The sequence below is a fragment of the Punica granatum genome, chromosome 1 (genome assembly GCF_007655135.1).
Source record: "Punica granatum isolate Tunisia-2019 chromosome 1, ASM765513v2, whole genome shotgun sequence".
NCBI lineage: Eukaryota > Viridiplantae > Streptophyta > Magnoliopsida > Myrtales > Lythraceae > Punica > Punica granatum.
This window is the reverse complement of record NC_045127.1, coordinates 31784004-31856092: the sequence shown is the minus strand read 5'-3', so window position 1 is coordinate 31856092 and position 72089 is coordinate 31784004. Positions and strand designations below refer to the sequence as shown.

Sequence of the window (72089 nt, the reverse complement as noted above, 5' to 3'; positions counted from 1 at the left end):
CCCATTTCTTAAACTACTCTTTTGTTCCCCTTCTATTTTATTTTAATGCATTCCCAAATGGGCTCCCGGCACGAGCGAATCCTTCAAGGAGCACTAGGACAGTCTCGAAAGACATCCCATCGGTTCAGTCGGGTCCGTTCGACTTGCCTGTCCCCGTGAGATCCGGCTCCTCGAGCCTTTCCTAGGAAGGCTGCGCATGCCAACCCATAACCGGGGAAAGTATATACTCATGCGGCCCTAACCATGGTCTAACCACTCCGGTGTGGTGATGACTATACTCTCGGAAACAAGTGTCCCCACACGTGGCACTCCATGGGTCACGTGACAGATGAAGGGATCTCTCATGGGTCCTCTCTACATTTTTTACCGCATATTTCACCACAAAATCGTATAATACATCATCTTCTCTATTGGCTTTCACAGGGACACGCCGGTCATAGGCGAAGAACGATGCACAGGTTCACACCTCTCCGAGAACTCTATCGGGCCCTTCACCTTTTACTTCGATAGGGAAAGGGTCCGACCAAGAGGTACCCCCCTCTGAAGCCGAAGATGAGGACGATCAAGCAAACCATTCAACATCAGCGCGAGCATTTCCATTGAGATCGAGCAACACCCCGAGGCAAATTAGGCCTTCACCACTGCAAAAGCCCACCACCGAAAACATGTGACGACAAGCTTGAGGTAGGACACATTCGACTTCAAGAGCTTCTATCCTCCGAAGGGCACCCTTTACAGGAGCGACAAGATATGGCTGGGAACGGTGATCGCACAAGGCACCTACCACAGGCCACTTCAACAAATGAAGACCGGGGCACCCCCGTCTAACATTCATTCCAGGGCCACCTCGATCACCCCTTCTCTAGGGCATAACTTTGTACTTTTCTATTGCTTAGACAATAGGGGAAAAACATATGTAAAGTTTGCAAAGGAGAAGGGATGCTTGATTTGACTTCCGAATGCACAAGACATGTTCCAAGACCCGAACCCCACTGACGAGACCGGGACAAGGACACATTAAGTCTCCACGACGCGACGCTAATCAAAGCACCCGCAGCAACGTAAAAGTTGGGAAAAGCAAATCCAAGGGGCACAAACTGACCCCGGTTTCAAGAAAAAAAGAGGGCAATGCCCATAAAAAAAAATCAACCGAGAAACCCAACGCAAAAAGGCAATAATCACAACTCCCCGACGAAGACACAATGCAAAATAGAGCAAACTCGGGAGTCGAATTCTCCGGACTCTTCTTCCTTGCAAACTTGAGAGACAAAAGAATTGAACCCGCTAGGATGAAAATCCATATGGGGCGGCCTAGGCAAAAATTAGGGTAAAAGAGACACACGATCGAAAATTTCAAGGTGGGTGGTCGTGGCAAAAGAAGAGCTCATCCTTATTGGCTGAGAGGTGCGGCCGAATCACGAGGCAGGCGACCATTGCAAAATGAGAGCAAAATGAGAGATAAATAAACCGAATTGTCACCCTAAGCCCTCGCACACCACGTGGACTAGGGATCCCTAGGGAAAGTGGCCAGGTTGTCTACTCCAATACGATCCTCAATTAGCTCCTCAACACAACTCAACCATCCAAGGTGCATTCTTCCTCAAGTACAGTGGGCAACCGAGCATGCCATCCGAGCAGCTTGGCACAGCCCGCATAATAGAATGACAAAAAAGGGGGGTACATCTCGCTGCAGGCGTGAACTCGTATATCCTTTTAGCTTGGGGCAACGTGCTCCCCATGCTTTCTTTTTTCCTCTAGGTCCATTCATAACTCCAAAAGGGTCACAGCCACCTTATAATCGGCTACCATATAGCCAAAGTTCCAGATATTCCTTTCCGGGAGTCTAGTCATAACACTCTGAAAATTACTAAACCGAGGTCTGACCAAATTTGCACATAAATTCCCCATGTAGGTTACAAACGCAGCCGCCCTAAGGCAAGCCGACGGGTTTGTCGAACAATCGATAGGGCCGCTAGAGCATCACTGAGAATGTCTCGATATGCCCATGGATGGCTAACAGAAGCCTTAGAGGCCTCGCATCGAGGCCTTCAAAAAATGGGAACCCGTTCGTATTGCCAAAACAGAATTCTTCATGGGTCGCTCAAGCGACCCGAAATTGAAGAACATGCATCGCAATTACTCATTTTTACCTGTGCTTACACATTGTTAGTAACTCACAATTGATTTGCTGAAGTTATCAACACCATAGGTATTGCAAGCAATAAGAACTATGGCAGACTCTGATTCCCGATCCCTTGGGATTCCGATCCCTCGGGATTCTTAAGCTCCAACCGGAGCTCGAGTCCCTTGTCGCAAGACCGAGGCATCCCCAGCGAATCACAATCGCCCCTGCGGTAGAGTCGGCATCTAGCAGAGCAATAAGCAACCACCCCAACGGTGAGGCCGACTTCTGGCAGATCAAATACACCACCGCCCCAAGGGCAAAGCAAGCTTCCAGCAAAGCACAACCATCCCAGCAGTAAAGCCGACCTTTGGCAAAGCAAAGCCCCATCAGCAAAGCTAGCCTCCAGCAAAGCAATTTTGCCCCAGCAGTAAGGCCGGTCTCCAACAAAGCACCACCACCATAGCGGCGAGCCCAGTTTCCGCAGTCCAACAGGTAATAGCTCCAGTAACAAGCCCACCTTCCGATAGATCAAGCACAACTGCCCCAGCAGCAAGGCCGACCTCCGGCAAAAGCACGACTGCCCTAGCGGCAATGCCAGTTTCCAACAGTCCAACAGGCAACAACTCCAGTAACAAGTCCGACTTCTGGTAGATCAAATACACCGTCGCCCCAAGGGCAAGGCACTGAAGAAGAACCTTCATCCAAGCAACAACGCCGGCCTCCGGCAGATCAGTACCTTTAGGATAGCATCAGTCATGCACATTAAGCGCACACCACCGTCCACATAACTAATGAAAAGTTCTGCCCATCTCTGCGGATGAACCACGTACGGTTCCCACTCTTCTCTGAGAAAAGATGCGTCTTGGTCCCGGGAGTCAGTCCAACCCACAGCACCGCCTCCCTACGGTCACACTCACAAGCAACAGCATTCCCGGTGAACACAGCGATCGGACCATCCCCGCCAAGCACGCGACGCAAGTGATCCAGCATGCGCCCAATCATGTGACAAACTGCAAGCCACACCTACCGCTGCACCATCCCAACAAAGCCCCGACCCAATGCCAAGTGCCCCCTTTCAGCGCCCTGCGTTGTTCCCTAACACTGATCTTTGCTTCTGCATTTCCTACACTTTCCAATCAACTTGCATTTACTGCTTTGGGTTTGGACACCCACATTTACTGCTTTAGGTTTGGACACCTACTATTTACTACTTTGGGTTTGGACACCCACCATTTACTGTTTTGGGTTTTGACACCCACCATTTACTGTTTTGAGTTTGGACACCCCATTTACTGCTTTGGGTTTAGACACTCGCGATTTACTGCTTTGGGTTTGGACACCCACCTTTACTGCTTTAGGTTTGAACACCCACTATTTACTGCTTTAGGTTTGCACACCTACTTTCTATTATTTTTCGGACTTCGCATCCACATTTACTGCTTTCCAGACTTCACGTCTACGCCTACTGCTTTCCGGACTTCGCGTCCACATGTACTGCTTTCCGGACTTCGCGTCCACATTTACTGCTTTCCGGATTTTGCGTCCATATCTAATGCTTTTTGGACTTCGCGTCCATACTTACTGCTTTTCGGACTTCGCGTCCACCTTTACTACTTTCCGAACTCCGCGTCCACCTTTACTGCTTTCCGAACTTCGTGTCCACATTTACTGCTTTCCGAACTTCACGTCCGAACTTCACGTCCACACTTCTTTCCGGACTTCGCGTCCACGTTTACTGCTTTCCGGACTTCGCATCCACGTTTACTGCTTTATGGACTTCACGTCCACGTTTACTGCTTTCCGGACTTCGCGTCTACATTTACTGCTTTTCGGACTTCGCGTCCACATTTACTGCTTTTTGGACTTCGCGTATACATCTAATGCTTTCCGAACTTCGCGTCCACACTTACTACTTTTCGGACTCCGTGTCCACCTTTATTGCTTTTCGGACTTCGTGTCCACATTTACTACTTTTCGGACTTCGCGTCCACACTTACTTCTTTCCGGACTTCGCGTCCACCTTTACTGCTTTTCGAACTTCGCGTCCACATTTACTGCTTTTCAGACTTCGCGTCCCCATTTACTGCTTTCCGGACTTCGCGTTCGCATTTACTGCTTTCACGGGCTTCGACCCCGCATTTACTACTTTATGGGCTTCGACCCCGCATTTACGGCTTTATGGGCTCCTGCCCCGCATTTACTGCTTTATGGGCTTCGGCCCTGCATTTATTGCTTTGATTTACGAATTCACGCTTTCCCGCTTCCTTGCCCTGATTCCTTTATTTTTCTCTCTCACAACAGGTCTGCATGTACAAAGCTTACACCCATGCATCCAAAACAAGAAAATCAGGCGTCTATAGAGGAAGCCGAAGCGATCATCGGGACCAGACGGGATGCTTCTCATAGTCTTTGGCGGCATCCACTATCCGAGCACGCAACCAAAGAAGGGTAAGCTGTCAGCACTCCATTTTGGTCCACCGGCTCCAGAGGGGTAAAACCGTCATTTTTGTCATCCATCGGAGGGAAATATTTTCAGCTAATCGCTCAAGCACGCACGACTTCTAAAAATGGGGAATTTTCATATTTTAACACCAATTTTATGATTTCTCAAAACAATAATAATAATGTTATTTGGGACTTCTTTAGATTTCGCGCGCGTCAACATCAATTTTCACAATCCGGGACTAAACTTAAAGCAAGAAAATATTTTATTGCATAACATTGACCCATAAATTTTTCGGAACACAATGCCGGTCCCGGATCATTTTTTCGACATCCAATTGCAAAGACGAAAATTTTAATCTTTACACGCGTTAAATTTGAATATCTAAAAAATAAATAAATTGTCAGAGCCGATCAGAAGTCAATCAGGACTTCTGACCGTTGCTTCTTGCCCGACCGTTGCCCACGCCATGGCCCCATTTCATCTTCTTCTTCTTCTTCTTCTTCTTCTTCTTCTCTTTTCCTTTCCTTACTTTTTTTTTTTTCGGGATCCGGCAACAACACTCCCACACCTCACAAAAACCCTAGCTTCCCTCTCCTTCCCAGCTGGCTCACACTCTTGAAAGAAAACGAAAAAAACCCTAGCCGCTCTCCCCGGAATTTTTCCCTCAGTTCACGGAGCTCAGGGCTCGAAAAAAACCATCAACTATTCCTCCTTTCTTCAGCTCGCTCCAGACCTCCCCTCTTTTCCCCCAGCTGCCTCCCTTCCAGAAACCTCTATCTGGGAAACCCTTAGTCGCCTAACTTCCTCACCTCCTCAACCCTCAGCTACTTCCTCCAAAGGTTGCACCCTCACCCTCGAGCTCGGCTTTCTTCCCCTCAGCTTGAAAAAAAAAAGGAGCCTTAGACTTCTCTTGAAGACATCTCGCTCACAGCTCATTTTCCTTCAACTCCCTTTCTCTCCCTCAGCTGAGCCCACTCTCTCGGTACACTGACTTCCCTCTGCTCAACCTCCCAGCTCGCCCCCTAGCTCCCTCAACTCTCCGATGTTCCTTCGTCCGACCCCACAGCTCTTCTCCTTCTCTCTCACCCTCTCGCAACACCCTTAGCTTCCCCAGAACTCCCTCAACTCCACAAATAACTCTCTCCCAGCTCACCATTCTCGGAGACAACGTCCTCAGCTCCACCCTAACTTCCTCCGCACGAAAACAAAGCAAACCGACTTCATGCCCTCCTCTCTGTTCCGGTTTGCTCTTGTCCTCTCACGGGTTTTCCTTTCTCGATTCTGACCAGCACAGGTTCGAGCCATGCCTGGGCTGCTCTAGAGCCATCTAAGGTTCCTCGACGTCTCCAGGAGATCACACACGGAGGCCACGAGTCCTCCCTCTCAGCCATGCCCGTCCTCCTCCTCCAAGCATTGTTTTCCTCCTGTTAGGTCTGTCCAAACCCGACCGAGTGTCCGACCTGACTTGCTCGATCCGATCCAGCTGACCCGACTTCTAGGGTTTATTTTCTCCTCTCGAGGCTGGGTATAATTTCGACTTCGTAGAATGCTTAAGGTCTTATTATCGTATATTGTCACTTGCTTAAATGGTGATGACGCAATATGAACGTTTTGTGAATCGTGTCGCGGAGTAGGATTACATAAAGACTCGGTTTATAAACTTTTTTAACTGTTTCTTTTCAGTCCTTGGAACATTTTTCCCTCTTTTCCGATCAGCCCCAAACTTTCAAATTCTTTCCAAACAGGTCCTGGGCCATTTTCAGTATTTTCTATACAGTCCTGAACTTTCCATACAATTTAAATCAGTTCAGGGTACTTTTTATTCTGTTTCAGTTCAGTCCTTGCAACAATCCTCACTTTTTTGAATTAGTCCCAAACTTTCAAATCCGTTTTAAACAAGTCCTGGGCTATTTTCAGTATTTTCTATGTAGTCCTGAACTTTTCAGACAATTTAAATCAGTCCAGGGTACTTTTTATTTTGTTTCAGTTCAGTCCCTGGGACAACGTGCATGTTCTCGTTTAATATTTTTTTGTCTCGTTTATCATGCATGTATAACATGACAACACGTACTCTTTTTTATGTTTTCCCGTCTCCATGAGTCGGTGTCATTTTGTCGATTCCATTAATATTATGGTTGTGTTTGCTTGTATGCGTTTCTCATGATCATGGCGGCACCGACTATGTAAAATATGTATGTTTATCGTGTGCTCTTGACCCGGGTTTGGACGTATTCGTTGTCGTTTTAATCGAAACCTCACACGAATCGATTTGATCATGTAAATTCGGTTTAAATCAATTTTCAATTTCAAGACGGTCGAAAATTAGAGTTTTATCGGGCGGTCCACCAATGGTCATTCCGACAACTCGAAATCCGTAAATTAAAGCATTTGGCAAATTTCAATTAACGTAATCGAATTCCACTAACTGAGTATTTGGGACATTCATGCGATTAATTAACTCACTTGGCTCTAATCACTTTGCATGAATTGGTAATTAACCGGTAACACACATTGATAGGTTCCAAACAGGCGTTGGTGCCCTTCTCAAAATTCGCAATTTTACAAAAAAATAAACACACGATCCGATTTGACATGGACGTCTAGGAAGGACTTGCATGCCCTGACTCGAGGTCTCACCTGATTTCAGGTAACTCTGGTTGGGGCGTGGAAGTTCTTTTTAGATCACTTCCGAATAGATTGACCGGTTCTTTGGCTCTTTCGGGGTTCTTGCATAACCCTGAAAGATCCTAGGAATCAGTCAGTGCCGGTCACAGACCGAGGTGGCCCGCATCGCGTAGTCTCTCTTTGTCCGAAAATAATTTTCACTACAATGACAAAATCGTCTATTTGCAATTTAGCAACACCCTAGCATAATCTCAGGTAGTTAGATTGGGTATTTTGGTTCAAAATACAAACACCAGATTAATTGCGTACTTGGCTTAAGACAAAATGGGCAATAGTGGGTTAAGTACTAAGTTCTAGGGTTTATAGGCGAAATTCATGCTCTGTAATAACCTGTAACAACCGTAATGTCACAATATAAAACAATCCTAAAAGCAACCCACAAACTCAAGACTTGACTACAGACATTACATCAGTCAAGTCCTTAGAGATAATGCCAAATGCGAAATACTCTCTCGAGGCGGTCCTTGACCGAATTATACCGTACGTGCCTTTTCCATCACCCCGCTTGTTTGCTTTATGGTAGGATTTGTATACCAAGATGCCCCGGTTAATAATCAGTTAACTCACGTAAATTCGGCAATAAAAAAATCTCATTGTTTGTTTATTTGTGCTTACTTGTTACATTTTTGCACTTGTTTGTTATGCGAGTTGAGCCTGATCCTTTAGGATACTATTCACACGGGGTTCAATGCCCCTAACCGTCAATCGCGCTGTTTAATCCCCAAACACTGAGCGTGCATCTTAATTTCAATTTCACTCTTTTCAAACCACATGGTGAGCACGAGTGGAATAAAGACCAAATGCGAACCGACCAGGATTCGGTCGTTGTAATTTGTATTTTTATTTATTTGAGAGAACAATGTAAGGGGTTTATGTTGTATATTTATTCATGTAAGAATCACGGTCGGAGTGTTTCTTCGAATTTACGGTGTCAAAACGGACGAGTCAAGTGCAACCCTAAATCATACATTAAATAAATAAAATGACAAACCTAGCAAGGTAGAGTACCGAAAGAGCGTGTGGGATATATGCCCATACGTAATAGAACCCCAAAAATCGGAATTTCCGATTCCGTACATACCATTGCTTAGCATACTAGGTGTATCCCATACCCCTAGACCCGGGCAACTCACCGGCCCTCGACCTTCGGGTCGTAAACAGGTAGTGGCAACTCCTTCTCACGTGCGTCCGTCGCGCGTCCCCGGGAAGGTGGACACTCCTAAGCCGCGTTGCATAGGCGCGCGCGTGCGTGCCCTGACTAAACGAAATTCGGGTGCGCACAGACACTCGATTTGACACAAATTACTAAGTCATAATCCCTAATTAAGTCAATTTTCACCTAAATTGATCTAATTACTCCTAATTAGACTCTAATTAAGCGAAATCGAACCTAATTGGACCCTAATCCACTCGGCCACATCATCGTTCATACAGTCAAGAGCTCAATTCATCAATTGAAGCAAAAATTAGAGGAATTGGCCACAATTAGGCCTCATTACGCAAGGGAAGTGACTAATCAACAAAGTTAGCACAAGATCAAGCCCAATTGACCCCTAAATCACCCAATTGAGTCTCGAATTAATTCAGCAAAAATTTTCCAGCATGCTTAAGAGGTCAATTTTGAGCTAATTAAGGCCAATTGAACCTAATTAAGCCAAATTCCAAACAACAGGAAGTTGATTACACCTAATTAAGCCTAACCAAGCCACAAATCATCAAATTGACTCACCTAAGCCTAATTTAAAGAAAATTACAGAATATTCATAAGTTCAATTTCTTACTGATTTCACCTAATTAAGCGAACTCTAGCCTAATTACCCAGTAGTCAAGTTTGTAATTAGTCTGATTACACGCAAATTGAGTCAAATTACACCTAATTGACCACAAATTGGACCCGATTACTACATGACCATAATATTAACATCATTGCTGAAGCAAGATTAAGCCTAATTAGCACATACATGAGCTAATTATGACTAATTATGCCTAATTATACACATATTTACTCAATTAACACCAAATCAAGTCTAATTAACATGCAATTAGTCTTTTTCCTAAGACAATCAAGGTTGATTAGCCGAGTTTGATCCAAATTAAGCATGTTGCTATCCGATTAATCTTAATTAAGCTCTAATTCAAACAAATTAGAAACCTATTAGTCTAATCTACACATAAATACATTAATTAAGCACAAAGCAACCAAGATAGGAGCTAAAGAGCTCTATCTCACCTCTGGACAGCAGCGTGAAGCCTCTTCTCACCTTAGTTTGGGCAACAATTCGGACCGCCAAGCTTGAAATAGGTGGAAATTGGACACAAGCTCACCAAATCCTACTATATATGTATGAACTTAGGTGTAATTAAGCATTTTTAGGGTTATTTTGGCAGAACCTTAGCACATGAAGTTGGCCAAAAAGTTCAATCTTCTGAAAATAACCTTTTACTTATAGGCAAAGGGGAATCGATGGTTGTTTTGCAAATAAGGAAACATGTGGGGGTCAAAATGAAAGATTTTTTTAAAATTTCAGAGGTCGGACGCATGCCAGCTGGCCATTCGGATGTTGGAAACCGTGCCTGGCACTCCGGGCGCAGTTAAAGACCGTGCCTTCGTATAGAGACGCAATTTTTAACCGCGTCTATGTCCTAAATTTCCCAATTTGGTGGAAGTTAGTTCAACTACTTCGAGCTGAACTGGTTCTCTCGGGAATACTAGAGTGTCCGCCTTCAAACTTGTTTAAAAAAAAAAACTTCATTTTTGGGATTTTAGAGCACATTTGAGTGAAAAACACCCCGACATGAATATTTCTCGCTACATGAAAATATCGATTTCTCCATCTTAAACCCTTGTCCTATTGATTAAATTATATGAATAAAAAAGGGGAAAATGACATTTTCGGTCCTATATGTTTGCTGATTTTTGACATTGAGTCCTAAATGTTTCAGTTTGAAAAAACAAGTCCTATAAGTTTGGAAAAAGTGTCATTTTTGGTCCTATCCGTTACCCCCATTAACGGAGTTGGCAATAGTGATAACGGACTCGCCAGCTGGCCGTTAAGTGGCGACGTGGCGCTAACGGCCCGACTCCACGCGTGTGGGCGGCCCGAATTCCGGATGACCCGGCTTGAATTTTAACCCGGCACCCGGCTTCTCCTTCGGTTCTACCCGAGTAAAATTCCCAAAATTTCAAAACCCTAATTCGTTCCTAACCGTGAAATCCACCTCTCCCTCCTGAATTCGACGAAATCCATCCCTCCTGAATTCGACTTCTTCCTCCTGAAATCGAATCCTGAAATCGACATCCCTCCTGAAATCGACTTCTTCCTCCCTCATGAACGCAGCTTCTTCCCTTTCCTTCCTCCCTCCTGAAATCGATGCCTCCTGAAATCGACCCCTCCTGAAATCGACCCCTCCTGAAATCGACTTCTTTCGTCCTCCGTCCTGAACGTAGCCCGTCCCCTCGGTTGAACCGAAAATGGAGCAGCTTGGAGCAGCTCGTCCCGTCGGTTGAACCGAAAATGGAGCAGCTCGTCCCCTCTTCTGAACCGAAAATGGAGGTCTTCAGTTGAATCCAAGAAGATTACTGAACCGAAAATGAAGGTTGTCGGTTGAATCCAAGAAGCTTACTGAACCGAAATAACCGTATATAAATGTAAACTCAGCTTAGATGTTTCTGATCTTCATTTCTATCGTCCAAGTGTAGAAAATTAAGCGAGCCAACTTAATTTAGTGGAAGCAAACTCGCCCTTTCATGGCAAATATCTATATCCGATCGTAAGATCTAACAATTGGTTTGAACTAGCACGCTTCTCCTTGAAGTGTTGAATGTTCAGACTGCGATTTTTCCGGTAATTAACTCTTGGATCTTCGTGCTTCATGTTTTTGCTCTGTAGGAAGTGAAACCTCCGGTATGCAGTATTAATACTGTTCAGTCAGCTGATTAAGTACAGGTCTCTATTACTGAACCGAAAATGGAGCTCTTCAGTTGAATTCAATAAGATTACTGAACCGAAAATGGAGGAAACCAAGAAGATTCAGTAATAAACTAATATTAAAGCAAATTAAAAGCATCATAATTAGCGAGATTTGGCATTTGTCGAAGAAGCTGAGAAGGAATTAAGGTTACCCTTTATTTTTCTTTGTGATTGTCCATGATAACTTATCTTTCCACCATGATCGGAGCTCCATTACTACCACCAATCAAAATAACCATTGGTTAAATGACATTCAGTTAATTTGAAGAAGAAGAGAGCCAAAGAAGACCCGAAGGGGAGCTCGACCCAATTAAGAAGAAAACCCGAAGGGGAGCTCGACCCGAGGGAGCCCGACCCGAGGGACCAGAGGGAAGATCAGTAGTGATAACTTACTGAGCTTTCCTTAGTAGGTACTCTTCATGAAATGTTGAAATATTTGGGCAAATTGTTATGCTTGTCAATATTGTTTTACACATAAAATAACATTGTCATGCTTGTTCTATTACATTGGTGTTGTAGAATGGATGACTTTCACAACTTGAACTATCATGGATACACTCTTGAAATACACCATGGCGGGTCCTTTAAGGAAGAAGGAGGAGAATTGTTGTATAGTGGGGGTGAGATATTGCGTTGGGATATTGACCCAGACAAAGTGTCAATTACTCATATGGTGAAGGAATTAGAAAAGATGGGGTACAAAGGTAATGTAGAGGTGGTCTTGTGTCGGGTCCATGGGAAGGGGTTAAAAGATGGATTATTTGAGGTTTATAGGGACAGTTCTGTCATTCAACTCATAGGACAGCTATTAGAGCACAAACATTGCCAACTGTATGTGAAACACAAAACCGACCCTAACCCCAACCCTAAAGCATTTCAGCAACATAAGGTGGCTACTGAGGAAGGTGATGAGGCTACTGAGGGAGGTTCTTTAGGAAGGAAGGGAGTTGATGATGTTGTAGATCGAGTTGCAGAAGAAAGTGAAGAGAACAGTAGTGAGAGTGAGAGTGATTTTGCTTTCGGGGATGTGCCTGCAGATCTAAGTGAAGAAGATGATCCTGAGCTCCAAGACATCAGATCCCAAGTTCAAATTACGAAGGCAAAGAGAGCAGAAAAGTTGAAGAGTTTGAGTCTACAGAAGGATGTACAGACCATTATAAGGGAAGCAAGACAAGATAAGCAAGACAACAAGGGCAAAGAGAAAGAGGGCGCTATTGTTTCTGTTGATACAAGAGATGAAGGATACTTAACTGATTATCCATCTTCTAATGAAGCTTGTAGCATTAACTCTGGTGAATCAAGTTCAGAGTTTGGGGATGAAAACACAGTGAGAGAAAAGCAACCGAGAAGTTACTTCAGAAAGTTAGGTACATTCCCTCAATATGAACCAGCTTGTGAGTTGCTAACTTTTACCGTAGGTCAACTGTTTGAAGATAGAAATCAGTTCAAGGATGCAATTTGCTTGGCTTCTGTGAAGACCCAAAGGAATGTATACTTCAAAAAAAATTGCAAAGAGTATATAAGAGTGAGGTGTAAAGAGAGTAGCTGTCATTGGAAGATAGTTGCTAAATTCATGAAGAATCTTGGTGCTTATCAGGTGAGGAAAATGTTTGACAATCACACTTGCAATATCACATACAAGAATAGTAGAGTGAATAGCCAATGGTTGGCTAGACATTACATGGGCACAATCAGATCTCTTCCATCAATCAAGCTAAATGAATTCAAAAAGCTGGTGAAGGAGCAGCTAGGTATGGAGGTATCTAGATCCCAGTGTAGGAGGGCAAAGGAAAAGGTCTATGATTTGTTGGTTGGTGATAGTAAAGCAGAGTATGCATTGATGTGGTTTTATGCAGATGAGTTGAAGAGAGCGAATAGGGATTCCTCTGTTAGTATGAAGGTTGAAAGGCCAATACCAGCTGAGCCACGTATATTTGATAGATTTTATGTCTGCTTTGATGCTTTAAAGACGGGATTTGTAAAGGGGTGCAGGCAAATAATTGGTGTTGATGGTTGTTTCCTGAAGACAGTGGTTAAGGGTGAACTGCTTGCTGCCATTGGTAGGAATGCGAACAATCAAATGTTTCCCATTGCTTGGGCAGTAGTTCAAGTTGAGAGTAGAGATACATGGTCTTGGTTTTTGAGTCAGCTTAAGGATGATTTAAACATAACTGATGGCTTAGGTTGGTCAATCATATCTGATCAACAAAAGGTAATGCAAATAATATATATACTGCTAAATTATTCCCCTCATGTTAATTTTTAAAAGTGCTAATTTTTCAAAAATTTTTATGTAGGGGTTGGTACAAGCGGTAGCTAAGTTGTTTCCGCATGCAGAGCATAGAATGTGTGCAAGGCACATTTATGCTAATTGGGGTGGAAGTCACAAGGGGCCAAAGATACAAAGGCAATTATGGAACATTGCTAAATCAACCACTGAAGTCGATTTCAAAGAAAATATGGAGTTACTCCATAAAATGTCACCCCAAGCATATGAGGACTTGCTGGAAAGACCAAATCCCAAGCATTGGTGTAAGGCTTTCTTTAATCCCATGGTTAAGTGTGACATTGTTGATAATAATCTGTGTGAAGCTTTCAATGGGAGAATACTCGAAGCAAGGTGTAAATCTATTTATTCGATGTTAGAGGACATTAGGAAGTTGGTGATGGAAAGGATCCCAACTCAGAGAGCAAACTGTGAGAAATGGATGAAAGATTTTGGTCATAGAATTGAAAAGAAATTGCAAGAAAATCTGAAACTGAGTAGGTATTGTCATGTTATTTGAAATGGTGAAAATGGTTATGAGATCGAAGCTTAGGGCACCAAGTTTGTGGTTGACATCAAGAATAAATCGTGTGATTGTAGGGCATGGCAACTTTCTGGAATTCCTTGTTGTCATGCTGTCTGTGCCTTATTACATAAGGGTGTAGATCCAAGTGAATCTGTTCATAGCTTCTACAAGAAGGAAATGTTTTTAGAAGCTTATGGAAAAGTGATGGAGCCTGTGAGGGACCCCAAGTTTTGGGATCGAATTAACATGCATGAACCACCAATACCACCTATCTTGAAGAAGAAGAAAGGCAGACCCAAGAAACTGAGAAAAAAGACAGTGTTGGAGACTACCATTGGAAACGATGGGGTTGAGCAAATGTCTCGTAAAGGTACAGCTAATACATGCAGCCTATGTAGGCAGCCTGGGCATAATAGGAGGAGGTGTAATCTAAGGGCCAATGACAACACTGAATCGGTAAACTCATTTTAACTTTAACGGATTGATGGATTTCGTAATTTCTGCAAGTTCATTTCAAGGTTGGAATTATTTATTTGTCTGTGTTAATTTTTTGTTATCAGGCTGTATGTCGATCTGTAGGCCCTATTCCTACAGTGCAACAAATTCCAACCCAACGAAGTTCAAATGTCTGTTGTTCGAAATTTAAGTATGGTATTACATTCTAGAGATCATATATATAATTCCTTGTATCATTCTATTTATCAATGTAGGGACAAAAAAGGCATGCGGGGAGACCCGGAACACAATCAAGAACTACAGATGAAGACCATGCTGCTTCAACTCAGTCATCAGTTGCTCAAACAAGGCATTTCGATAATAGAGAATACATTGTAATGAATGTGAGTGAATTGTTGTAATTTTACCATACTCTGCTTAATTTTACCAATTATTTATAAACAAATATCTGTATAATATATTTATGTGTAAGTGCAGCCTGGAAGTGTAGGCGAATTAATCGTGGCTAGGGAAGCTGATATGTCTAGACAGACAGTGACAGCCAACCAACTTGAAGCCCAAGCACGAAAGAAACTAACCCAGAAAAAGTCAGAGGGGAGCAAAAAGAAAGGACTGCAAAAACGTGTTTGATGGACTGTGTGTCATTTATTTTTGTGATTTACAGAACAGTGGATATGTTGATGTATTCTTTTGGAAAATGCAATATGTCTATGTCAATGCAGAACAGTGGTTATGTTTGTTATTCTGTCGAAAAAAAAGATTTCTGTTGTTTAGCAATGCAGAACAGTGGATACGTATGTCAAAACAGTGGATATGTATGTCATTCTGTCAAAAAAAAGGTTTTTGTTGTTTGGCAATACAAAACAGTGAATATTTTGTTATTCTGTCGAAAGAAAATGTTTATGTTGCTTGGCAATACAGAACAGTGGATATGTTTGTTATTCTGTCGAAAAATAAAGGTTTTTGTTGTTTAGCAATGTAGAACAGTGGATACGTATGTCATTCTGTCGAAAAAAAATGTTTCTGTTGTTTAGCAATGCAGAACAGTGGATACGTATGTCATTCTGTCGAAAAAAATGTTTCTGTTGTTTAGCAATGCAGAACAGTGGATACGTATGTCATTCTGTCGAAACAAATGTTTCTGTTGTGGTAAAGCTCAGGTTTCTGGTCTTGATTGTTATGTTTCTTTTTCCTGTTTAAGAAAGATAGATGATGAGGGGAAATAGAGAGGAAATAGGCGTGGATTGATTTTGGTTGAATATATTTTGTGAATTGTAAAAACCTGAAGAGTTTGATCAGATCATTAAAATGATAATTTTATTCTTTGTTAGTTGCAATGGATGGATGGATCATTATTTCCTTAGGGGAATCTTTAATCTTGCTGTTGATTAGAAGAAATTAAACAAGGAAAATAATATAAACTTAAAAACATTAGCTCACCGGATGCTAAGACAAAAAATTAATTCGATTAGAAAAAAATAAAAAGACAAAACATTAGACTTCATCAAAATCATTAATCATTACGAGGCAAACATGTGGGAACATAAAGAAAGGAAACAAAGGCTTGCTTCGTTGTGAGTGGGACCTAATGGAAATTTTCCTTAATCTCGACATTTTGTCAATCGGCACCCTATTGTTTCTCAAACGGGTATCAGGTGCTAAGCCTCATGCGGTATTTAACCGTTAAGAGCAGGAATTATGCAGTATGAAGAATAACTGAGTTTTGGTTAAAGATCATAAGGGATTGCCTGCAATGTCCATTCTACCTTGAACAGACCTCTGGGGCAACACAAATCTGAGCTTTACCACAACACAACCTCAGCTTAACCAACACTACATCTCCTACAGACCGAAATCCAACCATATCCAACCAGCACCCTTTCACCATACAGATATACAACCAACACCCTATCACCATATTCAACAAGACAACAACAAAGACAACAACCAAGACTACATTTCCTATGCAGCACACCACAACACAACCTCAGCTTTACCAACACTACATCTCCTATAGACCGAAATCCAACCATACATATACTACAAATCACTTCCAAACTGATATCCGTATAATCATATATGCAAAAAACACTCATATTGATATCCAAAGATGTGTGAAACACTTGATATCCAACACTTATATCACACTGATATCCAATTAGAAATTTTATTTCATTAGCAGTCAGATGACTCGGTACAAAGTACACACCTACTTGCCAATACATAATTTACAGCCCAACCACATCCCAAACAAATTTCCAACCATAATACAGATGCAAATTGCAAAAACAACTACCCTAACATCACAACGACTATGTCGGTGCTTTAACTCCTCCTCCAATTCCTTCATCTTCAATTTCAAGTACTTCATTTCCCATTCAGAAGAGGAAACTTCCTCTTCAGCAACAATTTCTGAAATCGATGCTTCAAAGGGATAGTCAATCCAGCTGAAATACCCACACCCCCCATTATCCCGGTACCTTGGACATCCGACGAATCTTCTACCTGGGTTGTTTGCTGTCCGTGAAATCTTCTGTTGAAGACGCAATCCGCATCTACAAACACCTGCACTGCTCCCAGACAAGGTGGCAGATTCCCTTGAACCACAACTCTCCCCTCTTCGGGCCTTTCCTCTAGAAGTTTTCTGCCTTTTTCCACGACTCATCACCGATTCCATGACGGGAATGCGTCAGGACAGAGTTCGAAGCTCGATCAAAGGGGACAGACACTAGTCTTCGATTTAGGGCCCAGAGGACTCAGGAGGGGATTAAGTTCAGGAAATGGGATTCAAGAGGGGATTCAATCGAAGGGGATTCAAGAGGGGATTCAATCGAAGGATTCAGAAGGGGATTCAATCGAAGGATTCGGAAAGGGATTCAGAAGGGGATTCAATCGAAGGATTTAGATGTTAGGGTTTTTCGGGAGGAGCTGGTCCTTGAGTCGGGAGAGAGACGGCTGGGACACGAGAACTAGCTGGAACTTGAAACACAGACAAACACAGACAGGAGCAAGAGGGCGACTGACTGGAGGATCGGCACTGGAATTTCCATTAACATCAGACAGTTCCACAGTACGACACAAACAGTAACGATCGCGAAAGTGGGAGCCGCAAAGTACTAGAAGAATCCGTATCTCTTCGCGCAGGACGAGTAGAATGGAGCCAAAGTACCTGAAGGCTTCTTGGATTCAACCGAGGGGACGAGCTGCGTTCATGAGGGAGGAAGAAGTCGATTTCAGGAGGGATGTCGATTTCAGGATTCGATTTCAGGAGGAAGAAGTCGAATTCAGGAGGGATGGATTTCGTCGAATTCAGGAGGGAGAGGTGGATTTCACGATTAGGAACGAATTAGGGTTTTGAAATTTTGGGAATTTTACTCGGGTAGAACCGAAGGAGAAGCCGGGTGCCGGGTTAAAATTCAAGCCGGGTCTTCCGGAATTCGGGCCGCCCACACGCGTGGAGTCGGGCCGTTAGCGCCACGTCGCCACTTAACGGCCAGCTGGCGAGTCCGTTAGCACTGTTGCCAACTCCGTTAACGGGGGTAACGGATAGGACCAAAAATGACACTTTTTCCAAACTTATAGGACTTGTTTTTTCAAACTGAAACATTTAGGACTCAATGTTAAAAATCGGCAAACATATAGGACCGATAATGTCATTTTCCCAATAAAAAAGTTTTCATGAGAAAATATTTGATGTGCCTTTTTTTTTGTTAAAAATATGAGTAATTGGAGTTTAAAAACAAAGTCTCTGAAAGCTGGGCGCCACGTTGTACAATTAGTTTTACATGCGTTACTCCAGAGAATAAAATTCTACCAATTGACCTGTATTGTGTTAAAAATAGGTATTGAAAATAGAAATTAAGTGCTTAGCACTTGAGGACTTATCTATTTTAGCTTGAAAGTAATGGCCGAGTGTTTTTTATCTGCTTTCTGATTTGATGTGCTCTCCAAATGGTAGACCTAACCTGGATAAAAAAGAGGTGCTTACATTCCCTAAGAACTTGACCTCGATCCTCTTTGCTGTGGAAGGTGGCTATGTAAAAACCATTCCCGATATCCACGATGTCAAGCCCCCCTGCTGGCTTCCACAAATTCACAGTTTTTGAACAAAATACCCATAAGCCAAAGCCTTGCCAAGTAGTTTGATAATTAATGAATCCCGCCAACGGGCTCGGATACGAAGCTTTTCCTCCCTAGTGAGGAGAAACCCGAGGTGCCTCATCGTCTTCTTCCGGAGGAGTATCATCTTCATAATCATGTCCAATGCCGAAAGCTTACTCGTAAGCCCCCGGAATTGTGCCCGCTACTTTGTCCTTGTAGGAGATGACTGGAGGAGAAACAGAAATTTGAGGCGGGTCTGTGGAAGGGGAAGACTTCTTCACCCGCTTGGTGCTCCGGTGCAATTTATTTGCTTCCTCCGTAGAAGTGGTCTCCCAAGAGGGAGCTCTGAGAGAAAGAAAGTTTTTTCAGCCATCTCTGGCTATATATTCAGGCTTCTCCATCAATTAATTAACTGGAAACAGACTTAAGTAACTGGCCATCTCCAAAAAGAAACTCGGCAGCTTCTTGATGTTAGGATGGGAGAGTCTTTCCCAGATCGATCGATCTATCTATCTATTTATTTTATTTTTTATTTTTTTTGATAAATAAGATAAGAGCTGTATTAATTCATAAAAAGTACATCGATCTTTGGATAACCCTCAAACATACAAAAGGAAGGAAAATTTGACTTATTGCCAAGCTGGCCTAAGTCATGAGCTTGAGAGTTATCAGATCGTGGAATCCAAGTACATTTCCAGTCCCAGAAAAGAGCTAATAATCTAACGATGTCGGAGACTAAAGGTTTGATTTCCCAAGGGGAGCGATGCGGAGAAATAATAGCTTCAATTAGCAGCAGGGCATCCGACCTAATCCAGATCTTCTGCCATCCTTGGTCAAGCGCCACGGAGATTGCGAGCAAGACTGCTCGGGCTTCAGCTTGCAGGGGGGAGGCTGTTTCTGCTTTTGAAATCCATGAGTGTGATGTGAGCCTGTTTGGTTGGCTTCTAGTTCCTGCAAGGGTGGCGTTTTCTGAGGTCCATGCGGCATCAGTGTGTATGAAGCTCCACTCTGCGGAGAGACTGCTTGCTTCCTCGTCTTGCTGGTCAGATCCCGAAATGGGCTCGAAATGAGGCAGTGGAGCCCGACATGTGCTGTATTCTGTGAAAGCGCGCCCGATGCTGCGAAGGTATTCGGATAGGTCGGCGATTCGCCCTGCAAACAAAACATCATTTCTTAGAGACCAGAGACGGTATAAAATGATGGAGCCATAAAGAGAAAAGTGTAAGCTGTTAGTCAAATGGCGAGAAATGCAAACAGGAGGATTCGCAATGAAGTTGACAATATCAGCAGGCATAGTGCATGGGATTGCTTCAGCGCATATATCCCATGGTGATTCCCTCCAAGCGACGCGATAAAAGATGCATTCTCGAAAGAGATGCGCAAAGTTATCGGAGCTGGTACGACAAAGCGGACAAGGAGTATCGCTTTGAGAGAACCAGGGGAGGCATTCACTAGCAACTCTCCATAAATGGATTTTCAGGCGGTCATGAATCTTTAAGCTCCAAAGCTTTTTCCAGTTTGTGGTCTGGGACGTGTTGAATCTGTGGTGCTGGTCTAAGAGATAGAAAGATTTGACACTGTGCGATCCTGAAGAGGACGGAGTCCATACAATTGAATCACCATAATCTTCTAGAGGGATATGGATTTTCAAGATATTTCTCACCGTGGCTTGATCGAAGAGATTCAGGAGCAGAGGGGTGTTCCATCTTTTGGGATGGAAGAGCATTAGGTCGCGAACCTTGGTGTCTGGTTCGGCTTGAATACCTATACTCGGGATAGGTTTAAAGGATGGATTACCTGGGATCCAAGGGTCATGCCATGCGGAGGTGGAATTGCCATTTCCAATGGAGAAACACGTACCTGCCTGAAGTGTATTTCTGCACCATAGAAGTCCTTTCCAAATGCTTGAAGTGGAAGCTGGAGTACGTTGGTTTGGGCCTAGGGGACTCCCATACTTTGCCTTCATTACTCGCGAGGCTAGGCTATTTGAATTAGAGGCGAGGGCCCAAGCCGTTTTGGAAAGCATGGCGCGATTGGAGTCTTCAGCCCTTCGAAAGCCCAAGCCTCCGGATGCTTTAGGCTGGCATAGAGCGGCCCAACTTTTTGGAGTGAAGGTATGTCCTATTTCTTTTGAGTTCCCCCACCAGAATCGGCTTGTAGCTCGATCAATTTCATTTAGAGTTGATCTGGGGAGCTGAAATAAGGACATTGTGTATATGGGGATTGAGGAGATAACTGAGTTCACTAATGTAGCTCTTCCCGCCCAAGATAGAGATCTTGCTTTCCAAGAGGATAACTTGTTTTTGATTTTATCAATAATGAATTGGAATGAATCTTTTCGTTTCTTCTTGATAAGGAAGGGGTTACCAAGGTAGCGGGAGTCTTCTTTGAGCTTTTTCATTCCCATTGCATTTTTGATATCTCTGCGAGAAGCGGCTGGAGTGTTCTTTGAGAAGTATACTCCTGATTTTGCGTTGTTGACCTCTTGTCCCGACCATGAGCAAAATTTATCAAGGATATTCTTGACATTATTTGTGTCGGCGGGGGTTGCTCTAGCTAGAATTAGCAGGTCATCGGCGAACATTAGGTGAGAGATTTTGGGCGCGCCTCTGCAGATTTGGATTCCTCTAATGGCACCTTGCTCTTCGGCCCTGTACATGAGACGGGATAATATCTCCATGGAAATGACGAAAAGATAGGGGGAGATTGGATCACCTTGTCTTAAGCCTCTTTTTGGGGAGAAATATCCGTGTGGTGACCCATTTATGAGGATGGACATTGCAGAGGTGGAGATGCACTGGTGTATCCAGGCGATGAATTTTTCATGAAAGCCAAATTGCCTGAGGACTGTAATTATGAAGCTCCACTCTAACTTGTCAAAGGCTTTCATTAGGTCGATCTTCATGGTGACCCAGCCTTTTCGCGCCCTTGATGTCTTCATTGTGTGGATGATTTCTTGCGCGAGAAGTCCATTTTCATTGATCCATCTGCCTTCAATGAAGGCAGTCTGATTTGGCGAGATTAGTTTATGAAGTAGGGGCTTTAGCCTTTCTGCGATGATTTTGGATATAACTTTGTAACAGACATTGCAGAGACTTATAGGCCGGAAGTCCTTAAAGGTGGAAGCCTTTTTGGACTTGGGGACAAGGGTGATGAAGGTGTTGTTCCATTCCTTGAGGATTTTACCGGAGAAGAAGAAGCTTTGGACTGCCGATGTGAGTAGTGGCTTGATGATGTTGCCGTAGTGCTTGTAAACTAGTGAAGGGATGCCGTCTGGTCCAGGTGCCTTGAGATTTGGAATGGAATTTAGGGCATGTGTGATCTCTTCACGGGTTGGGATGGAGGTAAGGAGGATGTTCTCTTCATTTGTGATGATAGGTTCCACTAATCCTTCAAGGTCTTCCGGGAAGGTGGGGGAGGTAGAGGTGAATAGGTCCTTGAAGTTTTTAAGGAAATAATCTCCGATGCTCTCAGGGTCTTCTATCCATTGATTCCCTTCTCCCTTTACAGCGGCGATGTGATTTGTCCTCCGTCTGATGATGGTGGAGAGGTGGAAGAATTTGGAGTTTCTGTCACCATTTTTTAACCATAGTTCCCGGGATTTTTGTCGCCAGATTAAGTCCTTCCTTAGCAAAATCTCATCAAGCTCAGCAAGCAGTGAGTCCTCTCTTTGCTTAGTTTCAGGATTGGGAATATCGCACTGAATCTCATCAAGTTCTTCAATGATGCCTGCAATTTTAGTATCACAAAGGCCAAAACAATTTTTGTTCCAGTTTTTCAAGTCTTTTTTCATGATTTTAAGTTTGGAGGAAAATTGGTAAGCCTTTGAGCCATTTATTTCGTAATTCCAGGCATTTTGAATTACTTCATTACTGCTTGGATCACGGGTCCAAGCTTCTTCAAAACGGAAAGGTTTAGGGCGTTTAGTAGAATCCATCCAAAGCTTGGCTAATATAGGGTTGTGATCGGATTTAATGCTAGGCAGATGCAAAACACCAGCTTTTGGGAACAAGAGACGCCATTCATCATTTGCAATAGCACGATCTAATCTTTGTTTGATGTGAGCAAGCCCGGATCGTTTATTTCTCCAGGTAAAAGGATTTCCACTGAAGCCTAGGTCAATGCAGCCCGAGAGGCTCATAAAATCATCAAGGTAGGGGCGGCTTGAGGAAACAAAGGGTTTTCCGCCCCTCTTATCATTTCTAGAGCAAATTTCATTGAAATCACCAATAAGCATCCAAGGGCGTTTAATATCAATGGCAATGTTGGCTAGATCAGTCCAGAAATCATGTTTTAGGTGAACATATGGGGGGCCATATACACAAGTAAGACACCAAGAGGCAGGTAAAATAGCATGATCAATGATAGCATGGATATAATGAGGAGAGTGTTGGAGGATTTGTACCTTGAGTTCCGTGTTCCAAAGCAAGCATAGTCCCCCTGCTGAATTTGTAGCATCCACCGAGAAAATACCGTCCATCTTGCATCGCCGAGCTAGCTTCTTGCATCGATCAGAATCAATTTTAGTCTCTGATAGGAATATTATGCTGGGCTGGTGCTTATTTTGGAGGAGCCTTAAAGCGCGAACTGTCGGGTCTCCTGCCATTCCCCGACAGTTCCAAGCGAGGATACTCATGGATAAGTTGGGGGCATGCTTGGGCCCGCCTCCTCGGCCATTTGGATGTCATTGGGGGTATCGCTATCTTCCATCTCCTCAACGTAGTAGTGCGGATTTGGCTGCTGCTGCCCCAGGGATATTGCCATTATGTTGGGGGGGGCCGAGTAAGGAGCAGCTCGCTTAACTGGCACTATAGTGGGAAATTCCAATTTTCTTTTCCTGGCGAATGGGTTATAGAAAACGGTGTTGGCTGAAGGACAGTTGAATTCGGGCGAGTAATGGACCGGGTAAATTGGGCCCGTTGGGGAGTCCATTGGGCTGCTAGTGATTCCCAAGTAAAGGGAGTCCATTGGGCTGCTCTGCTGGCCCGTAAAGTCCCAGACTTGGCCCAGCTGAGATGGGCTTCCTTGGGCCTCCTCTTCAGGCCCGTCTTGCTGGGCTTCTCCTTTCAGTCGCGAATTGGGGGGAAAATTGCTATGGTTCCTCTGCTCATCGTCGTACACAGAAGACAGAGGGGATTGAGAGGGGGTTTGAGCAACGGCTCCCTCCTCCGTGTCAGATTGGACGTCAAAGTCAGGGGCTAAAGCTGCAAGATTGTCAGGTATGTTGAAGATTATTTTGAATTTCGGTTTCTTGGGAGCGGTGTCGCCTCTGTGAGTTGGGGGTTTGGGGGAAAGGTAGGGGGTGTGCGGAGAGCCGTTGGGCTCGGTTCCGGTCGCGCCAGAGGGGGTGTTTGGAGGGGGAGAGTCAGGGACGGCAGCTACCTGGGGTGGTGGGAGGTCGTTTTTTGGATCGTATCTGAGCCATGGACCGTATTGGTCGGGGATAATCGGCTGGTCTGAGCTGCAATTTCCCTGTTCGTGGCCTAGGGTTCCACAGTCGTAACAGAAGGTTGCGAGTTTTTCGTACTTGAAGTAAACCCACGAGGCCGAATTGTTTCCTCTGGCAATTAGGTACCCCGGGCACAGAGGCTTAGCTGTGGGAACTTTCACCAGTGCGCGAGGGGTGACGAACCACTTGGGGACACTGCCTTTATTTTTCCAGTCAACTTGAACCACTGAGCCAGCTTGCTTAGCGAGTTGGGTTATGTTCTGGTGCGAGAGGAGCTCTGGGGGAATTCCCCTGAGTTGGATCCAGAAGGCAACAGAGTTGAACTTGATCTCCTCGAACGGGAGGGCTCGGTCCCACCTTTCCAGCATCATGTGGGCGCCTTGGACGTGGTAGGCACCTCCCTTTTCTATTGCAATGAGGTCTCTTTGGTCCCTGAAGAGGCAGACCAGTATTTCTTTATCTCTGTAATCAGGGATTATTGTGACACCCTTTTTCGCAGCCCAAATCTGAATGAGGCGTGGGATGATAAGCTTCGGAGGAGGGATTCTGAAACCGAAAGGCTTGACTAGGAGTATGAGCGGGGCGGGATCAGGTGCCTCTTCATCATTGGCAGGAAGATCGAGCACCTCAGCGGTTGGAGCCATGGACATATGGGCATTAAACATCTCTGCTAGGTTGATGTTGAGGTCAGTAGGGTCCATTGTGATCTTTCTGCTCGGTGGGGGAGTGTCTTGTGGGGTCAGAGGAGGAATGAGAGCAATCTGGGCAGTGAGAGATACTGAAGTCGCAGGAGGATATAGAGGGATAGGATCAGGTTTAGAGAGCTTCATAAATGCCATTTTTGTTCTGAAGTACACAGTTGGTGAGGAATGTTCAGAAAGAAGATCAGAATAGATCTTGGCTTTATGAGTATTGAAAGCTTTGCGTGGGAAAAGGGGGGTGGGTGGCGCCATTGAAGATCCAAGCATCAGTGCAGTAAAGAAGAAGAAGAAAGAAGAAGGGAGCTGAGCTTCCAACGGAGGGAAGAGAGGAGAGCTCTCAACAGAGGAGAGAGACTAAATTGGCCCCTATCTATCTATTTATTAAAACAGCTAAAACTCTTGTCTATTGTCCATTGCAAGGAAATGAGGACACTTGTCCTTCATTTTGCTTTTTTATTTTTTATTTTATATTTTTACCCCTTTTCCCTCAATTTTAACATTTTTCTATAAACTTTAAATTTTTTTATCTTTGTCCCTTATTTTGATTTCTTCTTGCATATATATTTTCCTCAAAATGATACTATACTTACTTTTTTATATAAAATTAATGAAACAATGAAACAATGAATTTGATACTATTACAGTTTTATAATATTTTCAATTATCATTTCCCTGGTTCTAATAAATCCTGCAATTCTTTTTTCTATTTTCTTTTATAAAGTAAACTTTATTATCGTTAAATCCTTCTCTCTACATATTTATTTTTAAAATAACATCATAAGTAATAAATTTATAAGATCTCAACTAATCAATCCTAAAAAACGAATAATATTATAAAATCGGTTAATTTCATTAAATTTATTGAAGGAATCAAGCATTCTATATGTTTTGGACTAATATTGTCGAAGTAAATTTTGGTTCAGCTTATTACATTTGGTATTTTATACAATAGCATAGATGTTTCACAAAAACATCATAGTATAGTATTGTAATTCAAGAAGTAACGATATAAACATATAAATAATATCCTTAATACAATGTATTTGTGATGAGAATAAAGATGATAAGATTGTAGTATCGTACTTAAACCTAATTGAAAGTTTTGAATTAGTTTTTTATTTCAGGGAGATTTAATAATTTGTGCTTAACCCAACATAATGGTGTTTAACCAAAACAATGTAATATAATAATACTAGAAATAATAATACAAATATATAATAGAGTAAAATGCGGTTTGCCCCCTGACCTTTGGACTCAGTTGCACTGTGCCTCTCGACCTTTGAAGAGTTGCAACTTGCAACCTGATCTATTTAAAAAAAAGCATGGTGCACCCTATATGTACTTTCCGGCCAAGCCATGTCACATGCATGTCATGTGAGAATTTTAAAGGGCAAAAATGTCCTACACTTATTAATTGAAAATAAAAAAGAAAAAGAAACGTAAAATGAAAAATCATAGACGTAGAGGACAAGCTAGAGCCTCCGTGAGCTGAAGAAGAGAAGGAAGAGATTGAGGGTCTCACAAACCCCCACTCCTGCTTCGAAGCCTCGGCGATTTTCGTCCACTTCGAATCAATTCGGCGTGCTCCAAGATTCAGCGAATTCCCTCCATCGACCGGAACAAAGGAGGTGATCGGAGAAGAGAGAGTGAATGTCGTCCTCATCGTCGAGGCAGTGACCAGAGGAGGAGATGAGGGATTCGAGTTTTGAGAGCAGGGAGGATTCCGCTGAAGAAGAAGGAGATGCCATTGCGAGGAGATAGAGGTGATTGAGCTCTCTGATGTTCGCTGAATCAGTTTCTTCTTAGCTCCTTCTTCTTCATCGTCGTCTTCTTCGGCATGTGAGTTGAGTTTGAACCTGAGGAGAGAAATTGCCATGGCGGTAGCAAAATGGAAAAATGTGTCAGAGCACTCTTTCTAAGATCATACTCTGTTGAAAGATCCATTACATTGAAGCGAGAGCTACTACTTTTTCTCGTAGAATTGACAATTGATGTTATATTATTTCTTTAAACAGAGTAAATAAGTGATGAATAGCATATTCTTTCCAAGCTCATGCAGAATTTCCATGGATTTATTTCACTGCCATATATATGCTCAAGAATGAAAAGATGGATCATAGCAGCCATCACTAAGATACACAAACCGATATGTTGTTCATCTTTAAAATGCCAAAATAGAAGCATGAAGGAATAACCATACCCTCTTTTTCAGCGGTCGGATTTTCTTATCAATGTCTTGACCTAGACCTCTAACATTTGCACCCTTAGTTGAGTCCGAGGGAGGGATGCTCCAAGCAGGATTTGTAAAATAACCATCTCACTGATCTGAGGTACAGCCGCTGCTGTCTGCAGTGAAGTCTGGTCAAGGAGATGGGTTGCCCGGGGGAGATGGGTCGCCGCTGTCTATACTGGAGCTTGGTAGGAGACGGTCAAGGAGAGGAACCCTTGGGTCCGGTTAGCTTAGGAGATGGGTGGGGGATTGACGCCTTAATTTCTCTAGTTCAAATGCTTTCTATTTTGTTTTTTGGTAATTAATTTATGGAGACAATTTTACCCTTTTATTTTGATATGTGAGTGGCATGTGCTCTTTTTTTGCCGGAATTTTGATCGGAAATAGGTTGAGGGGGCATCTTGCTTATTTTCCGGTAAAGTTGGGAGGTGTTCTGCAAAAATTTAAACGTCAGGAGGTAAACCCAAACTCTCGTCATAAGTTGAGAGGCAAAGTGTATTTAATTCTACATAATATTCCTGCATTGTAATTGAGCTGATGCAGTGAAGCGCGACCTCACCAAAGTTACATATAATAGAGCATGATGGATTGATCTACCAGTATCCACTTCTTCATAGTTTTTCGAGAATGAAATTGCTACGAAGTGTGAAATTAAAACAATAAAAGCCAATTAGGGTTTTTATTGGATATTGATTATTGATCTTTGTTTCTTATGAAAATTATAAAATTATGCTTTTATTTTACTGAACAGAAGGATTCGGTCCAGAAATGATACACACTGAAATCAATTGATCCCGGGTGGGGTTAAGCGTCCTCAGAAATATTTATGGATAAAAATATAAAAATAAAAGTATGGGTATGGAATTCTCATTCTATAATAAGTAGACTCTACCCGATTACTAAGTGACAATTATAATGATTTTTTTCAATACGCTATAGATAGATGGATTGATTTAATAAAGAATGAAAAAAAGTTAATTATGAGAAAGTAAAAGTAAAAGTTGGAAATAAAATTTGAAAAAGAAGAAAACAAAATTAATATGATATAAGTTTGGATTAGGAGATTTAGATAGAAGATAGTAAAACAAGAAGAGTTTAACACATGAGAAAAAATATTTAACATAAAAATAAATATTATTTTTGACTTTTCAGCCACTTTATAAATTAGGGTTCGTTTAAATAAAATGATAAGATAAGATATCACTGCATGGATGAGATTCTTAATTGAAATCTAGCGACAGAGCTATTATTAAGTGCCGTAGTTATTTTCTTTAGTCAACCATTGTAAATCACTCATATGTGTAATTACTCAAGCTCAACATTAATTAAGCATTTTTCTTTCCTTCTTGATTTCATATATACAGAGCAGGGCAGTCTCACTATCATGAAGTTAAGGTCTATATGACACGACATTCTCCATGTGGTGCAACAGAAGAAAGGAAAAACGATACTGTGCATATTATATTATATTATATACATTTGGTCCATGTCATTGTATATTTATTTATTAGGGAATCCAAGGAGATCTGCATTCATTGACCTCTATATACAATCCTACTTGAAAAAGTCTAAAATATAAAAGTAAATTGCACTGATTGTCAAAAAAAATTTACAAATATTTTAATATGATATAAAAAATTTTTTTGCTTCTTGATGGTATAAAATGTTTTAAAATTATTTCAGTAAAGTACAAACTGTCATTTCGCCATTGACGCCGTTAAGCCGACGCTGATGGTGCAAAACCGAATTTTATGAGATTTTACATGATGGTGCAAAATGTTTTGAAGTTGTAACTTAATAGTACGTAATATTTTACGTAAGTTACATGATAGTGCAAAATTTAAGGATCTTGTAAAGGACGGCTTGACGGCGTCAATAACGAGATGACGGTTTGTACTATACTAAAACAACTTTGAAACATTTTGTACCATCAAGTAGAAAAAACAAATTTTGTACCATATTAAAATATTTTTAAAATTTTTTAGACCACTAGTACAATTTATAGAATTCATATATTTAGTGATTCATAATCACAAAATGAAATAAATCTTAATCTGAGTAAGATTTCATTACTAATATATTCATCTGCAGTTCTCAACGTTGTAGTTAAATAACTATTGACACCAATTACATTCATTTAACTAACGTGTATGCACACACACATATATGTATATAGTTATGCATTGTTAAATGAACTATATAACAACATGGACCAGTTCCCTCTTTGATCTGTCTCTTAGATGAGTCATACCAGTCCCATTAGGTGGTGATCACCGTAGCAAATAGCAAGTGTGATGAGCACCCGATGTGAAGGATTACGGCTCGCCAACGCAAGTTGCCGCTTTGAGCTGCTTCACGTCAAAATCCATGAAACAGTTTGAGGAAGTAGTTAGCTAATAGCTGATCGTGGGCTAATTATTAATGAATTAACTAAAAGAGTCATTTGGGATTGGTTGAAAATGATTTCAAAATTTATTTATCCACCGAATGAGGCACGTGACTGTGATATTGACAGTTGTTCATCACAAGGCAGTATATAAAGGGATAGCAAAAAGCTTATATAAGAGACAAGGAAAAGAAACAAAATAATTTCAAGGACAAAATGTTTAAATCAACTGTTTAAGGTTAAAAAAATTAATAAACATCTCTCGTCGCCATTTGGTTGAGAAAGACATTGGGTCCCCAAATTAGTCAGTTGCTTGTCACGTATAGTTTTTATATCCATTACCGATTAGGTCAAAACTCACATTTCATGGGGGCATTACCCGAATATAAATATAAACTATATTAATTATTTAAGATATCATGTAACAAGTATATATAAAACGCATATTATTTTTCATATGGAAAGATCTCATTCCATAGGTAATTGCATATATATTATTGTGTGGATATACTATACGTAATAATATAATTAATATCAATTACACCGCAATATTATATCTCTAAATTACCTAAATATCTCATGTATAATTATATAAAATGTATACTAATATATTATATTCCCAATTAAATTTAGTTTCTCAATATCAGTTACACTATCATATTATATCCATATAAGTTATTGAAATATTTCATGTACAACTAATAATAGATTATCTGTGCAATTAGATTTATTGTACTAATTAAATATTCACAATCTTATGAGAATCTTATGAAACAAATTTTCAAGAATAAATTATATTGAAGATATCATGGAAGAAATATTATATACATTAATGGTGAAAGTTTCTATTTTAAGAGAAAATTATATATTAAATTTACATCATAAAAGATTTTTAAAAATATTTTATTTCATTATATTAAGTTCACCGGCCTTTCATTATAACCATAAAAAATACTTAAAAATCTAAAAAAATATAAGATTCGGAAAATTCTTGACACCACTCAGTGAATATTCAGTCGGCTGCCCAAGTACAAAACATTTACTCTTGTTGTATAAGAGTTTTAGATTTTGTATGAAAAACATTAAGACGGGATGACCAAATTCATCATCTTCGAGGTAAGGAACCAAATAGAAAGACCCTTCAAACCCCTCCATCTTCGGCTCCTTCGCCTCCTCAAGCTACCGCTATCGCTCAAAATCATTTTCCAATTAGCAGGCCATTGAGACCACCCAGGCTCAGCTCCTCCTTCCTCCGCTTTCCATGGCAAGGACAATATGAATGGCAAGCCTCCTTGAGCTTAGACCTGATGTCGTCCTTCCTTCCTTTACGTTCCGACAACTTCCTCCATTTTGAGATGCGACACTCTCTCTCCCCTGTTGTCCTTCGAGCACAGCCCCACTGAGAACGTCTATCGAGTATCTCCACTTCAACTTCCTTGGCCGAAACCTCCGAGCTCCTCAAAAATCAGATTAAGAAAGATACATCCATCAATCTATCTTATTCGATTTAGATTGGGCCCCCTCTGATTTTGAATTTATTCAATAAAATTATATTTTCTTTTATTTTTAGCATTTAATTAACGCCTTTAACGGTGAATTGACGACAATGGCCAAATTGATGTACATAAGACTAACTTTCGGGGGTGTATTTGATGGCCATGAAACGTTAGGGACGAAATTGATGGCCGGCCAAACCTTGGGGACTAAAATGTCAGTTTACTCATTTTCAAATCATCGGTTTTTCTTAAGACAACTAAAACAGTCAAAATATTAATAAAAAAAACACACAAAATAAACCAGAAAAAAGCCAAATAAATGATGTTTGTCACAAACAAACGGACAAACCGCTTTAACGTCAAAAAATTAATAATAATTGTACATAAAAAAAAAGGTCAGTTAGGACTGGCGACGCCCTGCGTGCGTGTCCTTGTGCAACGGATCTCTTCATCCCACTCTCTCTCTCTCTCTCTCTATCCCCCCCCCCCCCCCCCCCCCCCCCCCCCCCCCCCCCCCCCCCCCCCCCCCCCCCCGGTCTCCCTCTTACTCTCGAGAGTTGGAAAGTACATAGATTCTCTGTCTCTCACTCTCTTTCTTACTCAGAGCTCCCTCACTCATTCCCTGTTTCAAGAGCTCTCTTCTATTGGATTTGAGGTGTTGTGTTCTGTTGTGTAGTAGTAGGCTTTTTTTCTTGAAAGGGGAGCTCTGCCTCGTCAAGTTTCATGTGAAAATTGGGTGGAAGAGATCTGAGGCTGAGGCTGCTCTCTCATCAATGGTTGGTCAAAAGGGGCCTCCACTTTTGATTCATCGAATTCAGGTGATTTGGTTTTTGATTGGCGGTGCCCCTCTTGCCCTTTCCTTTTCTGCAACTTTCTTGATCACTCCATTGCCCTTTTCCAGAAACCGCCCCCTTTGTCGTTCTGAGCTGTCGCGGCGAGCATCCTGCTCTTCGCATCACATTCCCTTGAGGAAAGGTCTGACCTTTACGGTCTTTCAGAGGCTCTGAGGCAGGTGGGTTTTCGTTTCGCTGTCTGTTCGAGCGTTTTGCTTGCATGTCTGAAGCTCGGGGTCACTGCGGCGTTTAAGCTCTGGCATTGGGGTCGAATCCCCAACTGTTGATTGACAGTGAACTGTGAAGGGTATACTCCTGTTTTTTGGAGCAATAATTTTTTTTTGTTTAATGTAGTTGTTTGCAGCGGCGATTGGCAAGTGATAATTCCGCCATTTTTCGGCCCTTCTCTGCATAGTTTTATAGGAATTGCTTGAGGGGTTGAGGAGCAAATTTAGTCTGGCATCAGTTGAATAATTGCGGAGATTTGTGGTCTTGCTGAAAATGCCATATTACTCAATCTGTTGGATTATCGTTGAAGAGATTCCGAGTTTCGGCCGGTTAATGTTCTGATCATGACCCGACCCGTTCGGAGTCGTATCCTTAAGGATGTGAATGGAGACATCAGCGAGCACCTCCGGAATCACATCCACTTAACGAATTGTATCCACTTAAAGAACCACTTGCACAAGCAGAGCCCTATACTGTCTGACCGGTCTCTTATGAGGGACCTGATTGTCCTTCAGAGATCCCGGTCCCTGCGGGACCCGTCAGCTAGCCCGCCGTTGTGGCATTCCCCCTCAGTTGTTGAGCTTCTCCCCCGAAAGGGTGAGAAGGTAGGCGACAATGTTCTTCAGGAGGGTCGAAGATCGGTTGGGGCTGACAGGCCGAGACAGGCAACGAGGTTTTCAGGAAACTCTCCCCCATTTCCACTTTTGGCATCTTCACGGGTCGCTTCTGGGGAAGATGAAGAGGTGGCAGCAGCGATTAGTGAGCACAGAGAAGAATCTCTTCATGACATTCTTTCAGGAAAGTCTGATTCTAGAGAGAGGAAGAAGAAGCAAAAGGGGAAGCAAGTAAGAGACTCTCAATTTAAGACGTTATCAGAGCAGCTGCACGAGGTGGGACTGGATAGTGATGATGTGGTGTCCTCAAACATGCGTCCTAAAGATACATTTTTGCAGTCAGATAAAAGAGCACAGGAAACAGGTGGTCGGAGTTATGGCTGTGGAGTAAACCATAGAAAGAGGCGAAGATTCCGGGCTTCGAGGAGACCTCGGGCTTCAGCTGCTCCTCGAGATGTTGGAGTTAAGAGTGAGATGTCCATCGCCTCTAATTCTCTTGATCATGGTCCCATTCATCGGAGTCATCACATGGACGATGAAGAAGAAGAAGCAGAAGGTGAAGAGTATCAAGAGCAGACTAATGTCACAAGAGCTCCTAGGAATGGGTGTGGGATACCTTGGAATTGGTCAAGAATTCACCATAGAGGAAGAACCTTCCTTGACAAGGCGGGAAAAAGCTTGTCATGTGGCCTTTCAGAGAAGAGAAAGGATGGTCCTGATTTTCCTGTAGCCTCTGATTCCTTGAATGAATCTTCAAAATCTGAGGCGGAGGCTTTGCCTCTATTGGGTGGTTCTCAGGGAAGTTCCGAGAAGCTAAATGACTACTCTGGCGAATTGGGGATCTTCGCTGATAACCTTTTGAAGCATGGCCGAGAGTCTGACCTCGCTTCTGAAGCCCGATCTGGCAGTCTGATCAGGCGAAGAACTCATAGAAATCGTCATCAGAATCTAACTCAGAAGTACATGCCCCGGTCTTTCAGGGATCTGGTGGGGCAGAATCTCGTGGCCCAGGCTTTGTCTAATGCGGTTGCACGACGGAAGATCGGGCTCCTCTACGTGTTCTACGGGCCTCATGGAACGGGAAAGACCTCCTGCGCTCGGATCTTCGCACGGGCCCTCAATTGCCAGTCCTCTGAGGACCTGAGGCCCTGTGGATACTGCAACTCTTGCGTCGCCCTCTACTCAGGCAAAAGCCGTAATGTGAGGGAGGTGGGCCCTGTAAGCAATTTTGACTTTGAGAACATCATTGACCTTCTCAACAACATGGTCTCCCATATTCCATCACATTCACAGTACAGGGTGTTTATTTTTGATGACTGTGACGCTCTTTCTGTTGATTGCTGGAGCGCGATATCTAAGGTCATTGACCGGGCTCCAAGGAGGGTGGTGTTCATCCTTGTGTGCTCGAGTCTCGAGGTTTTGCCTCACATAATCATATCAAGGTGCCAGAAGTTCTTCTTCCCAAAGCTGAAGGATGCGGATATTATCTATACTTTGCAATGGGTCTCAAGCAAAGAGCGTTTAGAAGTGGACAAAGATGCACTGAAACTTATTGCTTCGAAGTCAGACGGCTCCCTGAGGGATGCTTTGATGACTCTTGACCAATTGAGCTTGCTCGGACAGAGAATCTCAGTTACGCTGGTTCAGGAACTGGTGAGATATACTTTTTCATCTCTTTTTCCTTAAGAGCAATTCTTTCTGGAACGGGAGATATTATTAACTAGCATCCTTGTCATCTGATTCTGTATATTGTCGCAAGTTTTGTTAGATCTGTGAATTAAATATAGGCATGCCTTTCCACAGACAACATGTTTACGATTTTCTAACATAAAATTGTTGGGTTTTGAAAGACATTTTGCTTATAGATTTTCTAACATAAAGTTGTTGATAAAGTAGGAAGAACATTAAAAGAGGAAAGAAAAACCCAAGTTATTGCAACAATCTGACTCTGTTGAGATATTTACTGAAGATTCTTGGGCAGAAGGGTGAGTGGTGCTTAGGGAAGTCATGCTATGTATAATAATCCTTTAATATCTTTAATATGCGGCTTCTTTTCCATGCAATACCTATTCTATGGACAAATTGAAGAAACAGTGTGTAGCACTTGTAGGGCCATAGTAATGCACATCGGAAACATAGCAAGCCCATGTTCAACTCTCGCCATTTGCTGACCAATGTGCTGTGAGACCTTATCCCTTACCATTATGACACAAATTTGTCACTGGGAGGAACCCATAGAATGTTACATTTAGAGCCTTGACCCAGCTAATTACAGACCAGGTCAGGAGAGAATGGTTCAAAATTAATGGATCTTTAGGGTGCGGAAGCCACAAAGTTTGTACATTTCGTGTCGCGGTACAGCAGCTATTGATTGCTTCAAGGATACGTCAATGGACCTCTGTAATTTCCTTCACTTATTAATTATGTAATGGAAGTATTTGGTTGATGAGAGCAAAAATATAGTTAGTACTTGTAGACCTCATGTGGCCTGTCACATATATGGGAAGCCGCAATGCATCATATCAGTTAAGATCTCTTCTTAATTGCCATTTGTCAATGTTAAATTTGGGATTTTCCCCATGCCTCATTGCAGCAACCTTTTTTGACACAATCTGATATTATGATTATGCTTTTTCCTGAGCGATGTTGGCATACATGCTTCAGATTCTTCATGCCTCTATCATAGGTTGGGAAAAATGTGAGTCTTTTAGGGAATTAGTAGTGTATACTTTTACTTTTACTTACTATAAGTGATACTCTCTAAACCATGGTTGTGATTCAGCAACTTGCCATCTGATTGTTACACTGCATGTACGTGGCATCACCTTAACCTGTAAGATTCTGATGAAGCAAGAGAGCAACCGCATTTCTTGATGTCTTATTTTAGCCCATTATGAACAATCCTCCAATTTTGTCTATAAGAATAGCATGTAAAGCATACTGTAGAAATTTGTAAATCCCAAGTTCTCATTATTGTCATTCCCACAAAAGAGTCGTTTAATAAATGATTGTCCACATCTCGTCGTCATATATCTGCACAGCCTCTGCACATAGTAAATGTTGTCAGAAAATTGGAGGAGAAAACAAAATAATAAAATTTTCTATTTATTATTTATCACTTTTTAACCTTGCCTCTGCTTTCTTCATTGTAAAATTGCGTGGAGTTATTAATCGAGTGTAGAGAAGTTCTAGTTGGTTATTTTATGCATTACTATTTTCTTGTTAAAAAGTGGTAGATTTCACTGCAACATGATTTTCTGAACAAGCTTACCGTGCATAATATATTTATTTATTTTTTTGATCCAGATGCTATATCTTCAATTTTTAGATCAATTATTATCATTAATTAAAATTTCTTTCTTTCTTCTACTATTTCTTTCCAGGTGGGGCTTATTTCTGATGAGAAACTAGTGGATCTTCTTGACTTAGCATTATCTGCAGACTCAGTCAACACTGTCAAGAACTTGAGGGTGATAATGGAAACGGGAGTGGAGCCATTGGCCTTGATGTCACAGCTCGCTACAGTTGTTACGGATATACTTGCTGGGACCTATGATTTCACGAAAGAAAGGAACAGAAGAAAGTTCTTTCAGCATCTACCGTGTAAGTTTAGAATATCTTTTCAATCCTGTGGTGGTGTGGGAGATTCTTGCAACTTCTTTTTCGATTTTATTTTTGATTGATTGATTGATTGATGCTTTTGCGTAAGGACTTGTGAAGTAATTGTCCTCAAATTAGTTCATAATGGCTGCTTAATATAGTATTATGCACCTTTTTATAGAAAGAAACTTTGTGTTTGGTTTTAGAGTCGAGTAGAGTTGAGTTTTGGTTTTAATTGGTTTGTAATGATTGTGTTGTTGAATTATGAGAAAAAGTGTGAAAAAGTAATGAATAGTTGAGAGAAAGTAATGATTGTGTTGTTGAATTGTGAAAAACGTAATGAATAGTTGAGAGAATTTAGTATTAAAAATTGAATTGAATGGTTAAACAAATTGAAGAAAAAGGGAAAAGTAATAATTGTGTTGTTGAATTGAAGATAAGTGGAGTTAAGTGGAGTAGAGTTAAAAAATTTTGTGAAACCAAACGGGCTATGCACGGAATCATCAGAAAATAGAGGAAAGAAAATGAGATGCTTGGGATAAATTCTACATTTGACCTGAGTCTAATGTGGCATTATGGGACGGAATCAGAATAAGGGGTTATATTGGTAACAAATAAGTAAAGCTTCATTTATCTATTTATAAATTCTTTTCATGGAAATTGCGTACAGAAGCCTGTATGTAAATTATCGTTTGTTCCCGACAGTAGAGGGTGGGGGCTGGGGGAGGGAACAGCTTCAGCTGCTAGTAAATTTGACTCGAGTATGTACTTGTTGTGCACATTTTGTGAAAAGAGAAAAAAAATGGTCTCTACAAGGCTGGTGCATATTATTAATTTCAACACCAATGCACATACGCCGAAATAAGGAAAAAAAAAACATTTCCCTTGTCATTTCTATCCCCTCTTTAAGTGAAATTCTAATATTGACATGATCGATTTGGGCCAGACATCCCACACCCACGTCTAGTGATGCTGCATTCCAAATTTATCGTCACAGGAGCAATAGTGAAAGATCCAAATTTACAGAAAGAAATTTTCTTTTTAGACACTGCCTCATTTTTGACAGATTTTTTATTTGTTTTGCAGTATCAAAAGAAGAAATGGAGAGATTGCGTCAAGCACTGAAAACCTTAGCTGAAGCTGAGAAACAGCTGAGGGTGTGCAATGACAAAACGACATGGCTCACAGCTGCCTTGCTCCAACTCGCTCCTGACCAACATTACATGATGCCAAGTTCTTCTGCTGATAATAGTTTTCGTCACAGCCCTATGGCTGTAAACAATATAGGAGCCCGGGAACCTAACGGGCGAGCCCCGGAATGTGTTGAGGTGGTGGATAATGGAAGAGGATGGCCTCTCAATGACAGAATTGAAAGTATCCGTCCCGGGAGTTCGTTAAAAGTTCCAGGAAATGGTTCAAACAGGGATGGTAGATTTGACTCAAGAGGCAATGCTAGAGTTGGGAAGCCAGTCCCTGGAATAGCATACAAGAGGATTGACGATATTTGGCTAGAAGTGATCGATAAGGTTCCAATTGATAACGTGAAGGAGTTTTTGCTCCAGGAAGGGAGGCTGATCTCTGTCAGTTTTGGTGCAGGTAGTGACTTATCTCACATTACATAGTATATTAATTTATACTTTCGGTTTTGTTGTTTAGATAAGGTTGCAGATGTTCCTCTTTGGTTCTTCTATTATGCACCCCTTACATTATATAGTTGTAGTGAAGAACGGGTGATTACGAGGATGACACCCTGGACTAGCAAAATCTTACTTCTTTTCCTTTAAACTGCCCTTTGTTTCAGCTCCGACCGTGCAGCTATTGTTCAGCTCACAAATAACAAAGAGCAAGGCTGAGAAGTTCCTAGAGCACATTTTACAAGCATTTGAAACTGTCCTCAGGTCCACAATCACGATTGAAATCCGGTGCGAGTCCAAGAGGGACACAAGAGGTGGAACCCATGCACCTCTTCCTCTACCAGCCCCTAGAGATGGTTTGTCCCAGGGTGGAAGGAGTGAAATAGTTGAACTGGAACCTTCTATTGGTGACCCGAAAGGCATTGGGGCTGATAAAAGAGCTCTGGAACAAGAATCATCACATATGAAAGTGCCACCTTCTTACACAGAGAGGAGGAAGCTTGGTGAGAAGACTCCGAGTCAGAGCATCGTGAGAGGGAAGGTTTCCCTCGCTCACGTGATTCAGCAGGCTGAGGAATGCTCTCAGCGCAACTCATGGTCAAAGAGGAAAGCGGTTTCCATTGCTGAGAAGCTTGAGCAAGAGAATCTGTAAGTACAGTAGTTTTTATGAGTTTGTCTTCCTATGGAGGATTAACATTTAGGACTTGCAAACACGTATCTCCTTTGGGTAAAAAATACGGAAGCCGGTGTTAAATGGAAGAGTTTTGAATTTGCCAGTTGAGTCTAGTAACTGAAATGTGCAATGAACCTTGAGGCCCTGTTTAGTACCAGAGAATTGAATGGAATATGATACTGTTTAGAGTCGAACGATAAACCAAAGAGCTGGAGTCATAGTAAGTGAGAGCTGGAAGAAAACAAGAGCAGAAAATATTCATCTTTTTTTTCTAAGGTTTTAATGAAAATGTGCTCAGTAAAGCTCGATTTTCACTCTGGTTCCTTAATTTGCAGGAGACTCGAGCCTAGGTCGAGAAGTCTGCTCTGCTGGAAGGCTTCACAAACAACTCGCTGCAAGGTAATAAGTTGGGAGTTATGTGAATTGTTTGCGACAGTAATTCTATAGCCATTTGCTCATGCTTTAGAGTATTCACAACCATGGGATATAAGTAAGATGCCCGGACATTCCATGTGCCGGCTGTCTTTGGTAACAGAAAACACAAAATGATATGGCAAAAGATCCCTGTTTTCTGAAAATTTTCACGGGAGGAATGACACCGAAACTGTTTTCCACAACCCCATAGAAAGCTATTTCATTTTGAAAATTTCAAAGCAAAATTATTGGGAAGTTAGTTACATTCTTTTGTGCACTGAAATATTGATTATGGATCCCTTTGTTCTTTTGCCAGCTCTCTCGATTGAAAATCAGAGGGAGGAGACCTCGTTCTTTGTTGAAGTTCGTTTCTTGTGGGAAGTGTGTCTCCAGTAAGTCCCCAAGATTGTAGAAGAACGAATTGAAAGGATAGACTCGCCTGCAATGTTTTTGTAATCTTACCTGTATGTAGCGAAATTTCGTGCCGCTTAGGTAGTTCGTTTAATTCAATGCTTCATTTTCTTTTCCATTTAATAAAAGTATTGAGTTAATAGTTAGCTGGAAATTTGTTGGGACAGGAAGCAATGCATAGCAGTGGTAGCATGTCTTCATAAATTTGATGAGTTCCACCCATTCATCGGAACGGTCATCGTCATTCTCTCTTCTCCTCTTCTCCTCTTCTCCTCTTCCATAATCTGTTTAATGTGTCCCATTCTCTTTTTCCCTACTCGAGGAGGCAAAAATGACCCACATTTTTAGTTCAATAATCCTTTTGGCACAAGTTAAAAGATTGAAATGTACTACTAATATGGATTGGTTTAAACGGTTCAGTGCCTTGTGAATGAAGAAAATTCACAGTGAAAGCTTTACATTTAGGGCCGACTCGGCTTGATTGAAATAGTTTGGGTTCAATTGGGCTTTGAGATATTATGATTCATATCAAAAGAAAGAGTGACATGTACCAATTTTTACCGAAAGTCCTGTTGCACATTGAAGAATAATAATACAGAGTATTTTCCGACTTTGACCCAATCATCTATTAGAAACTCATTGACCCAATCATCTATTACAGGGAAGGAAAAGGGACAGCCAATTTGGTGTTGTCACAAAATTAACAAGAAAAGCAACATACAGCACAGAAAAAGACAGACAGGACAGTGAAGGAACCCCTTTGGAGATTCATCCAAAGCACATATAAGTGCTGGCAAGAGACAGAAATTTCAGTTGACATGAGCTCCTTGATTAGGTAAGTTGCCTGAAGAGACTGAAAAAGTTGAAAAATGTACTCCGAATACAGCCCTGTTGTTCCAATTGAATTGCCCGACTCTGTAATCGGGAAATGGCAAGAGACTTACCATTAAAATACCAATATTCGGAGCTTTCGCTGCTATAGCAGCAGCATTCATGGTTGGAGCCAACAGTCTTCCTGCCCCGGTTCGTGATTCATTTACTTAAATCAATTTCTTTCAGCATATAATGAATAAAACTGGAATGATATATAGAGAAGCACTGCTGATGTTTGCTGAGTAATTCTTTAGTTGATCTGATTTGTTTGGCAGTTCCCTACTGTAGTTGGATCAGGGACAATGACACTACCGAAGGCCTTTGCGATGGCTTGTGTGGTCTATGCGAAAGATTAAATAAGCATAAGCACAACGGAAGTGATAAAACTGACAAAAACAAAAATTTCGTCGATTAAGAATGCAAGGGTTGAACCCGGAATCCAATCCCAGGTTTGTAATATCACCTCCATCGACTTAAATAACATGGCTTAACATCCACGAGAAAGTCTTCATCGAAGATTACCTCTTGAAGCAAGAGTCCCGTAGATGGTGTAAGGCCGATCAAATTCTCGGCCTCTAACTTGTCCACACGGACTCAACTTTCACCAAGGAGCACCTCTCCACGCTTCCTAGCGGACCCGTGCCTTGCCCCACAGCTGCACAAGAAAGCTTGGATGAAGGAGATGCGATGAGGTGGTCTCGAGGCAATCCGGAAAATCAAAACGAGTTCGATTTTGGCTCTCCAATGGAAGTAAGGAGCAGCTGCAGTGCTGAACCTTTCAGCTCTGTTCTTCTTACCCGTTGGCTTCAAAATACTTTCCCTTCAAACACTTAAAAGTCTTAGACAACCACAAGAAAGGTTGGAGTTAATCTTAGCCATACATATCTATATATATTGCATAATTAAACCATAAGACCTAAGTTTGCAACTTTAATCAATTCTCAATTAATTAATATTGCAAACACATCCTTGTAGTTACCAAGACCTAACTTTAGTCCAAAGGAGAAAGACCGAATTGTTCTCGAGACTAGTTTCCATATATAGACTTTCTATTCATGGTAACTTTCCAAATAAGAAAATTTTCATTTATATCTCATATAAATATTCCTTATTAGGATCCACCTCAATTTGATCGACTTCTAGATGTGCTAGCGAGCCTGCAATCGAATTGCAAGTCTAATCCGATAATTGATTCCTAATTGACTATCTTAATTAGAATCAATTAATTCTTGACTTAAACGAGTCCCATTGTGTTTGCCTAACTAGATTCACCATTAATTGGCAATGCGATTATAATATCAACTTCTTTGATATTATTGGAAACTCCTTTTCGCACTAGAAGGTAAAATTTTCAAAATGCCCTTGGCTCTCATAAGTCATGGGTAACGTCTAACATAACATGTCATGATCAACCAAGTAATGATGAATGTTCAATTAGGACATTCTTATGAACCAACGATCATACATGCACTCGAGTCCCTTCATTGTAAGATCCCGATCAAGCCAGGGTCATTGTTAATGTCAAACCCTATAGTTGACCTTATGGAGTATCTGGGTTTCTAGTCTTTGATCATTAGGACTTAAACTAGAAACTCCTTTCTATTTAAGTCCAACTACCTTAGTCAAGGATTTCTTGATTGAGAATCAACCTCATATCCATAGGATATTTTCCTAGTTCATTCAGGTTAATGAATCCCTTCTTGACTGGCCACCTGCCTCTCATACACAACTAACTAAAGCCACCGGCTGCCAAATACTATGCTCGACATAAGTACATAAACAGTAGCAAACTTTAGCCACCTATGCACAAGGCAACCGTACAATCTCAAATCTAAGGATTACAAGCACTAATATGATCTAGATAATATTTTATTGACATTAATGAAATATAGTGCTTACATTATCCAAGCGTCATGTTCGACCTACTTATCATATAAGTGTCCGGGTAAATTGCACTGGTGGTCCAAAATGTTTTACAAATGTTTCATTATGGTCCAAAAAGTTTTTTTCGCTACATGATGGTACAAAATGTTTCAAAATTGTTTCATGATGGTACAAACCATCAACTCGAGCTTGACGCCGTCAAGCCGACGCTGACGTGGCTACTACGTGTCACCTCTTTGCTGATGTGACCGAAAAATTTTAAATAATTCTAAAAATTTTAAAATTTTAAAACTTTTAAAAATAATTTTAAATTTTAAAAACTTTTAAAAATAATTTTAAACTTTTAATTTAAAATTTAAATTTAAAATTTAAAAGAATTTATATTATTTTAAATTTAAAATAATTTTAATATTAAATTAAAAACATTTTAATAATAAATTTAAAATTATTTATAAAATTATTTAAAATTATTTTTAAAAATAACAAAAATCATTTAAAAAATTTTAAAATTTTTAAAAATAATTTTAAAATTTTTAAAATTTTAAAATAATTTTTTTCCAAATTTTTACTCTTTTCTTGTTTTTTTTGTATTTTTAAAAACAATTTAAAATTTTCCAAAATTTTTAAATATATATTTTTATTTTTAAAAATTTTTTTACTATTTTTTGGTATTTTTAAATTATTTTTTGTATTTTTTGGACTTTTTAAAATTTTATTTTCTCTTAAATGACGTGTCGCACTATGATTGGTTTCACGTAACAAAAGTGACACATAGGACGCTACGTCAGCAAAATGTTAACGGCGTTAGGACCAATTGACGGTTTGTACCATCATGAAATAATTTTGAAACATTTTGTACCATCATGTAGCGAAAAAAACTTTTTGGACCATAATGAAACATTTATAAAACATTTTGGACCGCCAGTGCAATTTACCCATAAGTGTCCACATGTTTGTCTCGACATGTAATATCGTATAGCATGGGACTCACTATTCCATTATCATTAGTATCGCATACTATTTATGGACGTAAACAGAGATGACAATCTTCTGGAGTGATAATGCCCAGTTAAGGCTGCTACGATCGTGAACTGTTTTCAAGAAACTTGTACTGGATTACTCCAGCACTCATATTCACAACTCCTTAAGAATGAAGCTTCTAACAAAAATCTTCCGGACTTATTCTGATAAATATACACATATTATGAATAACAGATCAATTAACTGCCATAAATAGGAATTATCCAAAGTAGGCATAACGGCTCTATGGCATACAACTAACATCCTGGAGCGGCTCTTGCAAGCAGGAGCACTGTCGATTCCCTGTTGTCCGGTGTATGGAAATTGGAAACTTCAGTCATCAAGTTTCTCGAAGTATTCTTGATTGTTTTCAAAAGACGCAATTGGAATTGCCAGCAGTCGTCGTTAATGTTTGTTTCGTTGCAGTTTTTTAAGGAACAGCAGCCCAGTGAAGGGTTCCTGATGTGGAGCATGATAGTTGTTATAGTCACAACATACTAATCACCTCTTCCAATCAAACTGCTTCGATGTTGATCTTGTTGATGTCTTAACTTCATGGGAAAAAAAATTAAAGAAGAAATCCAAACACAGAGGGTGCAAGCAAGGGTCAGGATCTGAAATATTTGCTTCTGAATCTTTGGAAACAGCTATATGGCTTGCAGTGGCAACACATTGGGAAATCCCAGTCTCAGCTAGGCAATCTTCACAGGCTGCGCTCCTCGGGACCTTACTTGTTAACAAAGGATTTAGCCGACTTCCCATTTGGCACACGGTAAGAAAATTATGTACAAATCAATGACATAAAGGAAGAAAACAGAGATGTCTGATTATATTTAGGGAGATTTACTGCACAAAATTCTGCACTTTAAGCTCCGAAAGAGCTCTGTCCAATCAACTACTTGAATTGGTGCCATGCAGAATGAGTTTCATAGCTTTAAAGGTGGAGACTCCTGAAGATCTTCCTGGAGTGGGCAGCTACTCCATTAGTAGCCTGCCCACTCGGGTTTTGCCTATTCACCACGATGAATTCTCTTCTTCTTCGCCACAATAATGCTGAGAAGTGAATCCTACTTTTCCTGCCAATTGACTATGGCATATCCGCGGGACTTCTCTGCCTCTTCATCGTCTACCAGGTTTTCAGTCTCAGCTCTTTTGAAATTAACCTGGAAAGAGATATTCTCGAAACGTTCACAATTATCAATTTAAGCTTCGATTATACTTGTTAACTGAGCTATCATTCTATTGTAGGTCATACCAAATTTAGCTGAACCTTAGAAATGGGCTGCTATGGTTGCTACTGCACTCGCAACCTTGACCGGAGCTATACCATCTCTGGTAAAGTCCATATTTCACCCATCTCTTTTACTTTATTTTTGGTCTTACTACTAGTGCGGTATCATACTGATACTGACGGAAGAATCTTGTGCTGGTGCCTCTTAAACAGATTGTGGTGATTGCTTTAGCTAAAAGGAAGTCAAAATACGATACCAACAAGAACGACGAGTCTCTGGTGTGTCAATCCTCAATGACATCAGAAACAAGACAAGATTCTAGAACTGACAATAGTACACAACCCAAAGTTGCAATGAGATTGCTCTGGATGCTTCTGGCAGTCATCAGACGTCACAGTCGACTCCATTCAAGCAGTTGCTGGAATCTACACCGAACAGGTTGTTGGCACAAACAAAGAAATCTTGGACTGTTAAGGGAAAAGAAACTCCGAGCTTTATTTTGAAATTCAAAAGGTCTACTTTATTTCCTGTGAGTAATTTATCATACTGAACCATGCCTGTGACACCCTTTAAAAGGACTTTGGGCCATACAGCTATTCCGTTGGTTGTTTCGTTGAAAACTGCAGGATATATTTATTGTTGAGCTATCTGTTCGTCACAAGATTTCCCAACTATAGATGAGAAAACTGAACTATGTAAATTATTTGCCTGCTTTGTTACATGCGTTTTGAGAGTTTTAACGGATTGTCACATGGTTAAACGCAATTGCAGGTCATAGTATATGACACAGCTGCCCTTATCATGCATGCACTGGCAGAGAAGTACGACGGTCTGGAGGACTTATTTGGATTTCCTCATGTATTAGCTTCTTGCATTTTTATGTAAGTTCTGCTTCTCGAACCGATCCAAAAGAACAAAAACAGATGGCTGTTTAGGTATGACAGTAAACTCGAATATGGGATGTAGGCTAATTCAATCAGCCAGTGAAGTAGCGGCTCTTGTGAGTCCATTTGGAGCAATCCACAATGTTTTTACCCACAGAACAAAAATCTCCGGAGTTGGGAAAGATCTGGTGATTATGCTTCTATTTCAAGTGCAATTTTATTCATTTCATTTCTTACAAACTAACTTTTCATTCGTTTTGTTTGATGAGTATATTCAGAAATCTATACAAGTGGCTTGGTGGTTCAGAGCAATAGGAGGGCTGAGTGCGGCAATGGGATTCAGGCTAGTCAGGTGTCGACTGACGCAGAGCTTGGGAGGGAAACTCACATACATGAGCAACTCAAGGGGCCTGGCTTGTCAGCAATCAACAATAGGAGCCATTGTTGCGGTCTCCCTGATGAAACTTCCTGTTTCGAGTGTCCATGCCTTTGTTGGGTCCCTAGTGGGTGTTGGGCTTGCTGATAATCCTCAGGTAAGGCCACATAACACATACTTCAATTCTTAACCGGAAAGACTTCACATGAGTGGTTCCACGGGAAAATATGATTTTCCGCTTTTGGTTCATGGGTAAACCATTCCGGACCGGGTTCTTTGTTTTTGGATTTTGTTGCAGAATGTGAATTGGAAGCTGCTGCTGAGATTTGTATTTGGATGGATCCTAACGATAGTATGGTGTCGTGGGTTGCTTATGTATTCTTCTCTGCCTCTGTCCTCTCCCCTGCCTTCGTCTTGCCCTGATCTTCTTCCTCTCCTTATATCTTCGGAATTCGATAACAATAGATCAACTATTGCCTCAAAAGTCTTACTTGAATCTTGCTTTGCTATAGTTCTACATCATAGTTCATCCTTATTCTCTTCCATTATCATGTAAATTAAATAATAATAACCCTCAAGCAAGTAAATGTGACGTGCGTAGATCTCGTGCCGTGTCTGTCCACGAGTTTGGGAAGCTCCCACCTCCTTGCATCGTAGCCCTTAGAAACGCTATCTGGAGCTGTTCTCGCATGTAGAGTTACTTGGATCCATAATCTTGTAGGTGTTTATGAGTTCGACCGGAATAAATTCTTATTAAAAAAACGTAAATTTCGACGACACCCCTATAATTTGTGAAATGACCAACGACATCTCTCCTTTCAAAAATTAGCCACACACCACCCCTTCTTTTGCTGATCTGGCAGCAAGAAAATATTCACTTTGTCATGTGGATCCCATGTCATAGAACTACACAAATTGACCCATTACCTGATTTATTTACCCGAACCAAATCTGACCCGATTTAAGGAAAAAAAGTAGAAATTAGCAAAAGGAGGGGTGCATGTGGCTAATTTTAAAATGATGGAATGTTGTTGACCATTTTACAAATTATAAGGGGTGACGTCCAAATTTTTCCTTAAAAAATAAAAAAAAAGAAAAAAAGGTGAGAAAAGGAATAAGTAGATAGTATCACTACATCGAACAACTCCAATAGTGAACCTTCACCTATGTATAAGGTAGATGTTGCAATGATGCCAAAGAACTAAATAATTTTTATTTTATTTCATTTATTGAGTTATTTTTATCACTGAGAAAGTTGTGCTCAGTGTAAAAATACTTGTCTCGATCTGTAATCAAGACTATAACCCAATACGTTATGGTTTTCAATTCTCCCAATGGAACTTCCAAACCGGCCCCTTTAATTTCTCATTCTCTTATGACCAGCTCAACACATGTGCCTTTCTTTATAATTGGAAAGGTGATTTAACTGAATATTTTTAACGACAAATCGGGTCATCAAAGATGTTTTGGCCTCATGAGATCAAGCCTCACGTGTTTGATTTTTTCCAGTGGAACTTCCAAACACCGTTAATTTCTATTATCTTATCACCTTCTCAACACATGTACCTTTCTTTGTAATCCGAAAGGTGATTTAACTGAATATCTTGCAAAGACAAATCGGATCATCAAAGACGTTTTGGTCTCATAAGATAAAGCTATGTTTCAATTATTTCACGTGCATGTTTATCATTCGGGCATCATAGATGGACCAATTTAGATTTGATGCAACTAAGTACATTTATTAAATAATCCTTCATTTGATACAAACTAGATTTAAGCATTGGTAAATTACTTTTTACAATTTCACCATAAAACAGTTGAAAATAATAATCCTTCATTCCTCTTTTTCTCCCACTTACAATGATACTTAATTTTTACATGCTTTCTTTTTGTAGCTATAGAGTGTGTATAGGTCCAGTTGAGGAAGGGGAAGGAATCCAAAGGTGATAATAAACTCTAGATGGAAAGCGAACTTTGAGTTTTTATTTTCATATTGAGGATGAACGTCTTGCCATTACTCTCTCTCTCTCTCTCTCTCAATCCTCATTGTGTGCTCCGCTTTAGTAGCAAAGCACACTACATCGAAGAGGAACCATAGAGACGTGAGGAGCAACACCAAGTCCTTACCTGCATCAGAAATGGAATGATCAAATCAATTTTCCATACATTCGAATGGTAAGATTCATTGGGTTTAGGGGCAAAATAGTATACTTACAAATTTAATTAGTGTAAATTCCACTAAATTAGGTGACCTTTTCGGTGGCATTTCCTTGGACTTAATTTTAAGTGTTGAAATTAAGTGATTAACCTCTAAATGTTTAATTCATTAAGTGCTTTAATTAAGTCAATCTTATTTAGAGACAGGAATGTGTAAATATATACTTCCTTTTCTAATTCTAAAACACTAGAAGTACTACATTATGGATGTTACCCCTATTTGACACGCCTATAACTTTTCCTTTTTTCAAACTCTGATATAATTTTTTTTCTAATTATATCATTCTTTAATATAGAAAATTAAAAATAATTCTTGAAAAAAAAGAAGAGAAGAGAGAGCTTGGACGATCAATAGGTGGGAGGAGTTGTGATGGCTCGTCACCAACCACAGCAGCCAAAGGCAAGGTCATTAGTAACCTCAAATGTGGTCGGAGATCTCGAGTGTCCATGAGGGGTACGGCTCGTAAATTCTTAATTTGCTAGAATCGCTCCAAATTTTAGGTCCCATAATTAAAGAATACTATATTCAACATATATACATATATATTATTATACTTATCCATAATAGATTAATATCTAAAGGAAAATGGGTATCATAATTATTTATTAATTTAGTATTATATAAGTAAAAATAAAACAGTATACATGTAATATATATATTTTTTATTAGGAATTCTGAATGGTTACGCTCGATAAATCTTAAAAATGAAAAACAGATACGATTAACTGAAGTTACAATTTTGATATTTTAATTAATAGAAAGGAAAATGTAATTGCGTAAGTAGTTAATGGAATAGGTTGTATAAGTAACAAAAAATATAGTAGCATAAGTAACCGAGAAATGGACTGAAAATAAAAAATACCTAAACTACTTAGAACTGAATACAAAAGTTCTATCTTTTAATTTGTATTATATATCATCAATTATAAAGTAAATCAAGTAAAGATAATCTAAAATGTGAAGCAGCTATCGACATTGTAGCAATGAAATGGAAAGAATGTGATAAAAATTTAAAGAAAAAAGAGATCTCAACGAAATATGTATTATTAATATTTATGCAAATCATTCACTCTTTTTTTTTTCTGAATAGACAATAATTCATTTGGCTTTCAAATATAAGTAAATAAACACCGTATACTGTCACTTTGAATATACGTGTTTTACCAATCATATTAACCAATTCCCACTATATAAGTATGTCTGTATTATGTACGGAAAAGGGATATAATTCATTGCATGCTTATAGTACTAATTATTCAATAACGAAAAGTGAATGAAGCATGTACAGTTATTAAAACAATTGTAAAAATAATTTTTTATAAGAATAAATAAATACATAATCTAAATATGCAACATTTTAGAAAATAATTTTTTATTTTTTAAAAAAACTCATGTCAAAATCTCGTGCAACGGACGCGTAAAACCTTATTGCCAAAAATAATTTTTAATAAATCCCATTTTCTCTTATGTTTATTTGTTAGCCACTATGACATAGGGATTTTCTATCACTCTGTGGCTGAAGGTTCAGCTACATGCGCTCATACAAAATGTTTTATACTTGAAAAACAATATTTCGTATTTGTATAAAAACAAAGAGATGAGACGGTTGATTGTATGTAAAATGCAGTCGACTAAATGTACAATGTTTCGTATTTATATGAAAATAAAGTGATGAAATAGTTGACTGCATGTACAATGGAATCGATTGTATTACATATGTCAAGACTTTGTTTTCGTACAAGTACGGAGCATTGTTCTCCGAGTACAAAACCATTTCTGACGGCAGTGGCTGAGGATGCTAGAAAATCCATAGACATAATAATTCTATACAATCCCTTGTTTTTCTCTTATTGCTTACTTTTTCGCAGTTCCTAATTATTCTTCCTGTTAACCAACCACATGGTTCAATTAAATCAATTTTATCTATCATTTTTTTGGTAAAATTTATATCCATCCTTTTTTCAATTACAAGAGAAATTCATTAGCCTAATACTATAAAATACCCATCTTTTTTTTACCTATCCTTTTTAATTTGCCAAAACTTGTCCATTCTTCTTAATATTCTATTAAATAAATTTCCTCTCCCATGCATCCGCTATTTATGGCCGAATTACTCAATTTCCCTCTTCAGTTCTTTCTCTGACTTTCAATTTTTCCTTTTCCCTTCTTTTGGTTGATGCAACCAACAAAGAAAGATTTTCTTTTTCCTGAAAATGATTGAAGTAATAATTACATTGAGATAAACTTATTAGAAGAGATTGTTATGACAGTTTTCTTATTAATTTTATTACATCTTAAAACCTGAAAACATATTTAAGATAAAGCCTTATATTAATTTTATATAAATATAAATTAAAACCATCCTATTTAAAATTTTTGTTGTGAGTATTAAGGAACTTGACAATGGCCTCATTCTGTTTGATTTTGAAACTGTGGAAGGAAGAGATTTTGTCTTGAATAATGGGACATGGCATATTAATCACTGTCCTATACTGCTTAGACCATGGGAGAAGAACATACAGGTTGTTAATCTTGAGCAGAAGAAGGTCCCAGTATGGGTTAAGCTCTCCAAAGTCCCATTGGAATTACTGACTGAGCAGGGCCTTAGTTATGTTGCTAGTGGTTTGGGGATCCCTGTGTGCTTTGAGAAGAAAGTTGAGTATATTTCTCGAGGGAACTCTGCTAGAATGTGTATAGATATTACTGTCCAAGGTGAGTTGCCTAAAACCTTGACATTAGTGATGGAAGATGGGCAGTACACCGATGTGGAGGTTGAGTATCCTTGGAAAACTGTGGCTACAAAGAAGTGGGTGCCTAAGGCTCAAGCTCAGGTTTCATCTGCTGAGGACTCTAAGACACCAAATGGGTTGGCCAAAGAGACTGCTTTGGTGGTTGAAGAAGTACCTGGTTCAGGGAAGTTGAAGGGAGCAGAGCTTAGCAGGTCCCCTCAAAAGAGGCCTGTACTAATGAAGGAAGGTTGTAGTATGCCTTTAAGTAAGAATGTGGCTAAAAGAAGTGCTGTTTTTTAGTCAAAAGCAGGATCCAAGATTGAGTCCTCCAATAGATTCTCACTTTTGCATGAAGCAGCTGATCCAGAATTTTCTGGTAACACAAATGTACCAATGCTATCCACCAGGAAAGTCAGTAGCTCCGTTCAGGGCTTTAACCAATTGATGCAAAATATAACACAACCACAAGAGGGACAAGAAGGGTAGTAAGAGGCAGGAGCAGTCTGAGGTACCTGGACAACAGTCTAGAGGTAAGAACTCTGGTTCGAGCCTCTCTAATGCTTAGAATACTAACATGGAATGTGAGGGGTTTTAATAGATCCCTTAAGCATCAGGAGTTGAAAAAACTAGTTGCTTCTCAGAAGGTTAATGTCATTCGTATCCTGGAAACAACAGTGCAAGAAGGAAAGGCACAGGGTATTGTGGACAGTATGTTTAAGGGTTGGACCTTGATTCACAATTATTCGCATGCTCATCTTGGAAGACTATGGTTACTTTATGATGACACAGTGACTGTTTCTGTGGTTGAAAATGGGGATCAATGCATTCATTGTGCCATTCAAATTAATGGTTTTTTTACCTGCTGGTTCTCAGCAGTTTATGGTGCTAATACTGCTCCTGGCTGGTGATAAGCCCTAGATTTTGGCTGGTAACTTCAATGTTATTAAATCTGATGAAGAGTCCAGTAATGCTGAGATCAGTGACCTCCCTGGAATGATGGAGTTCAGGAATGTTTTGAAAGAAATTACACTTATTGATCATCCATGGATAGGAAATTTCTACACTTGGACTAATAAAAGGGCTGAAGGATTTATTGCAAGGAAATTGGACAGAGTATTAATAAATGAGCATTGGTCTAATCAATTTGTAGGCTCTACTGTTGAATTCTTGGTTCTACTCATTTCTGACCATTGTCCTAGTATTGCTACAGTGATAAAAGAGAAGCCACTTACTAAGAGCTCTTTCAAATTCTTCAAGTTCTGGACAAATCATAATGAATACTGTAGAGTGGTGGAGGCGTCTTGGGCTAAGGAGATTAGAGGCAACCCCATGTATGTTTTATGCAGGAAGCTGAAAGAACTCAAGAAGGTGCTCAAAGACTTCAATAAAGAATACTTTTGGGATATTTTAGCAAGAACTACTGCAGCATATAAGAAGCTTGCTGAGGTGCAGTACAGGCTACTGTTGAATGATCGAGACCCTGAATTGATCGAAGCTGAACATGTACTCTGCAAAGATTATATTGAATTAAGGCTGGCTGAGGAATCTTTCTATAAACAAAAGGCACAAAGTTAGATGGCTTTCCTTGGAGGATCATAATACAGGATATCTTCACAAGGCAATGAGGCAAAAGAGAGCAAAAAGCACTATTAAAGTCCTGTATAATGGAGATGAGCAAAGGATCGAGAGGCCTGCAGACATAGCCAAGGAAGCTGTAGATTTTTATGAGAAACTTCTTGGTACAACGGACCCACAAACAAATGGGGGTGAAGTCTCGCAGATTGAACAGCTCTTGAACTTTCAACTCACCTCTGCTCAGGCTGCCTCCCTCATTCAGCCTGTATCTGAAGAAGAAATAAAGAGGGCTCTATGGAGTATGGATGGGAACAAGGCACCTGGGCCTGATGGATATAGCTCACACTTTTTCAAGACTTCATGGCACATTGTGGGTAAAGATTTCTCCTCTGCTATTCTGAAATTTTTTTCATAGTGCTAAGCTGCTTAGAGAAATCAATAGTACTTGCATTGCACTTGTTCCCAAAGTGCCACACCCTTCTAGAATGACTGAGTTTAGGCCAATTTCTTGTTACAATGTTACTTATAACTGCATAACCAGGATCTTGGCAGATAGACGAAAAGCAATCCTTCCTGATTTTATATACCCTAACCAAAGTGCTTTTGTAAGTGGAAGAACAATTGGGGACAATATTCTTCTTGCACATGAGATTGTGAAAGGATATCAAAGGAGAGGTGTTAGTCCAAGATGCACTATCAAGGCTGACATAATGAAAGCATTTGACTCAGTCAGTTGGGTATTTTTGCGCAATATATTCAAGGCCATCAGTATACCAGAGCAGTCCAGCAATTGGGTTTTTTTCGTGCATAACTGGACCTAGATACTCAATAAATGTGAATGGTGGGATGGAAGGCTATTTTGAGGGCAAAAAGGGACTAAGGCAGGGGGATCCTCTCCCACCTTATCTTTTTGTTATGGTCATTAAGGTCTTGTCCAAGCTTATTGATAGGGCTGCTGCTGATAAGAGAATCGCTTACCACCCTTTCTGTAGTAAAGTCAAGTTAACTCACTTGGCATTTGCAGATGATCTCATTGTGTTCCTTAAAGGTAAGCTGGACTCAGTAACTGCCATACTAAATGTTTTTGAGGAATTTCATAAATTGTCTAGCCTTCGACTCAACCCTGGGAAAATAGAGATATTTTGTGCAGGGATTGAGGATGCTATGGTTCAAGCAATGGTAGCCATTAGGGGCTTTAAATTGGGGTCTCTTCTAGATAGATATTTGGGGGTACCTCTGATTCCAGGGAGGCTCAATGATAGAGATTACAGACCACTTATTGACAAAATAACTAGCAGAATTGATGTATGGGCAACGAATAATAATAATAATAATAATAATAATATTATTATTATTATTATTATTCTTGCTCCTCCTATCCTATGCAGGGAGGTTGCAGTTAGTACAGTCTCATATATGCCCTTGTAAACTTCTGGTGCACTGTTTTTATACTTCCTAAAAAGGTTTTGAGGGCAGTTGAACACAGATGTAAACTGTTTCTGTGGAAAGGGAAGAATGGTGAAGCTAAGGGAGCTAAAATACAGTGGGAGCAGATCTGTCTACCCAAAGCAGAAGGCAAACTTGGTGTGAGGGACTTAGGTGCCTGGAATCATGCTTGTGCAATGAAGTTTATATGGCAACTTTTCAGGAAAGCAGGCTCTCTTTGGATAGCCTGGGTGGATGCTTACCTGCTCAAGCGGAAGAGTTTCTGGATTTTGAAGCTACCTAATTATTGCTCCTATGCTTGGAGGAAGACCCTCAAGTTAAGGCCCATGGTTTGTCCACTACTAAAACACAAGATTGGGATTGGGTTAAGTACTTACTTCTGAACTGATAACTGGTGCAACAGAAGTCCACTAATGGGAGAGACCAGGACTAGATGTGGAATTTGTCAACATGCTACCGCGGCTGAAGCTTTGAATTACACAGTTTGGGATCAAAGAGTCTTCAGGGACAGAGAGAGGCAGTTATGCAGCAGCTGTTGATAGACATACAACTGGACCCTAAAAAGGAAGATGTTGTTCTGTGGATGGCCAACAGTACGAGCAGGTTTACTATCTCTAGCACCTAGGCTGTATTCAGAAGGAAGGATAGGAAGGTCCCGTGGTATAAGCTGGTTTGGTTTACCCCAAGTGTGTCTAAGCATTGTTTCATAAGTTGGCTAGCCATATATAATAGTTTAGCAACTATGGACAGAGTTAAGAAATGGGATGTGGGGGTGGATACAACTTGCAAACTATGTTGTGCAGCAGAGGAGAGCAGAGATCATTTATTTTTCTCTTGCTCTTTCAGTAAGCACTTGTGGGAGAAGGTATTGCAGAAGTGTGGAGTTGATAGGATTGTGGAAACCTAGTCAACTGAGCTTTTTTGGGCCTCTAAGAATCTCAGAGGAAAGGCAATTCATATTGTTTGGTTGAAGTTGTTATGGCATGCATTTTTGTACTTTGTATGGAAGGAAAGAAATGTTGTGCTGCATTGCCAAGAAGTCCCTTATGCTGATAGAGTGTGGACCTTGATTGGTAGCACTATCAAGAGCAAATTCCTTGGTGTCCCAAATATGTAGAGGAAAATCGCTGCAGAACATCAGAGAAGAAGCATTGCAGCATGGGGAGTAGTTCTTTGAGTAATGGCTACGTCAGCTATACACTGTAATGAAGAGGACTGAGTGTAATTTTTTTTTGAGCCTGCAAGCTCCCATTTAGGCCTGTTGGCTTTTTGCACTTTGTCTTTAGGGGCCCAGAGAGTGTGGGCTCTTGTATTGGATCAAATGATTAATCAATAAAGAGCATCGCTGGACTTTATCCAAAAATAAAATAAATTTTTAGTAGGTTGCCAACTTTGTCGGCTACCCTTGCGAGCTCGCCTTAGATTGTAGTGGCCGGCGACGAGCCACCTCACCACTCCCCCCCCCCCCCCCCCCCCCCGGCAGCTCCATTATTTGGCTTGGCGTGTCCACATAAAGAGGGTGTAAGGTATTATTTGGTGTCCAATCTTTATTCGTTAATTTTGTTGAGTATTATAATCCCGCATGGAAAAAAATGAAAGAATAATCATGAATTTATATGAGATTTAGGTACCAACATTTATCAACTTAAGTTTTTAAGTGGATATGGGCTCAGATCCAGGTTACAGTTCCGCGTGCCCACGTGGGCTTACAGTTACACTATGCCGACCTAATAACGAGAGCAGCCAAAAGAGCATCTCGTGTTAGTCTCCCCTCGCTTGAGCATGGAAGATGAGCCTAGCTCAAGGTCAGTTGAGGACGGATTTTTAAGGGCACATGACAGCGTGTAGGCAGAAATAGACCACGCGTATTATAATCCCACATGGAAAAAATGAAGAATAACCATGAGTTTATATGAGACTTGGATACCAACACTTATCAGCTTGAGCGGATATGAGCTTAAATCCGTATAAGCCCAATGAAAATTTAATAAATTTCTTTAATTTTGTTCTGAACTTTTGAATTTATTCAATCAAATCTTTGCTGTTCTATGATAATATCACATGTGATATAACATGTGGACAATGACTATAACTTTACCTAACAATATAAGTACGAATAGATCACGGGAAAATTAAAACTTTAGCTGATTCGTACCTTAAACCAAGCTCTGCATTTTTGTCTTCCAGTATAGCCACTCTTACGTAATTCATAACTATCCGAGATGGTTATGCTTGTAACTTTCGAGAACATTTCATGCTGTGGGAGTATCTTGCCCTCTGAGCTCAGGAAGAAGGTGCGCTGGATCAGAGGAGACCACAGCCCGCTCTGCTCGTAGCAAATCCGAATTCGGATGCATTGGAGAACTTCTGGAGAAGCAGGTCCGACACTGTCTTGGAGACGAGTTCGGCTCGGAGTTGGACAAGGGGTTAGTCCTGATCTGAATGTGAAGGAGACGCTGAAGATGGAGAACATGAGGATGAACAAGTTTGGGAGAGACCCGACATGGGTTTGAGTTAGGAGAAAAGATATCAGAAGGGAGACCTATTTGACATGCATATACATATATATACATGTGCATAAAAAAAACAAAAGAAGAAAAACACAGAATTGTAGAATGTGAAAAATATACATTAACATGGATAGATTCAAGTAATTTGCTGTTTTTTTTCTTTAAGTAAGATCTCGTACTCAAGTTTTGTAAGTGAAGAAAATTCATATAAAAAGAGTTTTATTCCTTAGTGAGTTGATAGTTCAACTGAATTAGTTCATGTCCGTCGAATTTTCCAATATTAAGGTACACATTAAAAAAAAATCATAGGAAGACGAGGAGAGGGGACGGTGGTTGGGTTGGCAATGATTTAGAGGACGTGGGGAGCATAATTGGAGAGGTTCCTTCGGATGCTAATTGGGGTTCTTTTTTTCGGAAATCAAACTGATGATTGGAGAATTTTCTGGCTTTAATTTCTGTCTTGTTATGGGAGATGTGTCAACTATCAATATAAAGTTAGTCAAAACGGTTCAATATTTATTCCCTTAAATAAGATTCTCGGATTCGACTATTATAAATGAAGAAAATTTACGCTGAGAAATTTTTACCCTCAATGAGCCGATTTGACTTGAACTAGTCAAGTTTCATTGGACTTCCAAATTTTAGAGTAAATGCCGAGAAAAAGATAATATGTCAACCCTTCCATGGAAATGGGGAGCAAACTGTTCTGCCCGGACCAAGTTGAAAACAATGTTATAGACCGGAGTTATGTACGTATCGAATACACAATCAACTGTTGTAATCTAATAATCTAATAATCTTTGTTAATAATACTAAGTATGTCTTTGGTTGTGGAGTTAAATATAACTCCACTATACCTAAATTCCCATTCACCTTTGGCGGGTACCCCACTTCCTAGCTATCTTGACTTTTTTTACCAAAGTTTGTCACAGTCTGAGTTTTGAATAAAAAATTTACTCAACCCAATTAAACTCTATTATTTCACAAATTTAACATTACAACCATTACTGTTTTGACTTTTTCTTTATTTTAATAATAATATCTCACTAAAATTTTTTAAGCATTTTTATAATAAAATTTTTAATAATAAATTATCTATCTTCTTTACATCTATATATACATACATATATATATATTCTCACACATATATATATTTTTCAACATTTGTAATAATTGTTTTTTGTCTTTTCTTATTCCCAAAATTGAGTTGAGTTGAGTTGAATTAAAATTTCAACTCAAAAACCAAACTCAGGAGAAATTATCATATGTCCCTTCTTTTCTTTTCTTCATTTCTGCCCTTTCCTTTCCTTTTTTTCAATATTTTTCTCTGAACATTGCTTATTTTTCGTTTTCATCCCTTCTTTTAATTTCTTCTCATATTCTCCAAAAGTATTTCAAAATTATCATATCTTATTAATATATAAGATTGCCTAAAACAAGTTATATCATGCAAAACTAAATTAGAATTATAGTAACACTATATGGGTCCTACCCGTAGGGAACCATCCTAAATCTCTTTCTTTTCTTAAAAAAAATATTTTCTAATATTTTAATTTTTATTTAATTTAATTATACAAACTTTTTTCGGTGTGCATCGCTTGATATTTCGGAAATCCATCGAGTTCAATGAATCTAGGTTTGAGCGAGGTTAGCCCATTAAAAGATCAAGCTATAGCATAAGACTCGCACCCGGACCTTACTTAACGTGAACAAATGCCGATTCACCTAATACTATTGAGAGTGTTAATTCCACATTGAAAAATTAGAGAGAAAGCTATGAGTTTATATGTAGCTTAGGTTTCACCACTTATCAACTTGAACTCTTAAGAGAAAATCAGCCCAAGCTCGTATAAGCTCGATGGGAATTCAATATGATATCAAAACCACGGTTTCACGCATCCGTGCACACGTTATACATGAGGACATGTGTTGAGAGTGTTAATCTCACATTAGAAAATCAAGGAGAAAACAATGAGTTTATATATGGCTTGGGTTGTACCACTTATCAAGTTGAGTTTTTCAATGGAAATGAGTCGAAACCCGTATAAGCCCAATGGGAATTCAATATCATACCAACCAATGTTGGTAAAAAGTGTTATTCAATATGTCACCAATTTAAGTATATCTCTTTTTATTTGTGACGTTAGAAATATTTTTATTTTTCCACTCAGGGTTACGTCAACTTATTGAGTGAGAATAATTATCGCTTGAATATTGACTTGATTGTAACAATATTAAAAATTCAATTTAAGATTATATCGGAGAAAATTTGGCTTTCCCAAAGAATGAAATTAATTATTGTAATTTTTATAAATTTAAAGTATTTATTATCAAGATAGAGTATATAAGTAATTTTTCATTAATTTTTGTTATACTCTATATTGGTTATTGCATATATTATTATGATAAATAAGAAATTAAAGAAAAGAATTTTTCGAACCGTGGCATCGTGATGGTGTTGCACCCTAATATAAAGCTAAAACTCTTGTTTGCTAAGACAGCTGTCAAGCTAAGATTTTTATTAGGCTCATACAGTTTTTCGTTAAATATAATATAAGCGACCAGGATCGGTCCTGAATATAATTAGTTCTGCTGGTTGCCGGCTCCACTCCCATACACGGGGCCAGAGTTCAAACCTTCTCATTTCCCCGGTTGAAATTTTTTTTTTCCTTTTCTTTTCCCTTCATTAATTTGGCGCTGATTCTTTTAAATAAAAAAAAATGTAAAAGGTGCTCAAATCATTATATGGGTCCCTATATTTTTTTTTCTTTTGTTAAATCTTACTTACAATAGGCTAAGATATATTAGATGGTGATGAAATTCATAAAAAGAAAAAGAAAAAAAATTGCATGTAAATATGCACAATTTATTCTCAAAGAGTAACCTTCAGTTCTTAAAAGTCAATTAGGTGGTGGACATCCTTATTTGACAATTAAAGATGCAAAATAATGAATGTATGAAATAGAAAATATTGCAATTCAATATCTTCATTTATTCATTTTGATAAGAAAAATAATTATATAAAGATTATGACCTCAGATGTTACATCTTACCAAACTCTAATAATAGATATAATAGTAATTTATGTATATGCAATTTCACAAATTAGTTAATTCATTGAAACAACTAGAGAAATAGTGAGAGATATGATCGTTTAGTAAGATATATACATACTAAGATAATAAAATATATCAAAAAATAAGATGTTATACATGCTCTGATAAAGAATCATGATTATATGTATATGAGTATGATACATTATTATATTTTCTGTTAAGTATATTAGTCTATATTTATCGCATCAGTACAGACAATTTTTATATAGACCTCAAATAGAAAGATTATATTGTAAATATTAAATAAATTATATATTCGTGATATATAATGCATATATTCATATAGGATAGTTGTATAAGTTAATATATAATTTAATCACGTTTAGACTATGATAGTGCGTTTGGTTTCAGAGTTAAAGTAATTTTGATTGTGGAAAATGATAAATGATTGTGTAGTGTGTTGAGTTAAAGTTAAAGTTAAAATTTTTGATTTGGGAAATATGTATTTTTATTGTGTAGTATGTTGAGTTAAAGTTAAAGTTAAATTTTTTGTGAATTTAACTGCAAAATCAAACGGAGCATCCGCGGCATTGTCGGGTGCTTTGCACTAGTCTCTCTCTAATAGGGCCGAGTATGGTGTTTCCTTTGCAGTCAGGCAAGTGGTTTTTTTTTTTTTTTTTTTTGCTTTCCCCTTCATTTTATAGCATTAGGTGAAAGAGAATAGCTCATGGGATTAGTGCCACCTTCTTTCATAGGAAAGACCCGAGTTCAATCCTTTATTTGCACAAACTTTTTTTTTAAATGATAATAATGTATACGCTACTTATTTTTTAACTTGAAAAAGTCATAAAAAAATTCTCAAGTTATTCATATATTATATTTGGTACTTAATTTTTGTTTAATTAAAATATAAATTATTTGAAGGGTGAATACAATGATACATATAATTTTTGTTTTCTTTTTTACTTTTCTGGCTTTTGTCTTATGTCAATTTTAAGGGAGAATCTGAGTCAGCATGTTGGAATAGCTCATGAGGTGTGTGCCACCTTCTTCCGATCCTCTGCTTGCAAAACTTTTATTTTTTATTTTAATAATTTCACGCTACTTATTTTTTAACTTGAAAAATTCGTGAAAAATATTCTCAAGTTATTCATATATTATATTTGGAACTCAATTTTTGTTGTTAGATCTTACTTACAATATAAATTATTTGAAGAATTAATACATATAATGTTCGGCTGCTTATTTGTTCAAGTTAGTTTTAATTTGAAAAGATAAATCATGAAATTTATAAAAGATAGGAAAATATTGTATACAAATATTTTCTTTTATTATCAAGAATATACTTAAATGATCAAAAACGAATTAGAGAGCGTACACGCATATTCAAAAAATAAAATAAAAACAATTACAAAGTATTTATTTTTAATATAAAATTGCAATTCAGTATCTTGATTATACATTTTAATAAGAATTTCGTTGTATAAAAGGCTATGACTTCAAATCTTACCTCTTACCATCTCAAAAAGTAATATATATATATATAAATATATATATTATATGTGTATCTAATTTATTAACTCACTAATGTAATCAAAAGAATAGAAGACAAAGGAAACTGTTGGCTTGGTACAGTGGTACAAGTGTCGACTAAGATTAAGAGATTTCGGATTTGATCCTCAACCAGGAGGACTTTAGTGTCACTTTCCTTATTTTGTACTAGACCTAGGATTTCCCTTGCCGAAAAAATTTTAAAGATAGGATTGTATACATACTAAGGTAATAAAATATCATAAGATAAGATGCTTATAATAATAAAGTGTTATGACTATCAAGGTTATCAGAATCGCGATTCTACCTAGAATCGGTCGAGGGTCGTAAAATCGTGAATCGTAAGATTTTACCTATAATTAAAAAAAACAGCATATATATGTATCATACTTCCCTAAAAAAAAACAATCATTGTATTCAAAAAAAGACCACAAGTTCTTTGTCATGATATATATATATATATATATATATATATATAAAGAAAAATAAAACTTAAAGAAAAAAATAATTAAATTTTACAAAATCAATAACAATAAAGCTAATACAAGGAATAAGAAGACTGCATTCATTCATTAATTCATTCATAGTTCGTCGCATTTTCTTACTCTTTGCTTACGATTTTGGTCATTCATTTGCAAAGTCTCTCTCTTCCCCTCCCCCAACAATGCACAAAGCTCAAAGCCACTCCCCCTCCCTCACCCCCATCACCACCCCTTCTTCTCTCCTCATTAGCCGACGAAAACCAACCTAAAAAAGAAATCATTTCCTTTTCACCCAAAGACCCAATTATATCTTCTTCTTTCTCTATTCAATTTAGTCAATCTCTCTCACTCTCATTCTTGCCTTTCTTGTTTCAATCGGATCTAGGGGGAAGGATTGAGAAGGGATTGGGCAACAAGAAGAAATGGAGGAGAGGAGAGAGCTTCCCACCCTATTCACAGAGAAAAGCCGTTGTCCTTCTGCCCCTCTTCTGCCTCATCACACAAAGCTGTTCCACTTTCTCCTTTGTTATCTGAGGTTTCTTTTTTCCTCTTGGTCTCTCATTTATTCCTCCAACCTTTTCATACAAAGACATTACTTCGAGAGTTCGTGCTTTGTATTCCTCCTTCGTCATGCTTTGTATTCCTCCTTGGTCGGACGAAGAAGGTACATGGTCGGAGGATTAGGGCAAAGCCAATCGAGGAAGGGGAAATGCCGGAGAAGAAGAAAGGGAAAAGAGAGAGGAAAAAAAAGAAAAAGAAAAAGAAAAAAAGGTGTTGGGCTCAGGGCTAATGGGCTGGGCGTTAGCCTAACTCTAGCATGGCCTGACTCTAGGCTAGGCTTCACATGAGTCTGGGCTGAATCCGGAATCGCAGGATCGGCCCGATTTGGCGATTCACAGTCCGATTCACCTGCGATTTTACGTTCCTAACTCAGCCCATTGAATCGGAATCATATACCCCCATTTGAATCGTAGAATTGTAAGATTTTACGATTCGAATCACGATTCTGACAACCATGATGACTATACATTGAGTATATTATAGTATTATATTATCTGTAAGAACATTAGTTATATTTTAAAATATAATATCGTATTACTACAGATGACTTATTATACATATCAACATAAAAATAATATCATGAAATATTAACGAAGCGACATATTCATAATATCTAATGAGATTTTTTTAATGTATACTTAAGAGCTAATACATAATTTGATCTATAGAAAATAAAAATAATATTCATGTCCAGAATTTGAATTTTTTTGTTCTCCGTGGCACCGCTCGAATATTTAGCACTAGTTTATTATAAATTTTGTCTAGACTCGTTTATAGGGAAGTTTTTCTTTTTGGTATGAACTCTGATATCCAGAGGCCCAATTGGATCCACACTAATCCAGTTGAGTTGAGTCGGCCCACTAAGAGGTGAAGCTCTTCTAGCGTGGATTTTCTCCATTCACAAAACTCAAATATAAGATATTGCTTAAGAAGAATAAATGTCGAACCGTTTGAACCAATCCTTATGAGAAATATTTACCCCTAAGTTTTATCTATAGTGGAGAGAGGAAAATTGAGGAGAGCATGCACAAAATTAATATACTTTGTTGACAATACCATTGGAGATACCCGTCTAACTCAGTTGGTAGAGCGCGAGGCTCTTAACCTTGCGGTCGTGAGTTCCAGCCCCATGGTGGGCGTTTTTTTTTCCTTTTTTGTTTTTTTCAATTCCATCTGCTATGGGCTTTAACAATTCCTCGCATTTAAAGAGAGCTTCGCTATTTTCACAGCATGTACTCTGTGTTTTAATTTTCTAATGTTCTTTTGTTGAATTACCATCTATCTTCTCCGGTGTTTTGAGAATGTTACTGCACGGGGCATACTCGATCCCCTCATGCATCGGGAAGCAGGACAGAAGCAGTCAATATGATATAGTTCCTCCTTCCTGATGTCATTCTCGGCAGGCTGCAGCAACATGGTAAAAGATTCATCCGATCTTGCAGGTCGTTGCAGGTCGTTGAGTGTCGATGGGACTCAATAACAAAGGATGTTATTATATTCAACGTCAATATTAGGCATAACACTGTAATCTCTTTTGCACATAAAATTACAAAAGAGAGGCAGGCAGTGATCTCTTCCTTTCCTTTTTTTCTTTTGGCTAAACAAAAATACATTTGAAAGGCCAATAGCGGCCAAATTTCCTAAAAAGCCATGATCAATGAAAACAAGCCCTGACGTACTCCGCATCTCATATCATAATATATTCAACAAAAGATTCATCCGCTTTTGAAATAAGATCAGCTTTCTCAACGCGAAACAAATTTTTTCCAATAGATCAAAGTTGCAGATTAGACCTGGCTAAGAACTATAAGCTAGCTTATTACTAGAAGTCGAGGGACCCAGGTTTAGAGGAAGTCGTACTGGAGCAGCTCCCTGACGTCGAATATGAAGTTCCACTTGAACCATCGACCGGTGCTTGGTTCAGACTCTCTAGAGCCAGGTACTTCCGCTTTCGCAGCTTCAGTGAGAACGTTGTTGCTTCGAGAATGACTGGGACCTGAAAGACAGGTTAAAGCAGATGATACATACACTTCACATTCATGACATTAAAAAAGAAAGAATACAAATTGCAACATAAATGAGGGCATGTTCTGCTGCATGAAACAATTGTTCAGTTAAGAGAATTGCCAAAACAGAAACTTCTGTTTCGTGTTCAAAAGCTAGTCATTGGGATGTCTTATCATGTGGCCAATTTTCGAGGTGCCCAATGCCTAGATCTAACCAGAAAAGGAGAAAACGTATTTAACCACAGCTGTTGATTTTGTTAGGTTGGATCCCAACTTATTGGCTTACAGCAATTTACTAGCTGCTAGAACTGATAAGATCCGAAGTCTAAGTAAGGGTTTATGAATATGGTGAGGTATAGTCTAAGCAAGGGTTTATGAATTTGCCATTGGATGCTTAATAGGAATTAGGAAATACAAGCTTGACGAATTGGTTAAGTTCAGTTGGCTTGATCCAGTGTTAATAAATTATTGGGCATGTTTCGCTGAATGAATTTGGCCAATTCAACCCATTGCAAGGCCAGACTATACATGTGAGCTGTAGGTCACTTGTACACCCTAGGGTAGCCAGTAATTAGGCAGCATAAAAGTTCCTATATCAGTACCTGAGTGTTAATTCGTGCTACTTTGTGTATGTTGAGGAGGCCAACCATGTCCTGATAACCCGTTAGGAGTTCTGCCAAGTCTTTGTCCTCATCTGTACAAACACTCTTTAAATTTATCTTTTGATGCAAAGACTGGCTATTAATTGTCAACACAGATGCACAAACTGATACCAAACCTGGAATTGCCAAGACAGAAAACAACATGTCTGTCATATGTTGCCATCTCTTCGAGAAGGAAGGAGAAAGCACAGAGGGCAGAAAGGTCACAACTGTAACTGCATTTGAAGACCTTATCATGCTTCTAAGAGCTTTAATGAATGAAAGCATGTGCCACTCCTATAAAAATAGAAGATATAAGACAAAAATTAAATATTGAACATAGTTCCATGAGAAAGACGGACGAAACTTCATCACAGCCCAATGATATCAAATGAAAAAGGCAGTTTAAAAAGGTTTGAGTATAAAAAGTAGGAATTTTAAGGGTATAGATACTAACCCTGTTAAAATATGAGCATTCTGGCACACAGAATGACTGGATAGCAATGCGTCCGACACTAGAAATGCTTCCATCTTTTCTGTTCAATATAAATGTCAGACAGTAAGGACCGAACATCATAAACAGAGTTAAATAACAACATACAAGTCAAGAGTTTTGTACTGTAAGGAGATATTCAGTTAATCATATGACTCGCAGTATTTAATAACTCCATAAAATTCATGCATCACTAGTCTTGGTAACTGATATAGCCATAAACTCAAACACCTGAAAAACTTTAGCAGCTTATTAGAACAAGGTATCTACCTTGGGAATTGAGCTAAAAAGGTGGCACAGCGATCACGAAGAGCAGAAAGATCTGGACAGTCTTGAAGGCTGATGCATTCTACTTTCTGCCCGGTGATGAATTGCCTCTGCAAGGGCTTCCTTACATCAAAGTCATTTCCGTACTCGTGCTTGTTTTCCATAGCTGCAGCAGAGTGAACTTCTCTTAATAAGATATCCCTTTCCTGAAAATTGCCAGTAATCCTCTAAGTAATCAGCCCCAACATTCCTCTATAGTATCATAACTAACATCAGGACTTAATTTTTCTGTGCCTCTATTATTTAACCGTCCACTAGAATAAAATATGTATTCCTTTATAACTTATGACAATACTTGTTATTTATGTATATAGATAAACAACGACTCATGGAATCGATTCTGATAATCACTATCATAAACACTTGGCTATATAGGCTTCCAGAAAACAACTGAAGATAGAAGTAGAAAAGCCACAATTGCAATTTTATTTGTTCGCAATCTAAAGAGATAATTAACCTTCACAGGACAGGGGAAAGGAAAGAGCATAAAGGAATAGTTTCTTAGGATCTTCACCTCCTTGGCTATTGAGAATTTGCTGGCTTCCACCAAAATACTTCTTATATTGCCACGCGATCCTCAGCCCCTTCTCCTACATCATTACAGAAAAAGTAAGTGATCAGCTACCTCTCTTTGGACCCCACCGAAATAAAGCAAAAACAAAATTTTGGAAAGAAAAAGCGAAGTTTATAAGCACCTCTACTGGCTCGTCATCATGTGACAACTTGTCAGCTCTAGACGTCACTGGACTGGGCAAAGTACCAAGAAATCCTTTCGGGTCATTCGCGGTGCTCGCGTATAGGAGGGGCTGATTGTGAACGAGCCCCTGGGACATGAAGTTCCTCAACAAGAGCATATGATGCGGCGCTTCCGGGTCTTCCATGACCATCACTAAGCTTCCCAGAGGAAACCCACCTCCTACTATCCCTGAAAATCCAGAACAAAACAAGAACTTGACCACCACCATCTACGAATACAAATACTCCAAACAACAAAGACTATTGAGGAAAAGTGAAGAAGGTTACTGTCAAGGTCTGGTATCCCCGAGGATACGAAGGCAGTGCCATTGGGACCAGTCTTCACTCCTGGGATCTGTGGTGCTAATGTTGCCGGTACATTTCGGGAGAAACTACTGACCCGGGTCTTTGTCGCCGCCATTGCCGATCGACGGCTCAATATGATTCCAGTTTGAATCCCTTCCCGTAGCCTAGACATGAAACAAGCCAACGCACTCAGAACCATGTGATGATAATCAACCAACCCCATTAAGGCCAGAAATTCTACAATTTACAAACCCTAAATACGGAAATGATCAGCACCCTGTCACTTCACCTGGACGGAAATACAGAAGGAGGCAGGCAAGGCGATCACGGGGAGTGAGCCGGGAGGGGTGAGGGCGGAAGGAAGCAGTCGAGGTGATCGGCAGTACTCAGCAGCAAGCCTCTAAGTCCAAGCAGAGCAGAGCAGAGCAGCGAGAGAAATGGAAATGCAGGGCGGGGTTGAACTGTTGAAGTTCAGAAGAGTGATGGAAGCAAAACAAATGTTATGGGCCTTGGAAAGATTGTGGTAGGCCTACCCCATAAATGTATGTTGTTTTTTATAATGGAATCGAGTATGATTCAATTTAAATATAAAAATAAAAGTAACAGAAAAAATTTATTTTTAAAAAATTAATTGTTATAATAGTTAAGAAAAATGTGTGAAATAATTTATTATTAAATTGAAGAAAAAAGATAAAAAAAATAATGATTGTGTTGTTGAATTAAAAAATAATAATAAATAGTTGATAAAATTTAATATCAGTGTTATCATAACTGGACCGAATATCGAACTAGCTGAGGCATGGGTTCATGGATTTATGGGTTTAACAAGGGGTTCGATGGGCCCGACAGCATGTTTAATTATAAAATAAATAAATAAATATTATTTTTTTAAAAAAAATATAAAATACAAAAAAATAGTAATATATATTAGATAATAATTAATATGTGTAAAAAAAAATACAAGAAAAAAAATTATTTACATCTAATTGTAAATGACTCTTAGAAAAGAACTGATAGTCATTTGAGTGCCCAATCGATCAAGAAACTTCCACATTGCTAGGCTTTCCGATGATGCAAGAATTGCAATCTCTTAGTTAAGATCGGATCTCCTCCCATTTCTTCCAAAGTGTTAGTTTACTCTCGAAGCTCACTTTGGATTCTTGTTCTGTTGACTCGTGAATATGACATTCTCTGTTACTTCCTTTAATTTTAATCTCACCACTGCACTTCTTCATCCAATCCTGGGGTGTAAGGCGCCTCAAAATTCCATGCACGGGGAGTATGTTAATGGTCGCACGCCAACTATTCGAGGAAATGCCCTTGCGAAATCTTTAGAGCCTGTTTGGTTTCATGATCAGATTTTAGAATCATGATTTTGATTTTAACTCTACCCACTACACAATAAAAACACACGTTTCCCAAGTCAAATTTATAATACCATCTCATTTGTCTTTTTCCACAATCAAAATCAAAATCAAAATCAAAGTTACTTTAACTCTGAAACCAAACGCCCCCTTATATTTTCAAGTGTTACTATTCTACCTTTCCAAAGGTTGCACCAATTCAACAAAATAACTCAAGATTAGAAGCGACCCAGGGAATGATCGCAATACCACAAACAGGAAAGACCCCTCGGAAATAGAAAGACGGAACGTTAGAACAGAGGGGAGGATGGTTACCAGTTGATTGAAGAACAATGGGAGAGAATCAAGAGATCGAGGCAACTAGTCTGGACTCCGCCTCTTGAAGGAGAAGAGGAATCAACTATGCTCGAGCTCGAAGGAGAAGAGCTGACTGAACAGAGAAGAGTAAAGATGAAGAGGAATCCAGTGACTGAGCTCGAAGATGAAGAGGAATCTAATGAAAAAGAGCTCGAAGATGAAGATTGACTGAGTCACTGAGCTGGAGCTTGGAAGTCGAAGGTGAAGACTAAATGCTGAAGTCGCTGAACTAGGGTTTCCAGATCCAATTAGGTTGATTTCCGGTTCAGGTCAAGAGATTCGAGTCGGGTTTCCTTTAAAAATCCAGAACCCATCCAACCGGGCGGTTCAAATGGGTTCGATGGGTTTATAAAAAAACCGACCCGTTTATTGGTTCATCGGTTTTTTTGTACATTTTCGGTTTTTAAGAGAGCCGGACTGGTCATAGGTCTGGTTTTCGGTCCAACCGGTCAAACTGGTCGGGCCAGTCCGGTTCTGATAACAATATTTAATATTAAAAAATCAGTTGTGATAATGGTTAAGAAAAAATTTGTGAGAAAATTTACTATTAAATTAAAGAAAAAGATTAAAAAAATTAATAATTATATTATTAAATTGAGGAAAAAATAAATTAGAGTTAAATGGAGTATGATTTAACTCAATTACCAAACAAGCCTAGTCTTTTAAAATCGATTTACCCTAGTTAATCTCAGTTTCCTTAAATGATATCGGAAATCTATGGATTGATCAAATTATCTTTATCTATATCTATATTATAATCAAGAGAGAGTATTCTCTTTCTTTTTCCAATTCATGAAATTTCGTTTCATTTATGTAAGAAGATTACAATTTTGACCATAGTTTCCAGAACTTGTCAGCGAAACAATCAAGGTATGGGTTTATTCATGGATTCGACCGGGAGTACAATAGATCGAACATGGTTTTTGTAAAAATATTTAACTATTCATTACATAATAAGTAAACTAGCCATTGTATTCGCATGTTATGCAGGATTAATATTCGCAGAAATTTACTGGATCTTTAAAAATATTAGTTACCATAAAATTGCAGGATTAAATTTACAAAAGTATTAACCTATATATTTTACATAAAAAAAAATACTTTATTTATAAAGAAAACTATTTATTCACTTAGAAGTATTAATTTATATATTTTATAAATAAGATTTTAAAATCACACGCATAAATTTACTTTAATTAGAATTAAGGTAATTAATTAAAACCTTTTAGTTTTAAAAGAATTCTTAATTTATAATATCAAAATGTAAAAGATATTTGGATTTATATCTTTTATACAAAAATAAACTAACTGTAGAATTTAAATCTTCAAAGTTTAATATAAATAAAAACTAAATTTACTCAATTCATTACATGAACCTTTCAATAAATGATTTTTTTAGAATTCTTTCTAATTTTTAAGTGTATCTAAGATTAACATAGAACTTGTAATAGTTTTTGAATATTTCAAAACCTCCTTTCAATTTCAACTATATAAATAATTACTTGAGTGGAAAATTTTAGAAAGGTATTTCAATATCCTTGTAAACTGAAAAACCTAATTATAGTTTCAAGAATATAATTAAGCATTTATATAATCGAAAAAAAAAATCTAATCAATTGAATTCCAAAATATATATTTATTCATAAATTGTATGGCGGAACCTAGTGAATCCAAAGATGACACCGATTGAAACCATGTTCATCTTTATTTACATCGAAGCATTACATATTATATATAGATATATATTTGATAATAATGATGATGATGATGATGATGATGATGATCATAATAATAATAATAATAATAATAATTGTGGGGACTCAAATTTCGTCTCGTCAGGGCCTGCATGCGTGCGATCATGCGCACGACTTGAGAGTGTCCACCTTCCCGGGGACGCGTGACGGACACGCGTGAGAAGGAGTCACAACCTACCATTTTACGACCCAAAGGTCGAGGGTTAGTAAGTTACCCGGGTTTAGGGGTACAAGGTACACCTAATTAATAAGGCATATGGTCTACGGAATCCTAGATTCCGAATTCGGGGGTTTTGTTACGTGCGGGCCTATATCCTGCGCGCCCTATCGGTATTCTAGCTTATCTAGGCTTGCCATTTTTAATTTAATTACCGCTTAATTAGGTTCTGTTCATCTTACGCTTTTTGACACCGTAAACTAGAAAGAAACGGTCGCCTCAAGTAAAAAAGCCATGAGGAAAGCAAATATTTGAGTCAGGGGATTGGTCCACCGTCCTCGCATTCTGGTTAGCCGGACCGCGAAGGCTGGTTCGCCGTGTGGCCCGGACCTTGGACCCGTACGATTTTGCTCGCTTAAAGGGTCCATAACTCGATTCGACCGGTTCTATCTCTTGAAACCGTTCGCTTGCCAACCGAGGTCTTCACAAATGAATATACAGATAAATCCTTGCATTGTTCTCTCAAAATAAAGTAATATATACAAATTATAGCACATGGACCCGGTTGGTTTGCATTCGGTCATTATTCCACTCGCGTTCATCGTGTGGTTTGGAAAATACCAAAAATGAAATTAAGATGTGCCCTCGGTGTATAGGGGTGTTGGACCCCTTGATATGGTTAGGGCATTGGACCCCATGTGCATTACGTCCTAGGAATTCGGGCTCGACCCGCATAACAAACAAGTTAAAAAATGTAACAAGCAAGCACAAATAAACAAAGAAGAGGGTTTGTTATTACTGAATTTATGTGAGTTAACCGATTATTAACCGAGATATCTTGGCATGCAAATCCTCCCCTAAAGCAGACAAATGCACGTAGGATATAATTTGGTGAAGGACTACCCTGGGAGGGTATTTCGCATTTGGTATTATTTTCGAGGACTTGACAGACGTGATGTCTGTAGTCAAGTCTTGTATTTGTGGGTTGCTTTTAGGATTGTTCTGTATTATGATACTACGGTTGTTACAGATTATTACAGAACATGAATTTCGCCCGTAAACCCAAGAACTTAGTGCTTAACCCACTATTGCCCATTTTGTCTTAAGCCAAGTACACAATTAATTCGGTGTTTGTATTTTGATCCATAATACCTAATCTAACTACCCGAGACTATGCTAGGATAACAAAAACTCATCTATCGGATAGGGAGGGCTATGCAGATGAACCTACGCCTGGACAGGTAGCTCGTCCCTACCCTAGTACCGTAATGTTTCTCTTACCCTAACCCTAGGGGTGTCGCTAAACTGCAAATAGACATTTTTGCCATTGCTGTGAAAATTGTTTTCAAAAAAGAGAGACTATGCGATACGGGCCACCTCGGCCTGTGACCGGTGCCGATCGAGTCATTGGATCTTCCAAGGTTGTGCAAGAACCTCGAGAGAGCCAAAGAACTGCCTCGACCTGAGTTACGTGGAATCAGGTGAAACCTCGAGTCAGGACGTGCAAGTCCTTCCTAGACGTCCGTGCCACATCGGACCACGTGTCTCAGGTTTTTAAAAATTGTGAGTTTTGAGAAGGGCACCAACGCATGTTTGCAACTTATTGACGCGTGTTATCGGTTAATTACCAATTCGTGCAAAGTTTTTAGGTCCAAGTGAGTTGATTAATCGCATGAACGTTCAAATTACCCCATTGGTGGAATTATTGATTACATTAATTAAAAATTGCCAAATGCTTTAAATTTGCGGGTTTCAGGCCGTCGAGCCAACCATTGATGAATCGTCTGATATGAGCCCTAATTCCCGACCGTCTTGAAATTGAAAAAAATTGATCTTAGGCCGAGTTTACATGATCAAACCGATTCATGTGAGGTTTCAATTAAAACGACAAGGAACGCGTCCAAACACGGATCAAGAGCACACGAGTGCATCGAACACGATATCATATATAGTTTACATAGTTAGTGCCGCCATGATCACGAAAAACGCATGCAAGAATACACAAACATAATATTAACAGAATCAATAAAACGGCACTGACTCATGGAAACGGAAAAAACATAACATAAAAAAATGTATTGCCATGTTATATACGCATAATAAACGAGGCAAGAACATATTAAACGGGAACATGCATATTGTCGGTCAGGGATCCAAGTAGAAAGGGTTGGACATCTTTAAAAAATGTCCAAGGGCTGAATTGAACAATTTCAAGACAAGCTGTAGTTGATTTGAAAATTCGGCTAAAATCTGGTGACTGATTTGGAACAACTCAATAAGTCAGGGATTGCTTTGAAAATGTCAAAT

At 39.3% G+C, this 72089-nt stretch overlaps 4 protein-coding genes across 4 annotated transcripts; 2 read left to right on the top strand and 2 right to left on the bottom strand.

The window, feature by feature from the left end:
* The first annotated feature begins 31374 nt into the window (after nucleotides 1-31374).
* Nucleotides 31375-39449, top strand: LOC116208126 (protein STICHEL-like 4). Its single transcript, XM_031541383.1, has 8 exons — nucleotides 31375-31656; nucleotides 31740-31850; nucleotides 32026-34166; nucleotides 35897-36116; nucleotides 37200-37709; nucleotides 37915-38395; nucleotides 38756-38819; nucleotides 39151-39449. The coding sequence occupies exons 3-8, from the start codon at nucleotides 32244-32246 to the stop codon at nucleotides 39244-39246; spliced, it is 3294 nt and encodes a 1097-aa protein (XP_031397243.1). The 5' UTR covers nucleotides 31375-31656; nucleotides 31740-31850; nucleotides 32026-32243; the 3' UTR covers nucleotides 39247-39449.
* A 130-nt stretch (nucleotides 39450-39579) lies between these two features.
* On the top strand, nucleotides 39580-45937 carry LOC116205281 (sodium-dependent phosphate transporter 1-like). Its single transcript, XM_031537838.1, is given in 16 exon segments — nucleotides 39580-40192; nucleotides 40194-40268; nucleotides 40394-40464; nucleotides 43286-43337; nucleotides 43449-43516; nucleotides 43668-43794; nucleotides 43941-43965; nucleotides 43968-44155; nucleotides 44298-44357; nucleotides 44467-44532; nucleotides 44636-44692; nucleotides 45026-45135; nucleotides 45221-45326; nucleotides 45417-45671; nucleotides 45813-45879; nucleotides 45882-45937. Coding segments are annotated over 16 exon segments (1461 nt in total). The 5' UTR covers nucleotides 39580-40114.
* Nucleotides 45938-47290: 1353 nt separating this feature from the next.
* LOC116192800 lies at nucleotides 47291-55990 on the bottom strand. Its single transcript, XM_031521446.1, has 2 exons — nucleotides 55638-55990; nucleotides 47291-47641 (listed from the first exon to the last, which is right to left on the bottom strand). The coding sequence occupies exons 1-2, from the start codon at nucleotides 55953-55955 to the stop codon at nucleotides 47591-47593; spliced, it is 369 nt and encodes a 122-aa protein (XP_031377306.1). The 5' UTR covers nucleotides 55956-55990; the 3' UTR covers nucleotides 47291-47590.
* A 7210-nt stretch (nucleotides 55991-63200) lies between these two features.
* Nucleotides 63201-66658, bottom strand: LOC116193126 (elongator complex protein 4). Its single transcript, XM_031521897.1, has 9 exons — nucleotides 66440-66658; nucleotides 66133-66314; nucleotides 65805-66034; nucleotides 65624-65699; nucleotides 65053-65215; nucleotides 64747-64825; nucleotides 64427-64586; nucleotides 64251-64342; nucleotides 63201-63638 (listed from the first exon to the last, which is right to left on the bottom strand). Exons 2-9 carry the CDS (start codon nucleotides 66263-66265, stop codon nucleotides 63465-63467), a joined length of 1107 nt encoding a protein of 368 aa, XP_031377757.1. The 5' UTR covers nucleotides 66266-66314; nucleotides 66440-66658; the 3' UTR covers nucleotides 63201-63464.
* Between the last annotated feature and the right edge of the window lie 5431 nt (nucleotides 66659-72089).

Bases quoted from the DNA above. Each gene is read 5' to 3' on its own strand.
- LOC116208126 (XM_031541383.1), top strand. From the start codon at position 32,244: ATGACCCGACCCGTTCGGAGTCGTATCCTTAAGGATGTGAATGGAGAC. The intron at 38,396-38,755 runs GTAAGTACAGTA...CTTAATTTGCAG, and splicing joins AAGCTTGAGCAAGAGAATCT to GAGACTCGAGCCTAGGTCGA. The intron at 38,820-39,150 runs GTAATAAGTTGG...TTCTTTTGCCAG, and splicing joins CACAAACAACTCGCTGCAAG to CTCTCTCGATTGAAAATCAG.
- LOC116192800 (XM_031521446.1), bottom strand. From the start codon at position 55,955: ATGTTCTCCATCTTCAGCGTCTCCTTCACATTCAGATCAGGACTAACC. The intron at 47,642-55,637 runs GTACGAATCAGC...TTTCTGATGCAG, and splicing joins AATGCAGAGCTTGGTTTAAG to GTAAGGACTTGGTGTTGCTC.
- LOC116193126 (XM_031521897.1), bottom strand. From the start codon at position 66,265: ATGGCGGCGACAAAGACCCGGGTCAGTAGTTTCTCCCGAAATGTACCG. The intron at 65,700-65,804 runs GTGCTTATAAAC...GTAATGATGTAG, and splicing joins ATGATGACGAGCCAGTAGAG to GAGAAGGGGCTGAGGATCGC. The intron at 64,343-64,426 runs GTTTGGTATCAG...GTGTTTGTACAG, and splicing joins TTCTGTCTTGGCAATTCCAG to ATGAGGACAAAGACTTGGCA.